The sequence below is a fragment of the Callorhinchus milii genome, unplaced genomic scaffold (genome assembly GCF_018977255.1).
Source record: "Callorhinchus milii isolate IMCB2004 unplaced genomic scaffold, IMCB_Cmil_1.0 Scaffold6, whole genome shotgun sequence".
NCBI classification, from domain to species: Eukaryota; Metazoa; Chordata; class Chondrichthyes; order Chimaeriformes; family Callorhinchidae; genus Callorhinchus; species Callorhinchus milii.
Genome location: NW_024704747.1, coordinates 1,686,349 through 1,753,756, shown reverse-complemented (window position 1 = coordinate 1,753,756; position 67,408 = coordinate 1,686,349). Strand labels below are relative to the sequence as shown.

General features: G+C 44.4%; 3 protein-coding genes across 3 annotated transcripts in view; 1 reads left to right on the top strand and 2 right to left on the bottom strand.

The window, feature by feature from the left end:
* LOC121849385 (solute carrier family 15 member 2-like) overlaps positions 1-2,356 on the top strand; it is a 4,673-nt gene extending 2,317 nt beyond the window's left edge. The window contains exons 2-5 of the mRNA XM_042336188.1: positions 244-338; positions 934-1,080; positions 1,711-1,815; positions 2,138-2,356. Of these exons, the coding sequence (XP_042192122.1) occupies positions 244-338; positions 934-1,080; positions 1,711-1,815; positions 2,138-2,356 (566 nt within the window). The remainder of the gene's footprint in view (positions 1-243; positions 339-933; positions 1,081-1,710; positions 1,816-2,137) is intronic.
* Positions 2,357-6,853: 4,497 nt separating this feature from the next.
* On the bottom strand, positions 6,854-42,964 carry hspbap1 (hspb associated protein 1). The gene is given in 9 exon segments (XM_042336468.1): positions 6,854-7,443; positions 7,445-7,483; positions 7,795-7,905; positions 13,602-13,685; positions 21,480-21,651; positions 27,364-27,500; positions 32,026-32,210; positions 39,994-40,173; positions 42,913-42,964. Coding segments are annotated over 9 exon segments (1,425 nt in total). The 5' UTR covers positions 42,938-42,964; the 3' UTR covers positions 6,854-6,951.
* A 6,244-nt stretch (positions 42,965-49,208) lies between these two features.
* The window catches only part of slc49a4 (solute carrier family 49 member 4), a 28,096-nt gene continuing 9,896 nt past the window's right edge, over positions 49,209-67,408 (bottom strand). The window contains exons 2-9 of the mRNA XM_042336187.1: positions 67,330-67,408; positions 63,640-63,908; positions 60,078-60,207; positions 58,119-58,227; positions 57,613-57,680; positions 57,361-57,488; positions 55,129-55,311; positions 49,209-49,895 (exon numbers count right to left, since the gene is read on the bottom strand). The exon at positions 67,330-67,408 is cut by the window's right edge and continues 15 nt beyond it. Coding sequence (XP_042192121.1) covers positions 49,780-49,895; positions 55,129-55,311; positions 57,361-57,488; positions 57,613-57,680; positions 58,119-58,227; positions 60,078-60,207; positions 63,640-63,908; positions 67,330-67,408 — 1,082 coding nt within the window. The 3' untranslated portion in view covers positions 49,209-49,779. The remainder of the gene's footprint in view (positions 49,896-55,128; positions 55,312-57,360; positions 57,489-57,612; positions 57,681-58,118; positions 58,228-60,077; positions 60,208-63,639; positions 63,909-67,329) is intronic.

The window sequence follows — 67,408 nt, the reverse complement described above, 5'->3', positions numbered from 1 at the left end:
ATTCAGCTCCAGTTGGTTCAACTACACGGACATGAGGGGTCGAATAATAATAATAATTATCCTTGCCTTTGATGTAGCGCCTTTACAACATCTTTGAGATGCCTCAAAGCGCTTCAAAGAATATACCGGAAAGTCAATTGAAATGCGCACAGCAGCGTCCCACAAACAGTGGTGGGTTGAGTGACCAAATTATTATTATCTTTTTGTATGGTTCTGTATCTCTATTGGTTCTACGTCTGACAGATACACAGGACGAAAGTAGGATCGGTGGAACTGACTACACGTTGGAAGCCGGATTGATAGACTTTGGGGCGACTTATACCTTTATTGCTGTTGGGGTGAGTGTTTCCTTCAATAATAATAATAATAATCTTGCATAGCGCTTTTCACGTCCGCCAAACAGAGCAGTGTAACGCGGTCATCGCTTGACCTCCGGAATGGCTTTCCCGGCTCGGGATTCCCGGCTTACCGTGCAGGGAGTCTGACAATCCGCCACCTCGCACCACATGTGGCATTGGACGCTACGATTGCACTTTGCCCACAGAGCACATCAGTGGCCCAACCGTCTCTCACGGAGTCCTGTAGCTCAGGTTAGACCCCCCTCGCCTCGCAAGCGAGAGGACCCGGGTTCGATTCCTTAGGCAAGTTTCCTTACTCCACACACACGCCTGTTTAACCAGCTGTCAGTAGGAACCCGGTTATTAGTCGATTGACGGATCACTTTCCAGGCACAATAGTCCCTCCAAAAAAACAAAAATGTGGTCACTCAGTCCACGGCTGTTTGTGGGGACGCTGCCGTGTGCAATTGGCTGCCGCGCTTCGCCCACAAAATATACAGTCACCACACTTTACGATATGAGATGCACCGTGAAGCGCTTTGAGACGTCTCAACGACGTGATCGGATGCCTTACCAATCTATTTCCGACCCGCAGCCCGAGGGAAGCACAATGGTGATTCGGAAGACTGAAGATATCAAGGCAAACGTGGTTCACATCGCGTGGCAGGCTCCTCAGTACATCCTCATGTCTGCTGGCGAAGTCATGTTCTCCATTACTGGTGTTTCCTTCTCATATTCGCAGGTAACGCTTTGATATACGCAGGTTTCCCCCCCACCCCCCAGCACCGAGCTGGAGCTTCAGCTTAGACGGTGAGCTCAAACGTTCGGCGAGTGGCTGGGAATTTGCAATCTCCTGACTTGAGCCGTTGAGTCTTTGTTTTTTCTCTTAAACGTTTGAAGTTTGAGCTGACGATTATCCCGGGGACACACACGTTGGAAAGTGTGACCACACTTTGCTCTCGAATTCAAGATCCTCACCCTCACCTGCAAGGCCATTCACGGCCTCGCTCCCTCATACCTCTCCGACCGACTATCCCCCTACCTACCTGCCCGTACCCTCCGTTCCTCTGGCTCCGGTCTGCTCCACGTCCCCCGCCCCAACCGCCCTACATCGGTGGCCTTCAGCCTCTCAGCCCCGCTCTCTCCATCCCCAGTGCCTTCGCCACTTCCTCCCTTTCCTCCTTCAAGGCCGGTCTCAAGACCTTTCTCTTTGACCTTCAGCCTTCAGCTCCCCTCTCGACTCTCTTCCCCTCCTCGCTCCTCCCTTCCCTCCCCTCACCCTGACCATTTCCCCCCTGCCGACCCAACTGTCTTGGGACGTCCTCCGACGTGAAAGGCGCTCTATAAATGCAATCGTTGTTTTGTTTCTCAGGCTCCAGCGACGATGAAAGCTGTCCTGCAGTCCGGCTGGCTCCTGACTGTGGCCTTCGGGAACGTGATAGTGATTATCGTGGCCAAAGCTGCTTACATGTCGCAGGTAAGTGACCCTCCTCAGGCAGGAGCGCTTGAGACAGTGGCGAGTCTGAGGGAGGTCGAGCCGGGAGGGAGGGAGAAGGTGACCATAAGCACTGGTCTTCGGTTGTGATCTAAAAGAGGGGAAGGAGCAAGGAGTTGGAAGAGAGGGGGAGACGGGGGGATTCCGGGATTGGAGTTCCAGAGGATAGATCCTTAGCCCCTAAACAAGGAGCGGAATGTTTTAGGAACGACGGGATTTCAGACCCTCCCATCGGCGGTTCGATCGGTATCTCCGGGAATTTTCCACACCTCCCGGTGATTTCTCTGTCGGTTCCTCCTTGCAGTGGGCTGAGTTCCTCCTCTTCGCTGCCCTCCTGTTGGCTGTCTGTGTCATTTTCTCCATCATGGCCTATTTCTACACCTACGTGGACTCCTCGCAGTTTATGGACGAAGACAAAGAGGAGAAGGAAACAGCGAAGCCACCGCCCCTGAGGACATCCACCTCACCACGATTGACAAACAGACATATATGTAAACTCCATACCGACCCGTTGGCTCCCTGAACTCATCGGGCTCCAGCCTGCTCCACGTCCCCCGCCAAGACCACTCCACCATCCACAGTCAGGCCTTCGGGCTCTCTGCCCCTAGCCTTTGGAATCCATCCCACAGTCTCTCTGCCTCGCCGCCTCTCTTGCCTCCTTCAAGGCTCGTCTCACGACCTTCCTCTTCGACCGCACCTTCGTCACCCTCCTACCCCCTCCTGATCCCAACGCCCAGCTCGGGTCCAAATCCTTGACTGTCCAGCGCCTTGGGACGTCCTCCTGATGTGAAATGTAATTTATTGTTGTTGCCCAACTCCACTGGCTGCCCATCACACAGCGGATATGTCCAAGATCCTGATCCTCACCTTCAAAACCTTACATTGCCCTGCTCCCCCTATCTCTGCGACCTCCTAACCCCTATACCATCCCGCTCGCACCCTCTGCTCAGCGGGCTCCGGCCTGCTTCACATCCCCGCCTCGCTCGTCCCACTATTGGCGGCGGGCCTTCTGTCACTCAGCCCCCACCCTCCGGAACCCCATCCCGCAGTCCCTGCCACCTTCAAGACCTCCTCTTCGACCGTGCTTCCGATCACCCTGATTCCACCCTGCCCTCCACTCTCCCGGATCCCGACCCCCTGCTCAGCTCCATAACTCTGTCAGTCCAGCCCCATGGGACGTCCTCCTGACGTGAAAGGGGCTATGCAAATGTAATTTTGTTGTTGTTGTTGTTGTTGTCTTAAAGCCGCAATTTACTGATCAAACGTGCCTTCCAAAAAAAAACATGTACAGTAAATTCCTGACAATCCGAGCCTGGCTTCACTTGTTACTTCCACGGGAGTCATGTCATCGCGCTGTCAATATCCCGGCTGGGTTTATTGCGCCTAAACTCGCCACTCCTGATAACTAGTCACCGAGTCTCGTTTGCCTCGGATGAGTTGTCGGTTCATGTGCGTTAAAGTACAAAATATGCGAGGTAAGTAAGGTCACAGGTTTTGGTGGTTGGGGGTGGACGGGGGTGGACGGGGGGCGGAGGGAGGAGAGGAGAAATGGGCAAAAAAGTTCTTTGCAGAGAAAATACAAGGACATTTAATCATTGGGGTGATTGCCCAATTCTGGTCATGGCGAAGGGGTTTTGCTGTTGACTGTGTTGCTGCCGTTCCACTGTTCGGCCACTGGAGGGTGACACCGAGCCGAGGCTGCTCTACTTGAGCACCCGATTGGCTACGTTTGACCACCCACTCGCGTTGCTCTCCTCTGCCTTCTAGTGGTGGTTGGTGATACAACAGAGGAACAGGAGGAGGCCATTCAGCCCCTCGAGCCTGTTCCACTATTCCATGAGGCCATGGCCGATCCGCACCCGGGGAAATCGATCACCAGGCCGCGAGGGAGTATGGGAAGCACTCTGGGTGTATCACGCTCCTTCCCTTTCCAAGCACAAGATAAACCAGTCCTGTTCTGAGCTGGTGATGGTCAACCGGGGGTGGATTTAAAGGGATCTATTTACCAGTTAAAGGCAATCGGCATCTCCTTCCATTATTGGGCAACAAATGGCTTAATCGACAGCCGTGTCGTCCATGCTGAGATGTGACTGGAAGGCGGGGGACAAACTGCCCTTCAAACCTTTATAAAGTCTCGTCATTGCGGTCACCTCAGAACAGAGTCTTTGAGTTGCACCAATGGGTTCTTTGTTGTCCAACTGAATGGGCCACAGACAGGACCTCAGGTCAGCATCTCATCCGAAAGACGGCACCTCAAAATAATGCAGCACTCCCTCAGCACTGCACTGGAGCATTAACTGACGCGGGAGTTTGAACCCACTCGCAACCTTCTGGCTCAGAGGCGAGAGCGACACCAACTGTGAACTCAATAGTCTCGACAGAAGTGGGGGGGGGGGGGTGTTGAGTTAAGAGTCAAAGTGGGAAGAATATACGATCTTTACAATAATCCTCGCACTTGATGCAGCATCTGTAACCTCAAACCATCTCAAGACCCTGGTAATTGCTGTCAAGCGCGGGCCATGTATTTTGTAGGCAAACGGGGAAGCCAATTTGTGTGTTTCCACTGCCATGAACACCTTGGTCAACCGGGTGTCTGACACACTGATAGCACTGCCTGGCCAGCCTTTGCCGCGTTCTGCCTTGGAGTGAACTCACAAAGACCCAAACTTGGGACATGAGCCCTTCAACCTTCTGACTCGCAGGCGAGAGCGTGAGGGACTGAGCCAGGCCGATAGCTTGACTTGCAACCAGTTGTTGTTGGCACCAACGGCGTGTCCCTGTATACGTATACAAGGTCGGCAGTGAAAGTCTTTATCCCTATTGTCCTTCTTAAGCACTTCAAGAGGTTCATCGCTCATGAAAGGCTCTTTGCATAAGTGATAGCCTTTTGCTGGGATTCATTCACGTTTTCAAGACTGAGCCGGATAGATTCCCTTGTTCCTGTGGTTAAGAAACTGAGCACTTTAAAGGTTGATAAGAGTGGGGGTGGGAGGGAGGACAGGCGAGAAAACGTCAGAGTGAAGCACAGAAAAGAAAGACATATTAAGCACCAAGGTAATAATAATAATCCTCACATTTGATATCGTACCTTATCATGTCGTTGAGAGGCGTCTCAAAGCTCTTCACAGGACGTACTCTAAAGTAAATTGACTGTATTTTGTGGGCGAAACGTGGCCGCCAACTGTGCACAGCAGCGTCCCACAAACATGGATTAAGCAACCAAATTTTTTCTGGAGGGATTATTATCCCCAAGAAAGTGATCGGCCAATCAACTAACAACGGTGTTCCTGCTCACTGCTGGGCGAACAGAGGCGCGTGTGTGGAGTAAGGAAACTTGCCTGATGTTTCGCCCTGCTCGGGAAGCCAACCCAGGTCCTCTCGTTGCGAGGCGAGCGCGCTAACCCGCTGAGCTACGGGACTCCATCGGGGGAGACAGGGAGAGAGCGAGCGAGCGCAGTGACAGGAATGTTGCTAAGGTCCGTTGGACGTCGACTGATTGACTGGAACAGAGAACGTACAATTTCAATCTTTTCAGAAAAGGTCAGTTGAATGGTCCTGGGAATCGTTAGCCCGACATCTATACAGAGAGAAGGATTGGTCTCAAAGTGCAAACCAGCCAAGTTAAGAGCCTCCATTGACAGGCAATAAATCTATACTGATCTGAGTGTCTGATTCCAGGGTCATCATGTCTAACCCACTCTTTTGTGTCACAAATTTCTTGGAAATCTTTTGTGGCGTTGAACGAAAAATCTCAACAAGGGGAAGAAAATAAATGCTATGCAGCTCACCGTTGAGAAGGCACTGTTTGAAAGACATTTCCCTGTGAATTTACCGAGGATCTTAAGCAGAAGCTCAACCCAGCGGTCGCTTAATAGTACGGCGTTAATGGGGCAGTTTTTGATGTTCAAAATGGTGAGTAGTTTTGATAATAATACTCGCACCTGATACAGCGCCTTCTTCATGTCTTTGAGAGTCTCAAAGCGCTTCACGGGATGTACTGCAAAGTGAATTGACTGTATATTTTGTGGGCGATACGCGGCAGTCAATTGTGTACAGCAGCGTCCCCACAAACGGGCGTGGATTGAGTGACCGCATTTATTTATTAATTTGAAGAGGTTACTACCCCGGAAAGTGATTTAACAACCGGGTTCCCATTTATTGCTGGGTAACCAACTTTCTCCTCAGACCTGCATCCCCCTTTGCTACTCTGCTAAATCATTAAGTCAGATTATCCTCACAGAGCAGTAGGGTTCCCGACAGAATACATGGCAAAAATCCCCTACAAGCATAATTCTTGACGCTTTTCTTTGCGGACCGGACAGCCTGGAGATTTATTCCAATGTTTCTGGCTCCTGTTCTCACAGAAATGGCCGCGAGGGTTAATTTATAGCGTTATCTAGATTCTGGATGGAACCAGACTTCAGAGTTTAGACAGCTCCAGGGATGGTGAAACAGTCCGGCTTGATTTAGTTGCTATAAATTCAGGGAACGCCCTCTATCCTGTATGTTAAATACAGATGCCGCACAATGGCTTTGCCTTTTTGTCTCTGGAGGACGGCTGTTTTGCTCGAGCCTGCCTTAGCTTCGAGATTAATATAATAATAATTCCTACATTTCATACAACGCCTTTCATGCCAGGAAGACGTCATAATAATAATCCCTGTATTTGACATGGCGTCTAATCACATCATCGCGACGTCTCAAAGCACTTCACAGAATATAATGTAAAGTGCAGTGACTGTATATTTCGTGGGCGAAACGCGGGAGCCAATTGCGCACGGCAGTGTCCCGCGGCAGTGGTGGATTGCGTGACCAAATTATTATTATATCTTAAAGGGATTATTACCCCTGGAAAGTGTTTCACGGGGTTTTACTGTAAAGTGTAGTGACTGGTGTATTTTTAGGTGAAACACAACAACCTTTTGATACAAGAACAGCTATGAACTGAGCTACCAATTTTATTTGGCCAGGCCACCGGGAGAGAGAGAGAGAGAGAGAGAGAGAGAGAGAAACTCCCTTCTCTTTTGGAATAGCGCCGCGAGATCTTTAACGTCACCTGAACAGGGCACCGACGGGGAGCTCGGTTGAGACAAACGAAACATGGACGAGCTGGTGTGACTAACGGGAGCTTTGCCTGTCCAGCAGGATTCGAGTCGCTAACCGAATAACGTCAGGGTGAACCAAACATTCCAGCAAGTCATCGGTGGTCAGCCCATCCTCGCTCCCACCATCTCCCCCTCCGCTTGACAACCTGCCATCACACCCAGCCGCCACGCACCCAATACTCAGGCCTGTCCTTCCCCGACAATGGGTGAGCTCCACGTCATCTCCATCCAGAGGTCCCTCGCACTGCTCAGAGTCGCACGAAACACAGCCCGACCCACCGCTTCCTGCGTGAGCCGTACCAACCGGAAGGAGGTGGGGACCAAACGGAATGGCGGATTCATCTCCCACGGGGTCTCGCTCGGAGGCGGGAAACACTTTGCTCGACTCGCGTTTCCTTTTCTTGGGTGAGTTGGAAGATGAACGCCTCGCTGGTGAGGTCCCATCATTTGGGGAGGGGGATAACGGCAGGTAAGGCTTCGAGTTGCAAGCCTGAACTGCAAGGTTTTAGGTAACGCAGATTGGTTTCGTGGGACATAATGTTAACCTAGTCCAAAAGAGAAAGACAGATCACCGGTGTTAACATATTCCAGCTCCTTTAGTTGACTCCACAACAGTATTTGAAGAGTAGACTGTATAACAGTAAGTGCACGGGAGAGCTAACATCAGCACAGACATGATGGAGGGTTGGGGGGGGGGGAGTAAGGAAACTTGTCTAAGGTTTTGCCCTGCCCGGGAATCGAACCCAGGTCCTCTTGCTTGTGAGGTGAGCACTCTGCTACAGGACATGTCAAGCTTTTGACATGGAAGACGTTTCGAGATGACAGGCATTGTAAAAATGGGTGTCTCCTCAAGTACCTCTGTGGGATTGAGCCAGCTGCCAGCGTCGGCCAAATTCTCTGCGGACTTCAGAGCGTAGACCGCGGTGCGTGTCAACGCCTCGCTGACTCTGGCCTCGTCGTCTTCAGCCTAGCGAACAGGACAGGCAGGAGGAGAGTCACCAACAATGGCCTCGTTAGCAAGAATCATGAAAGAACTAACACAACTACTTGAAAAGAGCCGCTGAGTTTTCCTCCAGGTCCATAACCACTATCTATATCCTCGAATCCTCCCTCCTCCACCTTTAAATACCCATCTTGCGATTTACCAACAACAACAACTTGCATTTACACCCCGCCCCACACGCAGAGGGTAGCGCCCCAGAGCGCTCGACAGTGGCGAAACTCCACGTCGAGTTGGAGGGAGGTGGGGAGGGGACCGTTCGGCGCGGTCGAAGACGAAGGTCTTCAAGTGCGACCTGAAGATGGGGATGAAAGGGGGGAGGGGAGGGGAGGTGGAGGGATTGAGGGAGAGAGTTCCAGTCGGATTTACCTTGTTGACTGTGCTTCTGCTCATCCTCCTCCAAGAAAAACTCGGGCACCCAGCCAGCTGTGTGAAGTGCTTTGATACGTCCTCCCGACACGAGGATGCCTCAAAGCACTTCATCTGCCTTTGTTCCATTTTGTTCTGACAAACATCGAGTGGATTGTGGAACACTCCCGATTGATGGTAAATTCACCCACATGCAGTTAAAGTGGGCCGCTTGTTATGCACTTATGCAGCGCAGTATTTATATTGCTTACACATTCTAACTACTTCATGCCTTTGTAATAATACTAATAATTAATCCTGGCATTTGATAGAGCGCCTTAACAGGTCGGTGAGGCGTCTCAAAGCGCCTCACGGAATATACCCTAAAGTGAATCGACTGCATATCTTGCGGGCGAAACGCGGCAGCCGATTGCGCGCAGCAGCGTCCCCACAAACAGCCATGGATTGAGTGACCATTTCTTTTGAGGGATTATTGCCCCCGGAAAGCAATCTGCCATTCGACTAACAACCGGGTTCCTACTTACTGCTGGATAAACATGTGTGTGGAGTAAGGAAACTTGCCTAAGGTTTTGCCCTGCCCGGGAATCGAATCCGGGTCCTCTCGCTTGCGAGGCGAGTGCTCTAACCATTATACTTATGATAACACAATAATTTTGCCCACAAATATACAGTCAATTCACTTTACAGTGTGTTCTGTGAAGCGCTTTGGGACGTCCTCCCGACGTGAAAAGCGCTATATCAAATGCAAGGATTATTATTATTATTATAATAAACTAGAGAAAGACAGCTGACCCCAGTCAGGCGAGACACAGGATCTTTTAAACGTACGACATTTGTTTCAACTGTATTCTTGTCAGTAAGTAGACGGTACACAGATCGGCTCTCTCTGCATTGTTATTGCCTGGCACTGTTATAGTTGTGCTGCAGTTCGTAAGGGCACAGCTGAGATGCATAAAACAAATCATTGAATATTCTTCCGAAAGATACACTGCAGCGTGGATTTAATTATCCAAAACAATAACGGCCGCACACATACATAAAGATGAACTCCTCGTTCAAAGCTACTCGTCTCTCGTGTCCTTGTTTAACCCCCTCTGAGGCTAACGATGAGGATATTAAGATAATAAAACACAATGTGGAGGATAAAACCCAGTGAAAGACTATCCCACGTTTCACACAATTAAAAGAGGAAAGGGAAGCTTTATCGTAGAATCTCACAGCGCCGAAGGAGGCCATTCGGCCGATCGTGCCTGTGTCGTCTCTTTGAAAGAGTTATCCAGTTAATCCCACTCACTCCCCCAGAGCCTTGCAAATTGTTTCTTTTCGAGTAAATATCCAATCCCCTTTTTGAAGTTATTATTGAATCGGCTTCCAGCAGCCTTTCAGGATCCCAACAACTCGCTGGGTAACAAGATTTCTCCTCGTCTCCCATCTGTTTTTTTTTTAATCTTCAGAGTGCTTCCAAAATAATAAAAGCCTATTCATAGCAATGAAAGCCTAACAGTCCTCCTCCAAATAAATTGGGTCGTTCATTTCACGGCTGCCTGTGGGACCGCCGCGTTTGCCTGGAAATACACAGTCACTACGTACGCTTTGACATCAATCACCTTTGAAGGAGGTGGAGTCCTGTAGCATACTGGTTAGCTCGTTCTACTCACATCCGCCAATCAACTAACTTACCCACTTACTGCTGGGTAAGCAGAGGCGTGTGTGTGTGCGGAGTAAGGAAACGTACCTAGGGTTTCGTCCTGCCCGGGAATCGAACCCGGGTCCTCTCGCTTGCGAGGTGAGCGCTTTAACCACTGAGCTACGGGACTCCACAAATTTGTTTGCTTGCGATGCCTTTCCATCAAGGTACAGCATCCCGATGCATCAAGTCGGATGAAAGCTGTAACTCTACCCTACCCTTTTAGCTAGCAAAGTTACGTTCAGCCCAGCTAAGTGGAGAATGTGCCAGATTAATAGTTTTAACAGGCTCTGAAGCACGGAAAGTGGAAGTGCAGAACTTGCAATGTGCAGAAGCGTTCTTTATCTTCAACACCAACCCGAAAGTAAAACACCGGTTTATCCAAAAGCTCCCATCCCCTCAGACAGCATCCATGACCGAGTGCAAACAGTCACAATCCATCAGCAAAACGAATGAGGTCTGCGATCATTATCATTTGCGTTGTTGCTTGGTGCGAGAGTTTCGCTGTCGGGAAGATTATGCTGTGATGGCTGCCAAGCTTGCGTGGAGAGTAATGCTTAAAATGATTTAGTGCTATCATCAAAACGGGAGCTGTAGCATGACATGCCCATTTGTACCCCATAACTGCTGGCACTGGGAGGGACAGATTTTCAAACCGACACTCTCAAAATCAATTACCACTTACCTTCTGCTCGCTTGTGTCCCTTAGAGCCTATATTTAGCTCCACTCACGCAGAACAGTGTCCCAGACAGTGGCGGAACACGATGCCAAGCCAGGTCTTCAGGCGCGACCTGAATTATATTATTTTATATGAACTCTATTAGTTAGGCAATAGCGAGCCACTGGAGCCTGGCGAGAACAAGTGCTCCAGGATTCTACTCCAGGTGAAGGACGCTATATAAGTTGTTGTCGTTGATGTGATGGGTGTACGGAGTTTAGTATATAAATATATACACATATATATAAATAAGGCTGTTTTTTTTGCTGATGAATTCAAATGATAAATTGGATTTATAATTGACTCCGGGCTTCATTTCTACCCAGCGGTGAAAACACAGGGATGAGATGGAAACACCATTCATCAGACAGACGGATGGGACGATGGGTAATAAATTCTAACCTCATTAAGGTACGTTCGTGTTTGGAGTCCAGCTTTCTGCACATTATAACAAGCCCCACACTGCACGTCGCTGCTCTATTAGACTGATTAAAAACTAGAACGTGGTCAACTGTGCTAACCTTCTGACAGATAGTACAGCAAAACCTCATATCAGTCTTCGCCCACAAAATATACATTTTCGCCCATAAAACATATAGTCAACTGCCTTTACAGTATGTTCTGTGAAGCGCTTTGAGACGTCTCAAAGATGTGATAAGGCGCTATGTCAAATGCAATGATTATTATTATTATAAGTCGTATCAGTTGGGACCATACATTTAATTTGACTTACGCAAATGTTACAGTCAATTCACTTTACAACATATTCTATGAAGCGCTTTTCACGTCTTCTAGACGTCTCAAAGCGCTTCACAGAATATGTTGTAAAGTGAATTGACTGTAATATTTGTGGGCAAAACGTCCACAATGTGAGCTTTACTGTATCATACTGCTCTGTAATACTATTATTATTGTCATTATTATTATAACTGACATCCTTCCAATGAGGTTGGATGTGCCTAAACACAAGTAAAACCCAGAGCAACCCCTCGTTATGACAACTTGTTTGGCTGCTGAGGGCATATGCAATATTTTTGCGTTTCCCTTCCAGAAACACAACATAACATTTACGGTTTATGTACGGAAGGAGAGGATGGTCCAGATGAAATAGAGCGGGGGGGGGGGGGGGGGGCGAGTTAAATCGGCCCGCGGGATGAATTAAATCGGGCCAGCAGTTGGACCACCTTTGTCAATGTCATAGCAAGGAGCTCTCTGTATCCGGAAAGCTGTTCGCATTCTTGCTGCCAGGGGCGCTACACGCAGACCAATCTCTACTGTGTGTTCAGACAGAGTTTGTTTAAAAAGATTATCAGCGCAATTCAACACAGAAAATTGGCCCGACTGCTCCTTATTCCCCCTGCAACATGCGGAGTTGACAGACTGTCAGGAGGGTTGAAGAGATCTGCCAGTAGTGGCCATCTCTTGTTAAACGCTGTCTCTCCCGTTCTTGACGTTTAAAAGTGCCACTTCTCTCTCTCTCTCTCTCTCTCTCTGTAGATTTAGAACATTGTTTCCTGACATCTTGTTCCGTCTTCACTCTGTCAGGGTTGACGGGAGGATTTGTCCCTTTGCCCTTGCTCAGCATCTGACCCTGTCTTTGCGAAGCGCTTTGAGGCATTACCTTATGTACCTTACGTCCACCTTTGTGAGAATGTATTCTCAGGAGGCATAAACAAGGACAAAATTTGAGACGTTTCACTGCTTGCAACGCTGCAAATTTATAATAATAATAATAAATCTTGCATTTGATACAGCGCCTGATCACATCTTCGAGACGTCTCAAAGCGCTTCTCAGGATATACTGTACTGTGTATTTTGTGGGCGAAACGCGGCAGCCAATTGCAGACAGTAGCGTCCCGACAAACAGCTGTGGATTGAGTGACCAAATGTTTTTTTGTAGGGGGAGGATTATTACCTCCGGAAATGCGATCCACCAAGCGACATACAACAGGGTTCCTACTCACTGCTAGGTTATCAGAGACATTCGGAGTAAGGAAACTTGCCCAAGGTTTCGCCATGCCTGCCTGGTCATCGAACCCGGGGTCCTCTCGCTCTCGCTCTCACCACTGCGCAGCAGGGCTCCAAATTCACTGGGTAAGAGTGAAATCCGCTTGTAGGTGACCTGTTTATACACAAATCCCTTTTGCGCATTTACCCACTGTTCCACGTGCAAATAAGTGATTTGCCCTCTGTGCATTAGCTCACTCACTGCCTCCTCTCCATTCATCAGACTTCCTGGCTTCTGGCCTCAGTTTGGCAGGATCCAGCCGAGAAGGGAGGTAAAAATCAAGCTGACAGGAAGGAAGACTACAAAGCTTGATTATCTATCACCGAGCTGTAGCTGCTTTTTGGACATTTTCCACTCAAGCTGTGGACACTGGCAATTTATGATAAACCCAAGCGGAATTAAAGGGAAGGTTAGGAAAGAGTAATTCTTCGCCCTGAGGGTGGTAGGAAGATGGAATTCCCTGCCACGACACTCGTGAGGCGAAACCCACCGGTTCTGCAAGAAGCAAACTGGTAGATACTCGCTTGGCAATGTGGGACGCTGCCGTGCTCAATTGACTGCCGAGTTTCGCCCGATTATTATATTATTATTATATTATTATTATATTATTATTATATTATATTATCATATCATTATATCATTATATTATTATATCATGATATCATTATATCATTATATTATTATATTATTATATTAATCAAGAGAGCGATAAGATTATTATTATTATAACTCCTTGCATTTGATGTTGCGCCTTATCACGTCTTTGAGGCTCAAAGTCTCAAAGCGCTTCACAGAATATCCCGTAAAGTGGAGTGACTGTATATTTTGCGGGTTGAAGGTTTGTGTTTCGATTAGTCTAAAACAAACTCCTATGCGTTACCAGTTCAATCCAGGAGTTCATGCTGACGCTGATAGGATCCAAAGATTCGACATAGTGCCACCAGTGCCTGGGGACAAACAGGACCTGGAAAGAGAAAGAGAAGCCAATTTATAATAGTCATGTCAACAGCAATGAACCTACCTGCAAGAGAGGTCCCCGCCTGCACTTTCCCCCTGAACTCCCCCTCGGAGACCTGTACCGTAGTGGTTAGAGCACTCGCTTTGCAAGCGAGAGGACCTGGGTTCAATTCCTGGCTGGTGCGGGGCAAAACCTTAGACAAGTTTCCCTCCTCCACACACACGCCCTCTGTTTTCGTAGGCAGGAACTCGTTTGTTAGCGGATTGGTGGATCGCTTTCCGGGGGTAATAATCTCTCTAAAAAGAAATGTGGTCACTCAATCCACGGCTGTTTGTGGGGACGCTGCTGTGCGCAAATGGCTGCCGCGTTTCGCCCACAAAATACACAGTCACTCCACTTTACAATACATTCTGTGAAGCGCTTTGAGACGTCTCGACGATCTGATAAGTCGCTGTATCAAATGCAAGCATTATTACCATTGTTATGATTAAACTTTTCACTGTTTGGCAACGCTTAACTCTGCAAATTTGTCTGCGTTCTCCACAGAGCAGGGTTATTCTGAACACGGCAACAATATTATTTCAATATATTACGCTTGAAACCGATTGTGGGAGCTGTCTTTCGCATGCAAATGAACCGTACCATCTGGTCTGGCTCAGAAATCCTTGGCGGATCCCTCAACTGAGATGAAATGAGAACAGTGTAAATCACAGCAAATGGGGCCTTGGGAGGTCACGATTATAGATTAAAAAAAAGCTGGATGTCTTGGGAGTTTGGAACACTCATTCTCTCTCGTTATCTCTCATTCCATGTTCACTTCCCCCCGGGACACCTAATTGAATCATGTCGCCAAACTAAAATGTAATTGTTCGCAAGAGAGGTACAGATTTAAAAAAAACAAACATTAGACCTCATCCTTCCATAACACCAACCCTACTGTCCTCTCAATATATAATAATAATAAATAATAATCCTTGCATATAGCGCCTTATCACATTACAGCATTAAGCTTCTTAAACGAGGCTCAATGTCCTTTGCCTCAATCATGTTTTATGGCAATTTGTTCAAACCCAAATACTTTGTTTGATCCAAGATCACAAGATTTGCTTTGATTTCCCTCAACACCTCGGTCTCTCTGCTGTTTTTGACCTTGGCGTCGCTGAAAATATTGTTCCGAGTTTACTTTTGCTTTGCCCTTTCGGATTGTGTAAACTGTACCTCTATAAGGTTTTCTATCACACACTGAATGGTAATAATAATCCTTGCATTTGCTATAGCGCCTTATCACGTCTTCGAGACGTCACAAGGAGCTTCACAGAATATACTGTAAAGTGAATTGACTGTATATTTTGTGAACGAAATAAGGCAGCCAATTTTGGCAGGTGAACACCATTGTCGAGGCTTAGCCCAACCTATGGATGTGGCAAGTCAGGGGGATTGGGGGGGGGAAGAGTTCCAAAGCTTTGGGGCGTAGTGGCTAAAAGCGTGCCCGCTGATGGTCAAGCGGAAGGGACGAGGGATGAGCAGGAGGCCAGAGCCAGTCGAGCAGAGGCAGCAGGTCGTGGAGTGGGAAGAAAGCAGGCCGGAGATGCCAGGGCGTGAAGGGATTTGTAGACCTAGTGAGAAGATCTTCAAATCGATCCATTCTGTGATCGGGAGCCTGTGGAGCCTGGCGAGAACTGGCATGATGGGGATACAGAGTTTTGTGTGGGTGAGAATACGGGCGGTCAAGCCAATTAAGGGAACTGTTAAGGGAAACATTCAATCAGTTATAGATTGATTCCAATAGTTTTTAACAGGAACAACTTAGGCTAGGAAACAACTCTGGCTGTTTCCATTGCCAGAACCGCATATTGATTTGGCAGATCCAATTAATTAGAAGCAAGTTAAATACTGCTGGTAATAGGATCACCACAAACATTCAACTAAAGTGGTATTGATAAAGAACTCGCATTTTTATGACACTTTATCGCATTGTAAGTGCTTTACGGCAGTTAAATGTGACGTGTAGTGTAGTTGGACACACATGGCAGCCATTATCGCACAGCAAACATCCTACAAATACAAGAACCCAGAAAATAACAAGATTGGTTCAGGTGAGAAAGGCTCTTCAGCCCAATCTGACCTCACCCTTCCAAAACTCCCATCCTACCAACATCCCATCACAGCATCAAGGTGTTTTTTAAATAATAATAATAATAATAGTAATTCTTGCGTGTGATATAGCACCTTATCACATCGTTGGGAAGTCTCAAAGCGCTTCACAGGATGTACTGTTGAGTATAGTTTGTGGGCAAAATGTGGGGGCCACACAGCAGTGTCCTACAAACAGTCATGGAGTGAGCGACCAATTTTTATTTTGGGGGATTGTTGGCCAGGACACCTTGAGAGAGAGAGAGAGAGAGAGAAACTACCTTCTCTTTTCGAATAGCACCGTGGGATCTGAACAGGCAGACGAGGAGCTCGGTTTAACGTCTCATCTGAAGGACAGCTCAAATGCTGCTGTGATGACACTTTTCCTTACACCCCGATGTCGCGTTCGCTAAGCCTGCTGGTTTGCGAGGCGACTGCATTAGTCCTGAAAAGACATCTATCCACAGGGCCAAAAGGTAACAGCGATGCCTTTGCTTAATGAGACAGCCGTTGGGATAAAAGTGATATCTTGCCTGCGACAGAGCTAGGAGTTGCTAATTAAGAGACCTCGGATCAAGCTCAGTTTCCATTTACTCCCGGGTAGGTTTAGACGCAGGGCTTAAGCTTGCGCTCCAGAGCTGCACAAGTTAAGAGCTGACAACTGATGCCGGTTTCATTTTTCAGTTGTGGCAATTCCTTGCTGGAGTTGGGATCTTTGGCCCTGAAAAGAGATGCCATCAGGAGGGACCCAACCGAGGTCCACAACGGGATTTTCTGCCAGTAACTCTGCACATCAAGTTATTCAATGTTCGCTGCGCTGCAAATAATTCCCCACAATCCCAGCTAAACGCAAGCCCATAGAGTAGGGTAAGTGGCGAGAGCGCCCGCTTTCCGGGGGTAATAATCCCTCTAAGAAAAAAATGCGGTCACTCCAACCACGACTGTTTGTGGGGAACTCTGCTGTGCGCAGTTGGCTGCCGCGCTTCACCCGCAAAATACGCAGTGACTGCACTTTACAGTATATTCTGTGAAGCGCTTTGAGACGTCTCGAAGACGCGATAAGGCGCTACGTCAAAAGGATTGTTAATATTTGAAATAATAAACTCCAACACAAGCGTTTAACTCCAGCCTGGGCATTCCATCCTAACTTCCCATCGTGCAAACTTGAATCACGGCAATGAAACACGAAGCAATCGGATCGTGTTTCACAGCTTCCGCAAAGATAAATAGCGACTGCGACTTCGGTTTCTTTTGCTGCACGGCCAAAGGCGTATTACTCAATTAGCAGCAGGTAAGAGAGAGAGATGGGTTCGGGATGGATCATCAAAAACAATCGATAACAACTTGCATTTACACAGCGCCCCTCACACAGCGTAGCGTCCCCGAGCCAAGGGGGAAGGTGAGGTGACCGAAGGCACGGTCGAAGAGGAAGGTCTTCAGGTGCGATCTGAAGACGGGGAAGGGAGGGGGCCGAGGCGGAGGCGGAGGCGGAGGCGGAGGGATGGAGGAAGAATGTTCCAGAGTGTTCAGTGGCTGAAAGCGCAGTCGTTGGCAATGGGGAGAAGGGGTTTGTTACGAACGACAGATGTGTTGGACTGGGTACGTCTCCTCATTAGCCACCACCACCCACTTCTTGGCGGCAAATATATTTTTTCATAATCGCTAAATACTGGTAGGCATGCCTGATCCGCAGGCGGGATGTCGGATTTTACCAGAATTAACTGCTCTCCATTACTGCTCTGTCGGAAATTACCATAAACAAGCACAGCCATCCATCACTTCGATGCGCAAAACAAAACATGATATTTCATAATTGTACCCATCATAGTTTGATCTCGCGCCCTGTAGGCCCAGAATAGCTCCCTGGCTCGGAAAAAGAATTAAAATCTTTCCAATTTACAGACGCGTTTCCCGAAAGCAATTTACATATATTTTAGCGAAATGGTCTAAAACGAATGAAAAATAATTCCATGTACACAGCTGCCTCAACTGGGTATGACTCACTGGAGTATGTACACGCACCTGATACAGATTTATGCCGAACTGAGAAGAGACGGATGATTAAGAAATGGCCAGCGACTGGGACGGAAGAAATAAAACTTGCCCTGGCCCTTAAATTACCAAAACCGCTCTTTGATTAACTCGCTCTCGTCTCAGGGTAATTCATAAACGGTACAGTTTCCCAGATTTTTTTAATACAAAAATCGTCTCTCTTGTGGCTATCACTAATTTACAATATGTGGCTCTCATAATGTGTGGCTGTCAGATCGTCACCTCTGGATTCCCGCCAATCACACAACCACAACTCACAGGTTTGTGTGTGTTAAAACAGGGAAGGCCACATGGCAGTGATCGCAACTTCTTCTGGACGAAAGAAAAACGAATCCACTTTTTACGGCGCTAATGATTCGAGGGACGGAACATCTATCAGGTTTGGGTTCAGACTGCGATGCCCAGCGAGTGATACTTCCAGACATCGCTATCTCAAATCGCCTTTCTGTACCGTCGTGAGGAACGCCGTTTGAAACAAAATGAAGGCCGAAAGTCTAAGACACAGCGATAACGATTAGCAGAATTCCTGAAGCTTATTGATTAGAGCGCTTGCCTCACAAGTGAGAGGACCCGGGTTTGATTCCCGGGCGGGGCGAAACCTTAGGTAAATTTCCTTTCTCCACACGCCAGTTTACCTTGCAGTAAGTAGGAACCCGGTTGTTAGTCGATTGGTGGATCCCTTAAAAAAAAACACAGTCACTCCACTTTACAGTATACTGTACGAAGCGCTTTGAGACGTCCCGAAGACGTGATAAGGCGCTGTATCAAAGGCAAGGATTATTATAGTTATACATTGTAATTCAAACGGAGCTTGCAGCCGTTGCTTATCAAGTCGTTCCCCCCCTCCCATCGTTTTGTCTGTTCACCCTCACGATTTACAAAGCAGTCTTCTTCGGAAGGGCAACACGGGAAAGTTGACCTCCACGGCAACGTTCACACTAGGATGTGGAATGCGTTATCTAGGGCAAGTGGCTGGTAAATCGGTCTCAATGGCGCCATTCATAAAAGGAAACTGAGAAACACTTGAAGAGTTAAGATAGGAGAGAGCAATGGAGCAAAAAGAGCAAAATAGGATTAGAGATATCTCCAGCGGCGGACGGGAGGTGAGGGATGGTGGCGAGCACAGTTTAGGCACGATAGCACTGAAGAGCTTCCTCCTGTGCTGAAATTTCCGTGTCACTCTGTGCAGCGTAAGATAAGTGATGGAAATTCTCCCGAAATGAGATTTGACGTCACTTAAATGGAACAGTGGAGCTGAGAACCAAAGACTGGTTGGCGCTTGATACCATTCAGCTGTTAACCAGCGCTCTCACCCCTCCACACTGTGGCACATCAACCAATGCTAAACTACTGGACCAGCTGATTGGTATATTTATATTTTAAGGCCGTTTGATGGGCTTTAAGATGAGGTATTTCATTTAGCGTTGAACAACGGAACTCTTTCTGATTTTTAACATCAAACACGCTCTGACAACAACAACAACAACATGCATTTTCTATAGCGGCCTTCAGGCCAGGCGGTGTCTCGGAGCACCTGGATGAGGTAGATCCAGCTTCCCTCCACTCTGCGCCAAAAGTACATCTTATGAATCTTAACTTCAGCCTCAGAAGAACACACCCTTCCCTCTCAGCGTGACGACAACAACTTGCATTTACACCGCGCCCTTCACGCAGGGCAGCATCTCGGAGCGCTTAACAGAGCCGGAGCCTGACGCCGAACTGGGCTTGGAGGGCGGGGGGGGGGGGAGGTGGAGGTGACCGGTCGAAGAGGCAGGGTTCAGCCGTGAACTCAAAGAGGGTAAGGAGGGGGTACAGCGGAGGGATTGGGGGAGAGAGTTCCAAAGCTTCGTGGCGTCGTGGCTGAAAGAGCGGGAGCTGACGGTTGAGCGGAGGGGACGAGGGACAAGCCTGACCTTGATGGTAGTTAGAGCGCTCGCCTCGCATGCGAGGTTCTCAACGGGTTCTCAACGACTCGATAAGGCGCTGTAGCAAATACAGGGAGGATTATTATTATTATTATTATTATTATTGTGAAGGGTAAAACTTGCATTTTTATACTGCCTTCACGTTGAAATATCTCGAGAGCACTTCACCAAAATCACAGTCAAATGTTGTGACCGCTTTATTGCCGGCAAAAGCTGCAATGACCACATTTTTTGTTAGTCGATCGCAACGTGGAAGTGAAATGATTGACTCCATCGTTTCAGTCATCATTGACCTTTGCCCTCTCCCCTCTTCCCTCCGCACCCCCACCGCCCCGGGGGTCTGTACGTTCCCAGTACATGTCAAACGCTGGACGTGGATTTATTCCAGGAATAAACTTGTAAAATGGCCGAGGGTCTTTTTTAACTGTGGTAAGTTTGGACTGTAAATCACAAGAATCTACAGTGGAGTCCTGTAGTGCAGCGGTTGGAGCACTCGCCTGACAAGCGAGAGGACCCGGGTTCGATTCCCAGGCGGGACAAAACCTTAGGCAAGTTTCCTTACTCCACACGCCTCTGTTTACCCAGCAGTAAGTAGGGACCCCAGTTGTTAGTCGATTGGCGTATCGCTTTCCAGGGGTAATAATCCATTCAAAATAACAATAATCATTATATGGTCACTCAGTCCACGACTGTTTGTGGGGCACTGCTGTGGGCAATTAGCCTGGTGTGTTTCACCCACAGTCAATTTACTTTGCAGTGAAGCACTTTTGAGACGTCTCGATAACATGTTAAGGCGTTATATCAAATGCAAGGATTAGTATCATTATATCACATCTTCGAGACGTCAAGATTTTAAAATGTACAAAAACTGTGATCCCTCAAGACGTAAATAATAATAATCCTTATATTCGCATCTCTTCGTCTCGGTTGACCTACGGAATTTTGACCTATTTTAACGCACGCAAAAAATAATCCAGATAAAAAAAAATATATACTTTCTCTCTCCCTCTCTAAGAAAAATCCTCCGAAAGCTGCGAAAGCTTTAAATTCTGGATAAAATTGTCGGGATTTTTTTTTATTCTGCAAAGATTTGCCTGAAGCCACAACAAATGCAAAGCCTGAAGGTCAATCTGGGCTTTAGTCAAGTACAAACTGGGAACAAGGTGAACCCAAGGCAGCCTGATGATGTCTGATTGTGGGACGCTGCTGTGCGCAATTGGCTGCCGCGTTTCGTCCACAAAATACACAGCCACTACATTTTACAGTATAATCTGTGAAGCTCTTTCGAGACGTCTCGGCAACATGGTGTCAAATGCAAGGATGATTATTATTGTATAAAATGCAAGGATTATTATTATTTTGAAGTTATATTCAGATGGACTTCACATCAAACCACTCTAATTCCCTTCGTAATTTTAGAAGCACAAATTGTTCCCCCAACCCTTCCACCACCACCACTGACTTTATGTTCCAATCACCAAATTCAGTTTGATTATAGGTTGCCGGACACAAGTAATAAGAACGTAAGAATTTGCGAGGCGAGAGAAGACCCAGGTCCTTCCAGTTCGCCTTCCACCATCCTGGCAGTCGCTTGACATCTCGTGTCCCAAACTATTTATTGTTTCGTACCTAACAGTAACAGTATAAAAATTGACTCAGAACTTAAAACTCCTACCACACACTCACTCACCTGTCCTGGATGTAGAGTCACAATGTGGGGCTTGGCGCGACCAAACTGAGGGAACATCTTGACGTCGGGGTTGACAACGTTAACTTTGCTAAACACGCTCGACTCTTCGTAAGGAATTCTAGTGGGATACAGGAAGGAGGTGTCTTCTGGAGGGAAGAGATGCCACCGTTTTCTGCAGATACACAAAACATTTCCAGATTTATGTCACTCTCCCGCAAGAAACCCGATTGTTTTATGACGCTGCAAATTATTCTCTGGTCAGTCTGTCTCCTTCGCCGAAGGCCTTCCACGGTACAAGTGTTTTACCGAGATGATAGAGGGTGTTGAGCAGATAGGAATGGAAGGAGCATTTAAGCGTGTGTGCCAAAAGCACAGTCAGGGTGATGTGTTTTAAAGAGGATTCTGAAGGTAGCAAAAGACAGCAAAGGTAAAGGATTTCAGGTGAGAGTTCCAGAGAGGAGGGGCGCATTGGCTAAAGGCTTGGCCACCAATAGTAGGGTGGAAGGAGTCAATAACGAGCATTAAACGTGATAGAACTTTAGACGTGGGTACGAGAATAGCTGTCTGTGTTTTGTGGGTGGAGTGGGGGGAGGCTAAACATCTTTAGGGCGTTCCTTTTCTCTCTTAATTCTGTGAATTTAAAATTTCACGCACAAAATACAAAGTCAATTCACTTTATAGTACATTCCGTGAAGCACTTTGAAAGGTCTCGAAGACGTGATAAGGAACTGTATCAAATGCAAGGATTATTATTATTAAAGTTGTGATATCCTCCCGAAGATATGACTTATGTAAGGCTGACTGTAGTGGGAAAGAGATTCAGTTTAAGTCAAAGAACCCGTTCTTGCAGAGATTCAGGAAACTGTTTCCATTCAATTGCCGGAATGCGTTGTTTCCTTCGAGACTTTGCACAGGAGATGTGTCTGGGGTAGTAGATGTGTTGAGAGTGGAAGGTTCCACATAGTAAGATATGTTCATTTGAACACCATGTGGTCAGATCTCCAAACTGATGGCTTTATGATTATAAAATCACTTAAGAGTTGTATAATAACAAGCATTCAGATTAGACACACAAGTCATTTCCGATCATGGTCTCTTTGACTAACAACCCCAGTGAATAAGGCAGCCTTCCCCCACAGCAGATATATTGCATCTGTCAACCAAGTTAAGACCCTACTGAATAAAGGGAATGATAGACGTCTCACATAATAGGTACATTCCAGATGTATCTTCCATTTTCTTTGGGGAAAATGGCCAAATCTGTCCTAGAGGGGGTGGGATTTGGATCATCCACTGTGCATCCACGCACAAACAAAACCAAAAAAAAATCCAAATGTGAAACAGATTCAGTGTCAGGGAGAATTCAAAGCTCTTGAGTAATTACTCAAACCCAACTGCTTGTACAGAAATCGCAGCAACCTAGTTAAACCGCAACGCAACTGAATTCTCAGTACTGAGCGCAAAATGTCTCCTCGTTTGCGAAAAGTTTGGGCTCCAACAGGTCAAAGAAAGTCCTTTTTAGAACAGCTCTCTGCTTGGCAGTAATAACTGCTAAATGGGGCACTTTCTATACATGTAGTCAAATGGGGTAACCATTCCTACTAACAGCCGTGAGGTGAATGACAAATTTATCTGGGGGATCATTGGCCAGGCAGCAATGTAGAGGGGAACCCTTTTCTAATAGTGTAATAGTGCGATCTTTAAAGTACACAACAACAAATTACATTTGTACAGCGCTTTTCATGTCAGGAGGACGTCCCAAGGTGCCGAAGGGAGAGACAGGACCTCTGTTTAACGTCTCATTTGAAAAACGGCACCTTCCACGACGCAGCACTCCCTCAGCACTGCACTGAAACATCAAGTTAGACGACCTGAGCCTACAGTCACTACACTTTACAGTATATTCTGTGAAGCGCTTTGAGACGTCTCCTCAACGACGTGATAAGGCGCTATGTCAAATGCAAGGATTACTATTATTATTACAACAGTGTTCATCTAACAACTGAGGCTAAACTGGCACTAAAAGGAAGCAGTGCTAACCCGAGTCCACCAATTAATTTAATGCAGAACTTCGGAGAATCAACAATAACCTTCGTGGGAAAGGAAGAATAAAGTATTTTCTGAAGTGAGCCATCTCTACGTTTCATAACAAAAGGGGCCTTTGGAGGCCATGATCCTCAAGTCTAACGCTTGACAGACACCTTCATTGAGAATGAGATCGATAAGGAATCTGCCTCTGCCATATTTGACATGAAAAATATTAAATATACCGCCAGATTCCACCAGCTAAATTGATTCCAGTGTGATTCATTGATTTAATTTTTTTTTAAATGGCAGAATATATAATGATCCTTCCTCGGGAGAACATAATGACAACTTTCAACGCAAAGAGAGTGGAACATTTTAATTACACTGAGCTCAAGAATAACATGGTTCAGAGAATCTGCTATTTTCATTGTCAAGTTTTATTCCGATTGATTTTAAAAGGTCCAACAAACAAGTAATTTAACAAAGCTAAGGATGCGCAGGTTAAAGTGAAATCAATTCAGAATCTAAGTTCAGTTAATAACACATGACCTTTTTTTTCCCTCAAGTCTCGATCTTTTAATCTTACAATATGTAATTAAATTAAAACACACGCTGTTTAGAACATGTGCAAAGGTCAAGTTAAAATGTTTGATGTTTTTAGTAGGTCTCGACGCTAGAATGAATGCTTCCACACAATATTTTCTCTGTGCATTTTTGAAGGAAGTCTGTCTGCGTTCGATGACTCCTTCCATAATCCTTGTGTTTGATAAAGCGCCTTATCTCATAAGAACGTAAGAACATAAGAACATAAGTAATGCGAGCCAAAAAAAAAACAAGGTCCATCCAGTCGGCCTTCCACCTTCCTAGCAGTCGCATGCACTATGTTCTATGTCCCATCGTGTTATTTCCTAAAAGAGAACTATCGAATCCATGTATGAAGGAGTCAACATTTCCTGCTTCGACCGTCACCCTAGGGAGCCTGTTCCGTAGGTTTACTATTTTGTCACTGAAACTTTGCAAAGCTCTTCACAGGACATACTGTACAGTGCGGAGTCCTGTAGCAAAGTGGTTGGAGAACTCGCCTCGCAAGCGAGAGGACCCGGGTTCGATTCCCGGCCGGGCAGCATGTTTTCTTACTCCACGCACGTCTGTTTACCCAGCAGTAAGTAGAAACCCGGTTGTTAGTCGATTAGTAGATCGCTTTTCCTTGGGACGTCCTCCCGATGTGAAAGGCACTACACAAATCTTGTTGTTGTTGTCGTAATAATTTGATCACTCAATCCACACCTGTTTGTGGGACACTGCCGTGCGGGATTGGCTGCCACGATTCGCCCGCAAAATACACAGTCGCTTCACGTTAACGGTGCATTGTGTGAAGCGCTCTGAGACGTCTCAACGACGTAATATCAACTGGAAGGATTATTATTATTAATACTAAAGTGGATTGGCTGTGTATTCTGCGGGAGAAACACGCTTGCTGCTGCTCCCTTGATCGAGACAGTGGTCTGGCAAATCAATCCCAGGCCTGTGATGCCACTGCTCTCTGAATGCCCTTCATACCTCATTGACATTCCAAGTGCATCTCTGCGTTTTCAAGAAGGTGCTCACTCCTGCCGTTCAAACCAAGTGGTGTTTTCTTTAAACTGTGTGGCGATTTCAGTGGCAGAGAGGAGAAAAGAAAGGGTCTGATGCCAATCTCACTGTTATTGCATCTTGCCCACCCCCACCCCACCCCCCCCCACCGGTCGCATACACTTTGGAGCAGATTTTGAAGGGCTGCATTTTGCGATTGAAATTCTTTGCACGTCGTTCGAAAATGGGGATTTATTTAAAAACAACACCACAGACACACACACGAACGCGCGCGCGCGCGCACACGCACAGGTGCAGTCATACTCATTCAGCACATCGAATTCAAGTGGGAACTCGGAACGGAATGACCTCACCAAACAAAGTCCACATTCACAATGTTTACAACGCCCTCGCCGCGTACTGCACATTTGCTCGGTCTTTTTCAGCCACTTGGGTCCCATTCGGCACAGTGACTGACGGATCAAAGAACTTTGATTCACACTTCGAATTCAATTTCTCCCTTCCGCCCCCTCCAGTGAGTAATCTCGCTCCAGTCCACCATCAATTTAAACATTAAGATTTTTATGAGTATAATAGGAAGGTGTGATTAACGCATTGTTGGCACTGGACACAGAACTATAAGCTGACACGGTTCTACAAACTGGACACGTCATGAGTGGAGCTACCTGGTTTACGCTGTTCTGGGTTGGGGAAAAATTACACAGGTCTACATATTTCAAAGGCAGGCAAGGTAAATAGACGTGGGACAAGGTTGGGGAGATTCAGTCACACGTCTACTTAGTATCATAGAACATACAGAAGGAGGCAATTTGGCTCATCGAATCTGTGCTGATGGAGCTCCCTTTGAAACCATCTGCGCTAACTCCATCGTGCCTATGATTGTTGCTGGTTCCTGAGGCCCGAAACGCTGGAACTCTCTCCCTCAATCCCTCTGCCTTGTTCCCTCCCCTCCTTCCCCATCTTCAGGTCGAGCCTGAAGACCTTCCTCTTCGATCGTGCTTACGGTCACCTCCCCCCGACTCAGCTCCGCCACTGGCAAGCGCTCTGGGACGCTACCCTGCACGAGGGGCGCTATATAAATGCAAATTGTTGTTGTTCTCCCTTAATCCCGTTCTTTCCCCTGCTCTTTGCCCCAATAAGTCTGCGTTGGTGCTAGCTCCCCCCACTGGAACTATCCCGTTCCTTTAATCCCATTGCCTTATCCTTTTCCCACATCCTTCATTATTATTTCCCCCTCACATATTTATCCAATTCCCTTCCAAGCACTTGCTAATGAATGGCCTCAGCTTCTCACAGCCATACCTGGTAATGTATTCCACATTCTAACAACCTTCTGTGAGTAAAATAGAAGCGAACCTCCCTCCCTCCCTCTCTCCTAGCCCACCCCTCATTTTTCTTGTGGTTTTAGCACGGATCCAACATCAGCGTGAAGTTTACCCTATTGCTGATCTAATTAAAACTGTCTCCAATTCACAATGTTTAATTCACCCAATTTGTATTGTGTATTTGTATCTTGGACCTGATCCAGTGTTGATTTTTCACTGTAAACAGATTAAATCACAAGCAATGTGATTTAATGCGTGCCCACACTCCATTGGGAATTAAACCACACTAGGCGCCATAAAGATGACAAGTTCTTGGTTTTAGTCACTTCTTTCAGGGGAGAGAGGGCGGAGGGGGGGTGTGGGGGTGGTGATCAGTCCTCATCATCTGCCCAAGTGCCAAACACGGAGCAGGCCTGGCAGAGGCAGTTCAACAGCCTTCTCAGTCAGAGGTGGAGTCCTGTAGTGCAGTGGTTAGCAGCTCGCCTCACAAGCGAGAGGACCCGGGTTTGATTCTCCGGGGGGGGGGGGGGGGGGGGGGTGAAACCTTAGGCATGTTTCCTTACTCCGCACGCCTAGCAGTAAGTAGGAATCCTCTTATCAGTCTATTGTCAGATTGCTTTCCGCAGGTAATAATCCCTTCAAAAAACATGAATAAAAAAAAATTGATAAAAATATGGTCACTCAATGACTCCATGACTGTGTGTAGGACACAGATATACACCCAAAGGATATACAGTCAGTTCACTTTACAGTATATGCTGCGAAGCCCTTCGAGACGTCTCAACGACGTGATAAGGCACTGTATCAAATGCAAGGAGTATTATTACTATAAAATGGATGACATTCATCATGGAAGGGGAAGGGGATATCTGAAATAAGGAGGAAACTTAGGAGGGTAAGAAAGAAAATTAATTTAAAAGAAAGATTTGCCTGGGTACCTTCCTTGCACCTGTAACACAAGGTTACATCCATAACAGTCCAGATGACAGGGAGTGCTTGCTCCTTCACTTCCAATCCACAATGTGCTGTCTCTTCCATCTCTTCCAGGAAACCCAAAGTCAGACCACATTAAGTCCTGTTAATGAAAACACACGTTACATTTCTTATTACTTATCTTCTCCTCCCATCACCTCCTTGCCCCAGTAAGAAGGAAAAGAATCGTTGCATTTGATATAGCGCCTTATCACACCGTTGAGATGTCTCAAAGCGCTTCGCGGAATGTCCTGCAAAGCGAATTGGCTATACTTTGTGGCAGCCAATTGCGCACAGCAGTAGTTGGGGTTGGCAGGTCCTCCGATTTTCTTCTCTTCGTCTTCTCTTGAAATATCTACAAAACTCGTAAACAACTAGTTCCAATAGGAACCTCACAGATGGCATAGACAGGGGACATCTTCATTCTATCAGCTGGGCTGGACGAAAGCCCGATGTGAGTGAAGTAACAGTGCAGAAACCCAATACACCACCCAGTCCCCAAAGAAATAAACAACAGGACGCAACTCCAGGTCTCAATGATCCCAAGCTGAATCGCATCGTCTATTCACTGCTTTTTGCTCAACAAACCATTCGGCCTCCCATGACCGTTTGGCCCTCTGGTGACAATTTTGCTCTCTGGTGATTATTCGGTTCCAGGCATCGCCGAACGACACACGTTTTGCCAGAAGCAGCTTGTCGCTTTCATTATCCACGGACTGAAGATGTTGGAGAGTTTCCCATCAACAAGTCAGCCTCGAGGGAAATTAAACACACCAATTTGTTAGGTGCAATAATGCTGATGTCATGTAGGAGTGATCAGAGCGCAAATGCAATATCCGTGTTGCTGCCAACAGCATGAGATCACGTATCGCTAGGCCTTTTAATATCCTTATAACGTCTAACAGATGCTCAGTGCGTTCAAGCAAGTTTGAAGCAAAACACAAAAAATTTAACTTGTTGCTCGCACCGATCCTCTCTTCCCAACACCAGGCTCCTTGAAAATAATAATAATAATCTTGGGCGTATCAACCAGTGACACACCCTACCCTGGATCTGTGGAGCCCTGCAGTGTAGTGTTTGGAGCTCTCGCCTCGCAAGCGAGAGGACCTGGGTTCAATTCCCGGGCAGAGCAAAACCTTGGGCAAGTTTCCTTACTCCACACACACTGTTTAAGTAAGTAGGAACCCGGTTGTTAGACGATCGGTGGATCGCTTTTCCTGGGGATAATAATCCCTTCAAAAACAAAAGAGAAAATTTGGTCACCCAATCCACGACTGTTTGTGGGGACCCCGCTGTGCGCAATTGGCTGCCGCGTTTCGCCCGCAAAATATACAGTCACTACACTGTACATTTATTCTGTGAAGAGCTTTGAGACGTCTCGAAGACATGATAAGGAGCTGCATTGAATGAAAGGATTATTATTATTATTCTTAAAAGGACAAGTGAATATTTGCGGGGATAAAATATTAAATTGTTCGGTTAATCTCTGGGGTGTCCAGCAGTGTCACTCTGTGCTCGAAGGCACAAGGATGTACAAGTCCTGCACAACAGGACAGAGCAGGCTAAAGAGCAGTAGTGTAGTAATGTGCAAATTATTATTATTATTTTGGCAGAGCACCAAGAATATCTCTCATTGGAGCATCCCTTCCCGTATATTCACACAAATAAAAACTGCAAATCCTTTCGCTTCGAAACCGAACTCCAGCTAATAAATCATGTTAATTTGCTTTCAAACCTTTGATATTTCTGGCACGTTCGTGGGATACAATGAGCGTGATAATCCCTTTTGTGTAGCTAAAAGGCACTTTTGACATAAATATACGATCTGCCAGAACGCTGCCGTCTGCAATGCCAAATTAAAATTTACAGCCGACGGAACCTGTGAAGCCATACGACAGCAGTGTAATTTGCCACATTAGCAACAAAAAGTGAGGCATTTCAGTTATAATAGTAACAGTAATAATCCTTGTCTTTGATACGGCGCCTTATCAAGTCGTTGAGACTTCTCAAAGTGCTTCACGGAATACGCTGTAAAGTGGATTGTGTGGCAAAACGCAGCGCAGAAATTTGTCAAAGAGGCTGTGTATTTTGAATCGCTTGACAATTTGTCCCAAATTGCATGCAGGACTGAATATTACAAGGAAGTCAGTCGTTCCTCGGAGGAACTCAGCTTAAAACTTTGGTGATGGAATTTACCTCGGGACACAAACATATCTCCGGTCTCTAATGAAACCTCCGACAACATCAGGATGTTGAAGTGACTGGGACGTAATAGCCAAAACATTTACTGACCTTTAACTCAATGCCATTGCATCAGTTGCTTTATTATTTATACAATCCATGTTTGTGGTTGTTTGTGGGACATTGCTGTCCACAATTGACTCCCACATATCGCTCACAAAACACTTTACTATATATTCTGTGAAGCGCTTTGAGACGTCTCGACGACGTGATAAGGCGCTATATCAAATGCAAGTATTATTATATATCATAGATCATGGGCCCCGAAGAAATGGCCCCAAAGATTCTTAACTTGAGCAACTATACAAAATAAAAGTCCTGTAGGTTTCTTCACCCCTAAAATGCTGTTGGCTATTTTTTTCCTTCTCTCTTCTAACAATAACAATTGGTATTTACACCGTGTCTCTCACTCAGGGTAGCGTCCCAGAGCGCTTGACAGTGGCGGAGCACGGCACTGAGCCGGAACGGTCGAAGAGGAAGGTCTTCAGACGTAACCTGAAGATGGGGAAGGAAGGGGCAAGGCGAAGGGATAGAGGAAGAGAGTTCCAGAGTTTCTAGCTCACAAACGTTGAGTCGAGTAAGCAATGAACTTAGATTTCTAACATGAATTAATTTGAATTTGAAGCGACGTGAAAGCAGGATAACTCGTAGTAAAACAAGACTCTTTTTTGCAGGGGAGCAGAGTGCCCTGAATCTCAAGGCAGATGGGATCCAAATGAGTCACTCAATCATAAAAAGAGATGATGATCTGGAAATAAATAGATCAATAGATCACACTCGGATGAAGATTTAACATCTCATCAACCTCTCCCTTCTGGCTCATGTACCTTCCAGCCTTCCGAGGAGGCTGTTACATTGGCTGAAGGCACTGCATATGTCGTGATGTGCACTTGATGTGATCGCTAATGTCACTGCCTTCAGTGCGAGGCTGCTGCAGGTTTAATTGAGAACGTGATTGCAAGGTCAATGTTGCAATGCAACAGAACAATCTGTGTTCATTAACCCCGGTAAGAGAATTATTTTTGGGTCAGCCGGGTGTCTGACACACGCGGAAACCCATCACCGTTGCTTAAGAATCTCCAAACCAAACTGAGAATTCCATGTCTCCCACCTGGACTTGGAAATCTCAGAGATAGATTGTTGGAATGAAATGCGCTCTCTCGCTCTCTCTCTCTCTCTCTCCCTGGAGGGACGCAGCCCCCTTACCTAATTCCGGAAAGTATTAGGCGCAGGTTGGCAAGAGCCAAGGCTTGGGGGGAGCCCAGTGTGTGCGTTGGGGGTAACTGCTGGAGTCTAACCGGCTAAAACCATAAAACTTGGCCATCGATAGCGCTGTCTGGCCAACTTTCCCGCTGCTTGTCCAGCTAAAACCACCCTACCGGTTAGGGCTTTGTCTTGCAGAATTAACAGGAGCCGAGTGGGAGGATTCCCTGTCTCCCAGTGACTGGTCTGGTCTGCTAAGAGAAATCAGCTGTGTAAGAGAAATTACCTTCACCCCACAACCTCCACTTTGGCTTCGCATCTTTTACAACTCTCGTCAAAATGAAATTCAGAATCTCCTGCTACGATATGTTGACTTTGCCAGCTGGAAACGGGGGTAATATAGCACACGGATTTATTACTACTTTATAAGAAGCCGTGACCATTACTGAGTTGCATTATAGCAGAGTTATTGGAAACAGCTATGGCAACCCTTTTCTTGCAAAGGGAGAAAAAAGCATTAACCACCAGCAATGACTGACATTTATTCAGTGTCTGTCACTTGAGTAAATGTTCCAAAGTGCTTTTACTGGATGAACATTTTTTTGAAATATGAAATACCTTGAAAAAATCTCTTTTGCTGGCAGGTAATTTCAGGACATGTGTCAGCCTGGGACAGTGGTAGCACTCTCGCCTTTGAGGCAGAAAGTTGTGAGTTCAAGCCCACCCGTCGGGACTTGGAATCACATAGTCTAGGCTGACGCTCCAATAGAGCGCTGGGGGGGATGTTGCATGTCTGAGCTGCCGTCCTTCTGACAAGACGTTAAAATGGACTTACTGCAATTAGCTAGTTAGCGTGTCAAAACCCGCTACCTACACTCGACTGGCTCTGACCTCCTGCTTGTCCCTCGTGCCCTCCGCTCCACTATTGGTGGCCGCACATTCAGCCACTACGTCCCGAAACTCCGGAACACTCTTCCTCTAGCCCTCCACCTTGCCCCCCCCTTCCCCATCTTCAGATCGCGCCCGAAGACCTTCCTCTTCGACCGTGCCTTTCGTCAGCTCCCCATCCCTCCAGCTCGGCATCGTGCTCCCTGTGGCACTGGCCCTAAATAAATGCAAGTTGTTGTGAAACAGAGAATGAAACTGTTATTGCAAGGTAAAAATAAACCGGTGTCTCTGGTTACCTGAAAGAGCTCAGCCTTATCTTCAAGCAGCCTGGCGATGTACTTGTAATCAGCATAAGCCCAGTACTGAGCTCGAGGAAAATTGCTGAACTGTTCTGGCAGGACATTCGATCCTCCGTGAACCCAGACTAGAAACTCCTCCAGAGTAGCTTTCACGTACTCACACTGGGTTTCGAACTGAGGCACTAGGAAAAGACAGATTGTTTGAAGAGTTATGATCAAAATTCACGCTGAGAGAAGATGTACTGTAACGTTTCATAATATTCCTTGCATTGATATAGCGCCTTATCACGTCGTTGAGACGTCTCAAAGCGCTTCACCGAATATACTAAAGTGGAGTGATTGTATATTTTGTGGGCACAGCAGCGTCCCACAAACAATCGTGGATTGAGTGACCAAATTTTTTTTTAAGGGATCATTATCCCCAGAAAGCAATCCGCCAATCGACTAACAACCAGGTTCCTACTTACTGCTGGGTAAGCACAGCCGTGAAACCTGCCTAAGGTGTCGCTCTGTCCAGGAAACCTTTTCTTTCATTTTCACCCAAAGGGTAATGGAAATCTGGAACTCCCTCCCCCAAAAGGCTGTGGGTTATGGCTGGATCCATTCACATTGTCCAGATTGAGGTGGATAGATGTTTGTTGGTCAGGATATCAAGGGGTATGTGGAAAAGGCGGGTAATTGGGAGTTGAGGTAGAGAGCAGCCATGATTTCATAGAATGGCGGAACAGGCTCGAGGGGCTGAATGGCCTGTTCCTATGTTCCTGAGTTCTATGATTTCATCATTATGTTCCCATTCACTTTAAGATGAACGTACTGAGGCCCAATCTTTTCCAAGCTAATTACTTTCCATGGACTCAACAAATATTATTTTAAAGGCGCAGCTCAGTATGGAGAGAACCCCCAAAAAAGAGTCTCCGTGTGTCAGAAGGCTGACAAACACACGAGATGCAGTGCAGTTTTACTGCAACTAGATGGCTCTTGCCTGCTTTGCAAATCCCTGCGCCTGTGGAGAGAAGAAGAATTACTCAAAATTCCTCAATTTGCTTACGTTAGCCACAATGTAGTTATGGATGGAATGGTTGGCTTACACGTCAACTAAATGTTCGTCACCACTCCTGACATTCCCATCTATCAAATGCTACTGAAAAGATAAATACAAGAGAGGAGGGGATGGGGAGGAGAAGTGAGAAAGCCAAGTAGGGTTTGCAAGGAAAACCCAAGTGAATAACAGAATAGTACAACAGTGTAAATTCTGAACAAGGAGTAACTGGTGTGCTGTTTGTGTGGAACAATAACGGAGACTTGCGACTGGGATCTATCTCTCGTCTCTCAAGGTGGTGAGGAGATCCCAGCAAAGGAAGAACTTACATTCTTATCACAGTGAAATTTCTTAAATTGCTTCATAGTATTACTTTCCTGTGCAGTTCAAAAATCACATCCAGAGGACAGCAAAGCTATCGTATTCCGGCACTGCCTCAGTACCACAGTGGATTGCTTGCCTAGATTATGAGCTCAAATCCAGGCACGGGGATATGGGACCCACACCCTTCTAACTCAAAGACAAGAATGCTGCCAATTAAACTAAAATGATCCAAGTATTTCTTTATCCACGACTCATTGCGGTGCGCCGCTTGTGCGCAATTGGCTGCCGAATTCGCCCTCAAAATACACAGTCAATTCACTTTCCAGTATATTCTGTGAAGCGCTTTGAGACGTCTTAACCACGTGCTAAGGCGCGACGTCAAATGCAAGGGATTAATAATTCATTAAATGATTAGAGTAAGGATAAGCAGTTTGAAAAGAAACAGGCTATCCTAAAAAGAGTTACTGACGATGCAATCTGACACTGGGGTAGAGGCTTCAAAGGTTTATTAGGTGCCAGCTCAGGCTGTGCTATAGCAGTGACCCACTTGCAGTTATGAAAAGGAACGTCAGAATTATGGTACGCATCATTAGACTGGGAAAATGAGCAACCGTGCAAAAACATCCCCTTGTGGATACTACGTTGACATAAAAGATTTTTGGAACCCGTTCAAAAAGCAATCTGCATGTCACAAAAGAAGACAGTACAAAGTCATGTTCATTTAAAGCACCCAACGTCAAACTCTTATGCCGTAAAAGTCTTTTTCACATTGATTTACGGTGTGAAGATGCTCACACTAAGTACCTTTTAAAGGGAAAATCAGTCTCCGAGGAAGTTGATCAGACTGTGCCAAAGTCGTGTGATAACCCAGCATTGCTTGGGTAACACGTTCTCAAATGCGAGCGAATCCGTATTCCTGAAATATATGGTGTCTAATTAATTATACGGTCTATAATTAATTATTTACTGTTCTATCACCTTCTCCTGGTGAAACATCAGCATTCACTATAGATCTACCTCCCAAAAGACACTAATTTATTACCCTTCCCGAAAGAGAAAGTAAACGCTCCTGCATAGACCTAGAAAAGGACATTCAGTCCATTGTGCTCATTTCTATCACCATAAATAATAATAATAATCCTCGCATTTCATAAAACGCCTTATAACGTCGTTGAGACGTCCCAAAGTGCTTCACATAATATACTGTTAAGTGAATTAACTGCATATGCTGTGGGCGAAACACAGTGGTGATAAATCCACTCTATTGCATAGGAAAACTTTCTGCAAAGGCGCCTTATCCCCCAGATTGAACTTATCTGTACTATACACTCCCAGATGCTTATCCACTTTGAACACGACGATAGTTTCAACCGCTTTTGTTGGGCAATTGTTCCACCCAAACGTCGTTCTATTGGGAGCTGAGGGCAGGGGTGGAAAGGGGAGAAATCTAATCTCACTTGAGATCTTAAACCTGACATTTATATTTTCTTCAATGAAAAAGGTTGGAACACCACTCAAGACTTTGAGCTCCACAATTACTGCTCTCCGATGAACCAGCTCGTAATACATCAATACTCTTTTGAAGCTGTGGTTTCCGAAACTGCAATATTATATTGTGGAGTCCTGCAGCGTAGTGGTCAGAGCACTCGCCTCACAAGCGAAGGAACCTGGGTTCGGTTGTCAGGGTGGAACGTTAGGCAAGTTTCCTTACTCTACACACCTCTGTTTACCTGGCAGTAAGTAGGAACCGGGTTGTAAATCAATTGGCGGATTACTTTCCGGGGGTAATAAAATGATAGATACACAACTGTTTATGGAACACTGCTGTGCGCAATTGGCTGACGCGTTTCGCCCACAAAATATACAGTCAATCCACATTACAGTATATTCCATAAAGCGATTTGAGACGTCTCAACGACGTGATAAGGCATTATATCAAGGATTATTATTATTATTATTAAGGTCCAAATGTGGCCTCACCAATGTTTGGTACAAAACAAGTCAAATCCTCTCAAGGTGCCAACTCAAATTTGATAAGCTTTGTTGATAACAAGACCAGAATAAGCTCCTTTGACTTATTGTCAAAGGCTCTCGAGAAGGAAACTCAAATCCGTTAAGCTTAGGTGAACCTTCATTGAATGATCAATAATCACCTTCAGTTCCTTTTGCACCTCCTGCTATTGAGCACCCTCATCATAAATCTCTGGGTAGGCACAGTCCTGTATTAGTTTAGTGGTTAAAGCACTCGCCTCGCAAGCGAGAGGACCTGGGTTTGATTCCCTGGCAAGTTGAAACCTTAGACAAGTTCCCTTACTCCACACACCTGTTTACCCGGCAGTAAGTAGGAACCAGGTTGTTAATCGACTGGCGGATCACATCTCCAGGAGTAATTATCCCTTAAAAAATGTGTGGTCACTGCGGTGCGCACTTAGCTGCCACGTTTCGCCATAAAGTATACAGTCGATTCATTTTACGGTATATTCTGTGAAGTGCTCTCGAAGACATGATAAGGCGCTATATCAAATGCAAGGATTACTATTATCTTTCCAAGTATTTTCATATCACATGTGAAGCACTTTTTTTTAAAAAAGAAACACGTTTACATGATGCAAAGTAATCAATGAGAAGGTACTTATGATTGATTTAATTTATTCATAGGCCTTCCTTTGCTTTTAGGACAGCAAAGCATTAAATAAGATTATTCTAGGCTCTGACCTTGACGAGAGGCCAATGTTAATCAAAGCTAATCTGAAATCAGATCAGTCGTTTGATCAGAATTTACCATAAAATTTTAATAAAGGACGTAAAATGCTCTGAAGATAGCTTTTGTTGATGAGACGTAACTAATTTACAGGAAAGGGCTTTGTCCCATACAATGTCTAATTTGATTTAGAGAACTAAATCCCTTTACACTAATGCAGAACACTAAACCATTCCTGAATTGTGCTTTGGCATCAATTCACATACTTGTTATTTTTCCACAAGAACAGATTAAAAACATTGTCTGAGGAAGCACATCAGTAACAAGAAAACAAATATGTTCTGCATAATCCGGTGATAACTAAGAATCAAACAGCACTTGAAGAGGCGAGAAAGGATTTAAGAGCCCACAGGGATCAGTATCTTCAATTCCATGTCTTATTTGTCTTGCAGCTTTCAAATAAATCCTGTAGTGTAGAGGTTGGAGCTGTCGCCTTGCAAGCGAGAGGACCCGGGTTTGATTCCCGGGCGAGTTTTCTTACTCCACACTCCTCTGCTTACCCAGCAGTATGTAGGAGCCTGGTTGTTAGTCGGTTGGCGGATCACTTTCCGGAGGTAATAATCCCCTCAAAAAAATAATAATAATTCGGTCACTCAATCCACGACTGTTTGCAGGACGCTGCTGTCCACAATTAACTGCCGCGTTTCGCCCACAAAATATACAGTCAATTCACTTGATAGTATATTCTATGAAACGCTTTGAGACATCCCAACAACTTTCTAAGGTGCTATATCAAATGCGAGGAATATTATTATTATTATTATTATTATTTGGCCCAACCAATCTGTGCTGATGTTTATCTTCCATGTAAGCCTCCACCCATCGTACCCCACTCCACCCCCACCAGCCCCAGATCCTTCTATTCTCCCTCAATCATCTATCCATGAAGTTTCCTCTTAAATGCAGCACTTTTACCCACAGGACTGTCAGAAACATGGTTAAAGCACTCCATCATACGAACTCGAATGTTTTTTCCCGAAACTAATAAAGCACGTTGGCTGGACCATTATTAATCATTTTGTCAGATTGGATTGAGCTCAAAATATTACGATAAAATAAGCCTTATAATTCCCTCGGTCTTTCCTTTTCCAATGCTTGATCCACCTCCTGTGCATTCGCCTCTCTCCAGCTGACACCGACAAATAAGACTACAAACATTGCCATAATTAAAACAAACATTGATGTTTGACTCAGTTAATAGGAACCACACTTGGTTGGAGGGGAGAGGAAGGAGAGGCAATAATAATAATAATATTGCTGGCATTTGATATAGCGCCTTATCACGTCTTCAAGACGTTTCAAAGCGCATCACAGAATAGACTGTAAAGTGTAGTGACTGAATATTTTGTGGGCGAAAATAAGGGGACTGGTGAAACACCATGCAGTGGCCCCATTGATTAGCTCTTGCATATATGGTCCATTGCTGATACCCGCTTGTTAGTCAATTGGCGGACGCTTTCCGGAGGTAGTAACCCCGCCAAAAAAATAAATAAATAATAATTTGGTCACTCAATCCACGATTGTTTGCATTGTGTGCAATTGGCTGTCACGTTTCGCCCACAAAATATACAGTGAATTCACTTCACAGACTTTGACCATGCCTTCAGTCACCCTCCTACGCCCACCCTCCCTGCCCTCAACCCCTCCAGCTCGGGTCCAAATCCCTGATCGTCCAGCGACGTGAAAGGCTCTGTGTAAACATAATTTGTTGCTGTTGTTACCGGGTCAAAAGGAGCATTGGTTAAATCTCCCCTCTATGCTAGAAACATACTTTAACTCCAACCTCAGAAGTCCTTTCCCTCCCCCTATGTTCCAGTATACGGTATTTTCTTTCCCTTTTTCAAACGGAGCTCAACTCAGAGGGGTTCCTTCTCTGAGTGGGATTGCTAGATTACTGGATTAAGTTGTCAATTGCTGCTGAGTTTTGGATGGCAGGTTGCCTGCTGAATGACACTCACAAAAGAATTGATTCCAGGCTGCCCGATAAATGCTGATGTGAGAGCACTATCCCACCCTTTGTATTGACTTGAGCTGACTTCAAATCCATGTGATGGAGTTAGGAGGACATCGTATTAACCCAATTCTGCAGTGTAGTGGTTAGAGCACTCGACTCGCAAGCGAGAGGACCCGGGTTTGATTTCCCCGCAGGGCGAAACCTGAGGCAAATTTCCTTACTCCGCACACATACACACACACACCTCTGTTTCCCAGCAGTAAGCAGTAACCCGGTTGTTAGTCGATTGGCGGTTCGCTTTCCTGGGGTAACGATCCTTTAAAAAAATAATAATAATTTGGTCACTCAATCCACAACTGTTTGTGGGGACACTGCTGTGCGCAATTGGCTGCCGCGTTTCACCCACAAAATATACAGTCAGTTCACTTCATAGTGTATTCTGTGAGATGTCTCGACAACGTTTTAAGGCACTGTATCAAATCCTTTCCTCCTTTTGACAAATTTGCTCTTCCTTCATCTTGTGTAAGTTTGGGGGGAGGTATGAGAGAGTAGAACTCAACCATCAGAATGTATACTTAAAAGGGAAGTGATTTACAGTACTAGTAAGTAATTGTGTTGCCCAATTCTCCACGCGGTCTCAGTGTCAAGCACGAAAATAAATTCAAATGGCATCAGTTTACAATTACACGGAACTTGTTAAATTTTGCCTACAGGCATTGAAGAGGAAAAATGCATTACTGAAAAATCTGCTTTTTAAGTGTATCTTAATCTTCATTGTAATGTACTTTTAAGTATAACTGCTTTGCTACAATGCCCATGATTTTCTTCCGTGCTGAAAAGTAAACGATGACTACTTTTCGCACGCACAAAATCCAGGGGCCATTTTGCAGTGATCAGGTGTACAACAAGCGCCGAAGGCAGATTCGCATAGGTTGACTGTATGCAAAGACGGTGTGGAGTAAGCAGCAGGAACTAAATTTATTGCACCAATGCAATTTCGGTTAATGGGATGAAGGGAACCCAAATTGAAGTGCGGGGGCGAAAACAAAAAAAGCGGCAAATTAAAGAGATTACCCATCCACATTTTATTCCTCTCTTGGGCTCATTCATTGACCCAGCTAAGCGTAAATTGCAGAGGAAAATGCTTTTTGGTCAATTTCTTCCGAGGGCTACTACCACTATTATGGCCGCTAATTGTTTTATCTTTTCAGAGAACACTCGCAAACACTTAGATGGGCCAAATGGCCTGTTTCTAACCCGTAATGGTCTTTGATCAAGTGGTCCGAGTGGTTTCATCACCCCTCCCCGCCCCATAATTTAGAAAACCTATGGTTCTATTTCAATCTGATTAGTTCTTCTGTTCTATGCAAGCTTGTGCGTCAGCCTGGCTCAGCGGGCGCGCTCCAGCCTCTGAGTCAGAAGGTTGTGCGCTCAAGCCCCCATTTCGGGACTTGCACTCACATCTAAGATGACACTTCAATGCAGTGACGGGGTGGGTGTTGGATTGTCGAAGGTGCTGTCCTTCCGATGAGATATTGAACCAAGCTCCCGTCTGCCTGTTCAGGCGGATGCTATAGGGCAAAGGCCCCGCGGCACAATTTGCAAAGAGAAGGGAGTTTCTTCCTCCCAGTGTCCTGGCCAACAATCCCCCGTATAGAATGGGTCACTCGATCCACGGCTGTTTGCGGGGACGCTGCTGTGCGCAATTGGCTGCCGCGTTTCGCGCACAAACTACACAGTCAATCCACTTTACAGTGTGTTCTGTGAAGCGCTTTGAGACGTCTCAAAGGCGTGTTGAGGTGCTATATCAACTGCAAGGATTATTATTACTATTATCATTATAGAAAGTTCAAACATAACAAACAAAAAAAGGGATAGTGAAGTTACCTTTGTTCAGTTTCCTTCGACCAATCCTGAATTCTATTGGTTTTCCATCGAGGATCTCTGAAAGACGCTGTACGTCCCACTGGCGTGCTGGCCAATCTGAAACCATGTTACAGAACACTGCGGGCTTCTGCAAAGATTCCACGATATTCCTCGCCTCTTCGGGCTTAAAAGGTTTTGTGTCTGCAGTTGGGGAACAATCATAAGTAAGTTACACGGCCCCAATCAATCGGGCAGTGATAACGTATGCAATTCACCGTCGTAAAATGAATTCCCTCAGCACCCATTGCAAAATCATTTCCCGCACCTCCTGTAGGATCTCAGCTCTAACCCGTGTTGTTTCTAGACTCAGGTTTGTCCATGTGTCCAGACACTAAAAGGTGCCAAATTGGCTGCCGCGTTTCGCCCACAAATACACAGTCAATTCACGTTAAGTAGATTCTGTGAAGCGCTTTGAGACTTCTAGAAGACGTAAAAAGCGCTGTATTAAATGGAAGGATTATTATATTCCGTGAAGCGTTTTGGGATGTCCTCACCTTTGATTTCAAGATCCTCATCCTCACCTACAAGGCCATTCACGGCCTCGCTCCCTCCTACCTCTCCAACCTACTATCCCCCTACCAACCTGCCCGTACCCTCCGTTCCTCTGGCTCCGGTCTGCTCCACATCCCCCGCCCCAACCGCCCTACTATCGGTGGTCGGGCCTTCAGCCTCTCAGCCCCGAGGCTCTGGAACTCTATCCCCCAGTGCCTTCGCCGCTTCCTCCCTTTCCTCCTTCAAGGCCGGTCTCAAAACCTTTCTCTTTGGCCGTGCCTTCAGCTCCCCTCTCGACTCTCTTCCTCCTCCTCGCTCCCTCCCTTCCCTCCCCTCACCCTGACCATTTCCCCCCTCCTCGGGTCCTGACCCAACTGTGCAGAGCCTTGGGACGTCCTCCTGACGTGAAAGGCGCTCTATAAATGGAATCTTGTTGTTGTTGTTGTTGTTGTTGTCTCAACGACATGATAAGGAGCTACACCGCCGATTTGGATTATTGTTATATCATTATTGACTATACTTTGTGGGCGAACATATGTTAAGCTCTGCAAAGATGCAGCTTCACAGCCTGAAATAATTAGCGAAACACTAAATCAGTTGGCGCAGACAACATTTTACATTTTTTGTAGCGCCTCTCGTGTCGGGAGGACACCTCGGGGAGCTTCGCGCCACTGACTGCGAGCTCAGGCTGGGGAGGAGAGGAGAGGAGGGGAGGGGAGGGTTCGCTGAAACCGGGCTCAAAACGTTTTATCTTTTAGCGGGTATTGAAGGTGGTGGCGATGGATGGAGCAGGGATTCTAGGAAGGGGTTCTGGAGAGCAGAGACCGGATGGCTGATGGGCTTGCTCACTTCTAATAATAATAATAACCCTCGCATTTGATATAGCGCTCTTCACCTCGGGAGGACGTCCCGGAGCGCTTCACAGAACATACGCTGCAAAGTGAATGGACTGTATATTTTGTGGGCGAAGGCGGCGGCCCAATTGCGCACAGCGGTGTCCCGCAAACAGCGGTGGATTGGAAGTGACCAATTTATGATTGGTTTGGGGTTTGGGAGGGATTGTTATTAGGGCGTAGGGCTTACGATGGGGCGGAGGGAGTGTGCGGAAGGCTGGTGTTGGCTAAGCGGAGGGGCCGAGCTCGCTGTCAGGACCGCGCTGTGTTTTCTTTTAGCCAAATGGACTATTGGGGTATGTAGACTCGAGCCTCTGCCTCCTCTGCGCACCGACCCCGACTGTGCCATTCTACAGTCTGGAGGGCGGGTGGTGGGGGGGGGGGGGAGGGGGGGAGTGGGGGGAGTGGGAGCGATGGGGATGGAGGGCTCTCATTGTATTAGTTTGTGGGGTTTGGTCATTAATTATCACCTTAGGCTTTAGGGAGGGGGGGGGTGGTCTCAGGGGTCTGAGAGGAGGGGGTGTGGTGTGAGTGAGGGGGGGGGGGGGGAGTCTGAGAGGGGGCGTGGCTGAGGAGCGAGGCTGAAGAGCGAGGGGCGTGGTCTGAGGAGAGAGGGGGCGTGGTCTGAGGAGAGGGGGCGTGGTCTGAGGATAGAGGGGGCGTGGTCTGAGGGCGGGGGTGTGGTCTGAGGAGAGGGGGTGTGGTCTGAGGAGAGAGGGGGCGTGGCTGAGGAGAGGGGTGTGTGGTCTGAGAGTGGGTGTGGTCTGAGAGCGGGGGCGTGGTCTGAGGAGAGGGGGCGTGGTCTGAGGAGAGGGGGTGTGGTCTGAGAGGGGGGTGTGGTCTGAGGAGAGTGGGGTTGTGGTCTGAGAGGGGGCGTGGATGAGGAGGGGGCGTGGTCTGATGAGAGAGGGGTGTGGTCTGAGGAGAGAGGGGTGTGGTCTGAGGAGAGGGGGTGTGGTCTGAGGAGAGAGAAGTGTGGTCTGAGGAGAGGGGTGTGGTCTGAGGAGAGTGGGGGTGTGGTCTGAGAGGGGGGGTGTGGTCTGAGGAGGGGGCGTGGATGAGGAGAGAGGAGGCGTGGTCTGAGAGCGAGGGCGTGGCTGAGAGCGGGGGCGTGGCTGAGGAGAGCGGGGGCGTGGTCTGAGGAGAGCGGGGGCGTGGTCTGAGGAGAGAGGGGCGTGTGGTCTGAGGAGGGGGCGTGGCTGAGGAGAGAGGGGGGCGTGGTCTGAGGAGGGCGGGTCCCCTCCCGCGCACGCGCGCAGCCGACAGCGCGAGCGGGCGCCGAGCCAACCCGAGGCCGAGGCCTTCTCCTTCTCGGCGCAGAGGCCCCTCGCTCGCGTGAAGAAAAAAAAACCCTCTCAGTAAAATACATATATATGTGTGTGTGTAAAAAAATACCAATTAAAATACTCGTTTTAAAGTCGGGCAAAAAAAAAACCAAAAACAACAATAATAATAAGAAGAAGAAGCCGCGGAGTACACACACGCGCGCGCTGACCTCGCTTCGTCCCCCCCGCCGCCATCGCTCCCGTCTCCAGGGCGACCGGCCGCGCCCGGAAGTAGCCCGAGGACCCGCCCAAAGTAGCCCCAAAACGATAGCCCAATGACGCGCTGGATCGCCACGCCCCCCCCCCCCCCCACTTCAAGACTGAAGTGGATGATGATGATGATGATAGTAATAATAGTAATATAACAGTGATAGTAATAATGATGATAATAATTATAATGATAATAACAGTAATAACAGTAATAGTAATGATAATTAAAATGATAATAGTCATGGTGACAGTAATAGTAATAATAATGTTAATAAATATAATGATAATGGTAATGACAGTAATAGTAAATAATTATAATAATAGTAATGATGACAGTATAGTAATAATAATGTTAATAATTATAATGATAATAATAGTAATGACAGTAATAGTAATAATTATAATGACAATAGTAATGATGACAGTAATAGTAATAATAATGTTAATAATTATAATAGTAATAGTAATAATGTTAATAATAATAATAATAGTAATGACAGTAATAGTAGTAATAATGAGAATGATAATAATAGTAATGATAACAGTAACAGTAATAATAATAGTAATAATGATGATAATAGTAATAATAATAATAGTAACAATAATAATCCTTACATTCCATACAGCACCTTATCACGTCTTCAAGACATCTCAAAGCTCGTTGTAGAATACACTGTAAAGTGGATCGACCGTACATTTTGTGGGCGATGTGACAGTCAATTGCGCACAGCGACGTCCCACAAACAGCTGTGGATTCAGTGACCAAATTATTAATTTTATTTCAAGGGATTATTACCCTCCGGAAAAGCGATCCGCCACTGGCAACCGGGTTCCTACTTACGGCTAGGGAAACAGAGGCGTGCGTGTGGAGTAAGGAAACTTGCCTGAGGTTTTGCCCAAGTCCTCTAGTTTGCGAGGCGAGCGCTCTGACCGCTACACTGCAAGATTCCACAATTGTGGAAACACAAGGAAACCGGATTCGTTTGAAAATACGCAGCTTGATGTTGTATTGGGAAGACAGGAGGGTGGATGCTCCGGAAGGATGAGATCAAAATGGGCCGAGGGACATTCCTCATCCAAACCAATCTTGTGATCGGAAAGCATAACAGGCACATATGCTCGCACAGCTTTGGTGCAAGTCCACAGATAATTTAAAATGAAGTATATTTTAATATTAAATTTAGCACACTGGTAAATCAAAGGAACATTGCTCTGGGGGGAACAGTTCAGCATAAGCTTCAACACTATGAGATATTGGGCGTTATCATTGGGATTTGCACATTTACACTGATCAAACTCCACATGCATCGAAATTGGTCCAAATTTGTAACCAGCTCCTTTTGACCTGTTTCTTTGACCCAGAACGAACCCGGTTAGTTTAAAACCAGCAAAACAGGGGTTAAATATTTGTCCAATACATTTCTCGCTTGTCAGTGTAAACATTAACTGATATTTTCAAAGTGGTACTAAATTCATTACCTAATGCAAGCATTGTCGATACACATCAAGGTAGAACGATTTATGAAAAGCCAAACTGCTGACTTTTGTCATCTTGCGTAACCACATGTCCGAAGGGAAAGCGCTTTTGCATAATTTGCTGTCATTGACAGTTTATCTTTACATAATTCACAGTTCCCAAGTAGTTTGATTAATTCATTCCACTTAAAGTGGCAATAAGGCTTAAGTTTATCTTAAATTAATTTGATTTAAAGTGACACTACATTCAAGCAATTTCTTACTTTCGTTTTAAGGGGAGTTGAGGCAGTCTTGCTTTATTTTGCCGGTGGTGAATCTGTGTTTCCATCATAAACTCCGAGCTTGTGAAAATATCATCTGACGTTAAGAAAGTGCTAATGAACAAAACGGAGACAAAAATGACTCCTGGACAATAATCCTTGCATTTGATGTAGCACCTCATCATGTAATCGAGACGTCTCAAAATACTTCACAGAATATAAAGTGGAGTGGCTGTTTATGTTGTGGGCGAAATGCAGCAGTCATGGATTGAGTGACTAAATTATTATTATTTTACTATTTTTATTACGACCCTGACATCTGGAACTTAGTGCCTCTATCCCTCTACCTCGCCCCCCTTTTATTTGTTAGGTAAGGATACAACAAATTGATTGACATAGCACCCTTCTTGCAGGTTTTTTTTTTGGTCGGTCTAATACATGGAGAAGCTAATTGCCCTCTGGGTTAAGAAAACTACCTGGTATCTGTTCTGAAATTGTCCTTCATCTGAAACAATCTAGTGTAGAATGGTCAGAGAATGCTGTGTTCCAGGCCTTCACCCCGACAGATTGGCTAAATAACAGCTGTTTCACAAGTTATTCCCATGAGTGATGCCATGTCAAAGCCTTCAAGTAAGTGAAATGCCAATAACTGGTTTCTCCGTAACTTTGTGCACCACAATAATAATAATATTTGCATTTGATATAGCGCCGGATCACATTGATGTCGTTGAGACATCTCAAAGCCCTTCACAGAACATACTATAAAGTGAATCTACCGGGTATTTTATTAAAATAAATGGAGATGCATACCGTGACACTTAAATCTAAAAAAAAATCATCCTGGAAAGGTCAAGGTCATATTGTTTAAGCTGCAATACACACGCACACACACACACACACATACACACACACCACAAGCAACCGAGCAGATATCATTGGGGGATTTTTTTGTGCTGAGTGGATCAATTTATAAAAACAGTTCCATCCAAAGATTAGTAAGCACTTTGGGAAGTACTGTAATTGGAAATTTGGCAATTTTGTTTTACTCCCAAATCCAATCCAAAAGCACACATTACTCAGTCCAAGTAGCTCTTCCCTTCCATTGCATCAGGAATCGCTAGAAAAATAAAGGCTAAAAAAAATTAACATGTTCCTTTATCTGTCTAATTTTTCTCCTCTGGCATATATGCTTCTCCACTCCTGGCCTGGGCTTGCTGCAGGCTTACTCTCTGCCCCAAGTAATCGTTGTTCATCTGAGAGTCTTGGCAGTGAGTATCTGAAGGCCACTAGAATATAGAGGGCATCACATCTGAGCTTGACCTCTTCCCCGTTCGGCGACCAGGCACATGTGCACAACCAACTAGCTTCAAGGTGATGTGCTTTGCAACAGAACGTCGGAATCAACCCAGTCCACCGTGAATACAGTATTCCAGGGCGCTGCTGATGACAGCACAGCCCAGCCTGGCTTATAGCTGGTCGGACCCTTCCAGCTAAAATCCTGGAATAACACAATTATTCCCACTCCACCGCTCTTACCCCATAACCTTGCAATTTTGTTCTTTTTCAAGTACCTATCCAATTCCCTTTTGAAAGCTATTATCGAATCTGCTTCAATGTGGAGACGTGTACTTTGAAGCTGCACACATTTTATTCCAGTTTCGAGACATTTTATTTACATTTGTGTTTTCAAAAGCACTTACGACTTGTGTTCAGGTGGAGTACATTTGCATAACAAGGAATCCCTTAAGTTGTACAAAGAAATTCCAGGGTTCAGTGAAATACTCTTGTGAAACTCATTAAAAACACGCACTACTTTGTAGTCAATTTACAAACATAATCTTATAATTTAGTTGGATGGGGTGGGGAAAGGGTGGGTGGGGGACAGTCAAAACTATTAGTCCACAACCATCTTAAACATGAAATATTAGGGCAACAGCCAGCAGCAAGTCAGTTTCAACACACAAGTCTGGTAAAATTGTAATGCAGGAATCAAACTGCGAGACAAAAGATCCAACGTATCTACAGGGCAAAAGTCCCTCAAAATAACAAGGCAATGCTTTGCTTTGACCAAGGATTCTAAGGATTATGCAGACTTCAGAAGTTTTACAGGAGCACAAAATGGTTTTGTTAACCGTCTGCAAAAGGACCTGGTGGCTCACAAGACACTAATGGAAGACTGGGGATGGCCACCAATGCTACACGACTCTCATGAGACAATGCCGCAAGGTACACACAAGATACATGTCAGCCACCAAATGCATGTACCACCCGATTTAGCTACAGCACGTCAGTACCTCAAAGATTCCCAATGGTTTGAGTATTCCGGGAGGAAAGAGAGGGAGAGAGAAAAGGGGGATGGGGGTGGTGGAGAAACGGGGCAGAAAGAAGGTCATGGATAGGCTCTCATTAAACGTTCCACACCCTGTAGGAAATAGCTTTGCGGCTTTATAACAAAGTGCACGCTCCAGATGGGCAAAAGTCACGTAAGCTGTGCTGTGGTTGTCAGCCATCGCGCAATTGGGTCACCATTGAAACCCTACCTTCCAGGTACTGCTTTGAAGACATCAGCACCCAGCATTATGCAGTGTGAACCGTTGCTGGTTAATGGTGATGGCTTTCCTGAGTTTGCAAACCAGAACAGGAGTAGCTACAACTTCAGTGACCTGCAGCCTATCTATCTTAAGAGTTCCACAGGGCATTGCACAGCTACGTCTCAGAAAGAGGACAGAACTATATCCTCCATTACCAAAAAAATAGTGACGGAAGTCTTACAAGCCATCCTGGAGATATTTTGCTTTTGCTACCATTTTGTCAAACTAAAGCAGGACTGCGTCTTTGTTTCCATTTGGAAGAGGACAGAGATAAGGGGAGAAATATCACTGTATCTATCACTGAGTGTTAGAACAGAGTGGTGAAGATCTAGTCGTTCCGCATTCCCATTGAGTGCCCGGCAAGCACAGTATATATATATATATATATATATATATATATATATATACATACACACACACACACACACAAGCACTGTGTTGCAACCCACTGAAGAGTTTGAGATTTTACAAGTGGATTGATAAACAGGAGGCTTGGCATTGACAATGAACACTCAATGCTTCAACAAATTCATTCACGAGCGTACAGAACCTCTTATCAACAGAAAAAATGGTGATGTGAATGAAGCGGAGCAAGCTAGCAATCTGCTCATTAACACCCGTGTCCTTAGCCATTAGTGCAGCTGCAATGCTCTACTGTTAATGTAATCTCTCTCCGTCACAGCAGTTTAAGGACATCTGCAGTTCAAGGTTATTTAAAGAATCAAAAGGATTGAAGCTGGAAATGATCAAGTCTCTCTTCTCCCCCCCCCCCCCCCCCACTCTTCCCGCTCATTCTCACATCACATTTGGATGGATACAGGATCACTGCAGAGTTCCATCAAGACATTTGCATCAGTGACACTGGTCTTTGCAAGGGGTGGAGATTTCTGATGAAACAGTTAATCCGAGGACTCGGGTGGGGGGGAGAAGGGAAAGAGTCGCAGGATTCCTTTGTGTATTTCAATTCCGAAGGAGAACCAGGTCTAAATTTGGGCAGCTCTTCCCTTGAAACTCCCCCCCCCCAAAAAAAGTATAGTCAGCGGGAGGAGAAATAAAAACTAGGATTGCCACAGAGATAGGTGCAACTGCCCGACATGTTATTCTGAGCAGCTCTCCAGCTTGACCCGTTTCCAGGACCTCAACTATTTTGTATTCAGCGACCAATAAAAACAATCTGCTGTTGAGAATTGCGAGTGCAATAAAATCTGTTGTAAACATCCTAACACAATCGTAACAGGATGACGGGCCAACATTTCTTTGTGATCGGAGCATGTATTAGGCAGCTACATTTCCACATGGTCATCTAAAGTCAGTTCCAAAAAGGGAAGAGTTTGGCAGGTCTGACTGCACTTGGTACAATGGGTCATGTTACAACATTGGCGGCCAAAACGACAAGTCAATTGGTGCCCAGGATATCTTTGATTTGACATCGGAGTATTTATTGCACCGTACATTTTACTTTCCCTGATCCCAAACACTATTTACAGTAACAGCATTCATCTACAAGTGGTGTTAACCTAGTGAGAAGGAAAAAAAACATGGCTCTCTGGCATTACCCGGAAAAACAGACCAGTCACTGGGGAAAGGGAATCCTCCCACTCAGCATCTGTTAATCCTGCAGGCCAAAGCCCGAATGGGTCAGGTGGTTCTCGCTGACCAAGCAGTGGGAAAGCTGGCCGGACAGTGATATCAATGGCAAACTATGCGGTTTTAGCTGGTTAGACTCCAGCAGTTACCCCAACGCACACTCTGGGGTCCCGCAGCCTTCTCTCTTGCCAACTTGCGCCTAACGCTTTCCGGAATTACGTAAGCGGGATGGGTCCCTCCAGGGAGAAGAGTGCGCATTCCAGTCCAACAATCTATCTCTGGAATTTCCATGTGTAGCTGGGATACATGGAATTCTCAGTTTGGTTTAGAGACTCTTAAGCAACGGTGATGATTTCCGCATGTGTCAGACACCCGGCTGACCAGAACAAAGAAGGACAATGATAAAGGATCCACTCAACTGCAGCTGGCAGCCAGGTTTCTTCGGGATTAGCTAGCTCTCAGCCCTCATTGCCACCGTTCAAAGTGCAGTATAAGCACCCCTACCCCCTCCTTCCTGATCATCGCACCACTAACGTTCAGCACCCACTACTCAAATTTCCTTAAGTAGGCCAAATAAATAAGTTAGCTCATTTCATTGCACGCACAACAAAAAATCCTCTCCATGATTAATCAACAATTTCACCATCTATATACAATGACTTTGAAAACTTTTTTTTTATATAAGATATAAAAAAAAAGCAAAAAGGAAAATCTATAGGGATGAAGCCTTGACATAGGTCTGAGTACCAGTTAGTTCCTTCTTAAAAAGGATGTGCAATTACAAGCAACTGTGCATTCTTATTCTGCAGTCTTCTGCAGAGTTTCTCCTCCCCAATCTCCCCCCCACCCCCAATCACCAACACACACTTCAGTCTTTTCAGGAATCCATCCATTTCCGCCAACAATGGAAATATCAGATGGAGACGAAGACATCGAGGTACAGTCGGTCGTAGGATTCCCTGAACATCAGGATCAACAGAAGGCTACACAGACAGGATCCAGTCAGGCACCAATTCAGCCAGTAAACATCTGAAAGACAAATGGAGTTCAATGTTAGCACTTAATCTAAGTCATCCCCCGGCTACTGCGTTTCGCCCACAAAATATACAGTCTATTCACTTTACAGTATATTCTGTGAAGCGCTTTGAGCCATCTTGAAGATGTAATAAGGCGCTATATCAAATGCAAGGATTATTATTATAATAACAGGAGGGCTTCAGTTCCGGTTTTCCCTGGTCCTGGGAATTTGGGGACTGAAGTCACATGCAAACTCACTGAGGCAACTGGACTTTTATCACTGATCAAAGGGTTTATGGACTACATACATATTAAAGTTCAGAACACTGCTGCCTACAATTGTAATGTAAACTACTAAGATCAAGCCATGGAGATGAGTTGTGAAATCTTTAGCTAATATAAAACTAATTTGGACAATGCCCTGTCAGCATATACACTATAATATATAAAAGAGTTTTTAGACACACACATTATATACATATATAATATATTTACAAGATAATCCTATAATTCCTTTATTCATACCTTCAATAAAACACTTCAAATTTAAAAAGGAGACATCTAAGTGTGTCACAAAGTTTGGCTGACGTTAATGTTTTATCGCTTCCACGTATTCAGCGGAAGAATATCGTTTATTCGAACCTGGATGTAACCTGAGAGAGTATTACAAGCATATGCTAAACGCTTTCTTCATGCCTAAATGATCAGACAGAAAGTTTCATTGCCAACTGGGAGAATCCATAATTCATAATGCTACAGCAGAAAGTTTGGACGGAGCTGGAGTTGAGAAGTAACAAGAAAGGTCACCACAGACAGACAACCTGAAAATGAGTCTCAAGGGATTATCTCTTCTGCCACAATTTACAGATTTTTTTTTAAAATCATCTGTCGACAACTGCTTCACACATCTACTCCCTGCCATAGTGCTGGACTCATTTCTATACACTTCCAGTGCATGCATGAAGTACTGCATATGAATTATGAAGGATAACAAGCACACAAATCAGATGAACTCAGAATCAGAGGATCAAGTATTACGTGCATACTGAGACACTTTCTGCAAGGTAAACCCTCTAGTACAGATGTGACCAGATGAAGACTATCTTATATACTTTACTCATTTAGGTACGTCCGAATGCAGGACGGAAACTGAGAGGAGAGCTGGGGCAAGGTCTGGAGTCTGGTAAAGAGAGCCAGGCAAAGAACAAATCTTTTAACATGTCTCCAAACAGTTAACTGTCAGAGGCTGCAAGTGTAGGTCAGAGATTCAACTTCACTGAGCTGAAGGATGTAAGATGTCACAAAATGGTAGTAGACACACGCATGCAATAACAGCTGCCTGGCCTAGTTATGGTCAGAACGTGCCTGCGGGTTTAGTTGCTGGACTTGCGGACTCGCCATGAGGGTAGAAGCCTTGCTGAGTCTCGGTCCTGTGCAGGCAAGCCACCATGTCACAACAAACAGGCCTGTGAGGTAAAGGAGCAACACACCCCATATACCCAAGCGCTAAATGACTATCAAAAAAAAGCCAGAGTAACTATACTAAACCGTAGGCAAGTTTCCTTACTCCACACACCTGTTTACCCAGCAGCAAGTAGGAACCCGGTTGTTAGTCGATTGGCGGATCGCTTTTCTGGGGGTATTATAATCCCTCCTAAATAAATAATAATTTTGTCACTCAATCCACGATTGCTTGTGGGACCCTGCTGTGCACAATTGGCTGCCACGTTTCGCTCACAAACTATAGTCAATTCACATTACAGTATATTCTGTAAGACGTCTCAACAACGTGATAAGGCGCTATGTCAAATGCAATTATTATTATTATTGTTAAAATACTTTCAAACAGTGTAAACGTGACAGGATAACTTCTTGCTTCAGAGTGAAGTTCATGATCGATACAAAGCTGATATAACGTAAGTGGACTGATAAAGTGGATCTCGTTAGATTAATACAACCCATCACATGAAGATGTATTGGGGAGGTTAGAAACTGAACACTGATGAAACTGCTGGCACCGACAACCATTCAATCATTCTCAGGCAATAGAAATTATGGATGGCTATTTTTCCAGAGTGCAATAGGCTCAAGGCAAATCCCAAAGGATCTGTTCAAATATAGGAAATGAATTAAAACAGTTTTTGGAAAAGATTGATAGGGATGTGGAACAAGCTACCAGCATGGTTGATAGAACAAGAAACCACAAGGTGGTTTAAAGTAAAGTCAGACAAGCTACTGTCAACTAAAATTGTCCCAAGTTTCACATAGGGCGCAGGATGGGGAGGGTAATATTTACTAACACCAGGAGCCTTTAGGAACATCTTTGAGACATCCAAAAGTGCTTCACAGCATATAACTTGGGTCTTCTTTCACCGAGCAAATTCTTATGTTCATAGGTACACAGAAGGTAATCAACCGCTGAAACAAATAACCGGGAAGGGTGGTTGAAGCCGGGTCACTGGGCTAATTTAAGAAACAGCTTGATGCTGTAACAGGAGGATGGCAGGGTGCATAATCTGAAGGATGAGATCAAATGGGCTGAACTGCTTTCTTTATCAAAACCTCTTGTGATCCAGAGGCAGGAAACTGGTCAGGATATATTGGGAGCAAAACATCCTGCTGTTGGGAACTACAACTTAGGATACTGAAGTCTGAAACCACTGGAGGTAAGAGGTCATGACTTTGGAAATAAATTACAGATGTAAAAGAAACCTTCTAGAGCTGCACAAGCTTCCTGTTTCGAATGCAGACTTTGTTGCAACCTATTCAATGTTTAAGAGATGCCAGAGAAATGCATCCACATAGTTACTGAAAGGTGCACCCCTGGAGAAGTAAAGGTCGGACTTTATATTAAAAGAAAATCTGCAGTCTCACCATGCTCACAGCTACCCGAGACTAAAAGGGCAGGCAGGGAATGTGCTCCAATCACTGTCACAGCAAGGAAAGGCTGATATGAATCAACCTCCAGAAATGCTCTCCCCATAATAAAGCACTTGGCATTGATTCGCTCTGGTCTTCTCACAGACACCAGGAATTCAATAAGTTGCCAGGTGCAAATTTCAATGGAACACCACAATATCTGGCATTTTATGTATTTACAAACCTTAGTGGCCTCTTCGATGCAAGCAAAATATCTTGCACTGATGTGGTCTAATCTTGAATAAAGATGCTGAGAAATTTTAATTATTGTCAGGTAAGAGTATCAAGGGATATGGAGTAATTGGAGTTGAGGTACAGATCAGCCATGATCTTATAGCATGTTCTCAAGCGGCTGAATGGTCTACTCCTGTTCCTAGAGAGTTAAGAACTCTGGCAGTTCAATATAATTCAAATTTACATTTATTTGGACCTTTTACATCAGAAGGATATCCTGCTTGGCAACATTGGTCAATTAATATGAGCGCTCAATGGGTCACATTTACAATAGTTATTTTTGTGCTCAAAGAATATTGAGATTCTTTCCAGTTTTTTTTTACAATAGACATCCACAAAACAGTTGAAAAAGAGATAGCTAACTGGTTGTAGTAAATAGAAGGATGTGAAGAAAAGATAGGGAAATAAAATGACTACTGCCAATAATAATAATCCTTGCATTTGGTATAGCGTCTTACCACGTGAGACGTCTTAAAGTGCTTCATAGAATATACTGTAAAGTGATTTGACAGTTTCGTGGATAAAATACGGCAGCCTATTGCGCACAGCAGTATTCCACAAACAGTCGTGGATTGAGTGACCACATTATTATTATTATTTTGTTTTATTTGAAGGCATTTTTACCCCAGAAACAGCAATCCACCAATCGCCTAACAACCAGGTTCCTATTTACTGTTAGGTGGTTTGAATGGCGACTTCCGTTCCTGTGAATTATATAAAATACAAACTAATTTTCTGCAAACTATCTCTGACATAGACAGGCTGAGGTGTATGACCAACTGGTACTGTCTGTGCCTTTAAAAATGGACGCTCACTTCTGAGTCACACAGCAGCAATGGGAGTTTTGGTTAAGACATGATCCCACAAATGTTCTCATTCTTTTCAGCAAACTGACTAAATGAAATGCAGCAAGAAGGCCAAATGACGTCTGCATTTCTGTTCAATAATGCAGAGGCCAAGAGTACTTTATGCACGTATGTGGCTGCCACTTCCACTCTAGTAAACAAGCTAGGGCTCTTCAGCTGCTCACAAGATACTACCAATACCAATAGCATTTCAAATGAATAAATCATATTACAAGAAACTGCGTTCACAACTGTTTGATAGATGTGTCTGTCTCCAGCTAGATGTCATGAGAGATAAATAATGACATGATCACTACCTCTGCGAATAGCTCTTGAAGAAGCACTCCTGCTAGTTCAATCATTTGGTTTATTTGGGGGGGTATGTAAAAGTCTGAACAAATTACCTAATGTAACCCCCCCAAAAAAACAATTTTAGATACACCAAAGCAGTAGGACAGACAAGAAGGCACTAGTTCAGAGTTAAGGCGGATACTATGAAGTCATTCTTTGCACAAAGGGCAATCAACAGCTGAAACAGCCCATCGGGAAAAGTGGTTCAGGCCAGAATATTGGCCCTCGTTCAAGAAACAACTTGCTGATATCATAGTAAGCTCGATTAGTATTCTGGAAGGATGAGGTCAAATTTTCCTCCAAACCGCTCTTGTAACCTCTAAAATGGTGAGATTTGTGGAGACAGTGCTTCAGATTGATGCCATGTGTGCCAAAGGACATCTTCCCATCTGTGAACCCCAAATTATCTCTAAGCTTTCTGATGTATGCGTGTGGGGAAACTGGAATCAGTTCATTGAGGGGAAAAATAATAATAATTTGGTCGCTCAATCCATGACTGTTTGTGGGACACTGCTGTGCGCAATTGGCTGCCATGTTTTGCAGAATATACAGTCAATTCACTTTACAGTATATTCTGTGAAGCGCTTTGAGACGTCTCGAAGAAATGTTATGGCACTATATCAAATGCAAGGATTATTATTATTATTAGGGGGCCCTAAAAAAAAAGAACCTATCCTGCCTTCAAGCACTTCCGAATAGGCTTGACCAGAAGCCTGACCACTCTTACAACCAGGTAATAAAGTGAAATATGAATTGAAATTGTAAGAGCTATAATATAGATTCCCGGAGGGGCGGAAGAAAATCAGCACACAATCTAGACAAGAGCCCAGAAACGGTTTCATACAATGCACATATAAACTGATGATCATCAATGAGAAAAAAAAGTTTATAATTACCAGTGTGATAAAATGCCAGAAACATCAGTAATAATCCCATGAAGATATTGCTCAAGGTAGTCACAAATCCACAGCTGATGCCCTCGGGCACCGGGTAGACAGTTTCCATAAAGAGTTCAAAGAAGAAGGGAACGCTGCTATTCACGAACACTCCGATTAAAATACATGATGTGTACAAGATCGCTGTAATGAAAAATAATAAGTTATAAGGACAGTAAAAAAAATAACATCTAGTGATATCATGCCATAAAGGGTTACAGTAGCACAGCAGTGAACAATCACAATTCGATATAGCGCCTTATCACATTGTTGAGATGTCTCAAAGTGCTTCACAGAATACACTGTAAAGTGTAGTGACTGTGTGTTTTGCAGGCAAAACCCAGCAGCCAATTGCCCATAGCGGTGTCCCACAAACAATCGTGGATCGAGTGACCAAAAATTATTATTATTTATTTTGAAGGGATTATTACCTCCCGAAAGCAATCCGCCAATTGACTAACAAGCAGGTTCCTACAACTGCTAAGCAAACAGAGCCGTGTGGAGTAAGGAAACCTGCCCAAGGACGTCCCGCTCTGCATATGTGAGCGTGAGAATATGTACATACACACACACACACACACACAATAGCATGTTTCCAGACTGACATTTCCCTTCTCTTTTTCTATCCACCCAATTTCTTGATGACTTGTGCTGCGATCTAATTCAGATTCCGACATAAAGCACTCCATGAAAAATTTGGAAGAAACCAATGTGCAGTGGACCGCAGCTGAAAATAAAAGCTCATTTCACTTGCAGACAAAATCAGGGAGTGAATGTTATAGCACTTGGTGGATAATCAAAAAAAGGAGCAACATCATTCGTAATTTGGAACTGCTTCCTCTAACATTTTGTCTTTCCAGTGAAGTAGAGCTTATCTGAAGAGATTGTGGGCGTTCTCTCACAAGACAAGTCAATCCACATTACAGCACATCTTGTGAAATGCTTCGAAATGTCCTCCTAACATGGAAGGCTCTATACCAAGTGAAGAATTATTAATAATTATATTGAGGATGGGGTGGGGGGGAGGGGGTTGGATCAGGGAAGCTTGCAAATTTTTTTTTAAACAACTTTCTAAACGATATCCAAATGACAAACTTTCACAACACAAAGTAACAGGAAATTAAAACACAGCACACACGCAGGCAGCACAGTGGTTCAAATTAATTTCCCTTTATAGCCTGCAATACGAGCAGTTTCAAACACTAACCTTTAGAACGAAGAGGGAATTAAAACAAAGGGGAAAAAAAAAACACTTCAGTTGAAAAATTTACCAATTTGCAGTAAAATTTACACAGGCCTAGATTTAGAGCGATTTTCCTTCTGCAACATTCATAGCAATAATCAATGATGCAAGTCAACAGAAAACACTCAGCAAAAGCAGCCTTTTACTAGTGAAGCCATCATAAGCCTTCTGCTAACCACAGCTCATACATTGCTTTCTTAAAATTGGTTTTTAAAGTCAGCCTCAGTCCAGTGTAGTAGCTCCCGTTGTTCCTCTTAGTACTATTGAGCTCATACTTTAGGCTGACACAACAATGACAACTTGCAGTTTTATAGCACACCCTCATGCAGGGTAGTGCCCAGAGCGCTTTACTATAGCAGCAGAGCTGTATTGCCATAGTTCCCATCCTTCAGATGAAATAGTAAAGTGAGGTCCCCCCATATGGACATGGAAAATTAATATCCTGGGAGCGGAAAAGGAAAGGGGAGGTCGGAATGATACTCCCTCTGATGTCCTGGCCAACAAACCTCCAAATTAATCAATTGTTCACTTTGCGGAAGCAAAAATGGCTGCAATACTTGCCTACAAAAATCTGTAATTTGGCTGGCAAGCTAAACCTTACCCTTCCAGGCAGCTTCTCAATAACACAGACTAGAACTCTCTAACCTCCATTGTCACACTGAAGCATGTTTTTGGCATGACTCATCTAGAGCGATGGATATTCTGATTGCTTTAACTCTCTGTGGCCCTCAAAAGCAGTATTTGAGAATCAACCGTAGCTCCAAAGTGCTTCAAACTTGGTGGGGGGGAAATTGGGTCTGAAGGAGGATACTTAAAAAATAGCTTACATTTCACGCAATTCGAAACAAAGCTTTTTAAATTAGATAATTTTCAACCTTGAGAGATGCTCAAGTCAGCGCAGCGTGGCTTAGTTTGTGAAATAGACTTGGGAATCTTATTAGGTATGGTACCTGGGGTCACAGGCAGGTGAGTGACACTGGAGATACAGGTAAGAGCAAACCAGGCAGATGACAGCGTGGCTCCAGAAAATAGCAAGAGAAGAATCAGTTTCAACATCCCTCTGAAGAAATCTGCAAACCTGCAATCGTGAAAAAAAAATATCAGCCTCTCACACCAACAAGATACAAAGAAATGCCTCAGCCTATTCACCAGAACATATGCAGGACGTATATCCTGGGCAAAATGTACAAAAAGGAACTAACCTCGCCATCACTATTCCAAAAACACAGCCACCAAATAGAGACCAAAACCCAATCCAACCAGCATCAACCTGAAAGAAGAATTAATAATAATAATCCATGCATTTGATATTGTGCCGTATCACATCGTTGAGACGTCTCAAAGCCCCTCACAGAATATACAGTAAAGTGAATTGACTGTATATTTTGTGGGTGAAACGCAGCAGCCAATTGTGCATAGCAGCGTCCCACAAAGAATCATGGATTGAGTGACCAAATTATTATTATTTTTTGAAGCAATTATTACCCCAGGAATAGCGATCTGCTAATCGACTAAGGTGTGGAGTCACGAAACTTGCCCAACGTTTCGCCCTGCGCGGGAATCATTTACAAGGCAAGTTCTCTAACACTAAGTGACAGGACTCCATGAGATTGATCAAAAAATATAGTGAAGGAGTTCAATAAATGTAGCCTCGTCGGAAGGCAAAAAAGCCACGGAAAAGGCAATAAAAAACATACCAGTTTCTTACCTGGCTTATTTTGAGAGGCGTCACAATCAAGTCTAGTACACCCGACCATCCTGACAATACTCCCAGCGGCACAGCATAGGCCAGCGAGATCATCAGAAACCTAAAATTGCTGGTTGAAAAAACATTGAAGAATAGTACTTGCAAGATGAATGAGCCAACTACAAATCGTTTCAATCAGTTTACACAAGTCTTCGTGTGTATGACGGTGAGTTTCACTTCCTTTTGCTGGAAGATCTTATGACCTGAATAACTGGTTGCCTGCTTCCACCAGAGTGCTTCACAACAAGGAATTCCGATACAGAGTGTTCATATCAAAGTTTCACAGAAAAACTACAGAAATAGCTAAAAAAAAGGCATTGAGTGATTATGCCAGGTTATCACTGAGGCTTTCAGACAAGAAAAATCGAAAGTTTCTCATTTGGATTTTAATTCATTGACTGGTTCATTAACTGATCCACTGACTGATCAGGAGGGAATATCAGGTGCTACACAATGTAAATTGTTAAGTTGGTACACAGTTAAGCATTCAAGTATTTTGACAAAATTAAAGGCTCCTTTCCTTACAGTGTTTCAAAACAAAGCATTCCATCTGATCATCCCTGTAATGAACAGTAGGAACAGTTTCCTACTATACTGCCCTCAAAAGCTTAAACCGTGAAATTAAATGGAAACTTGGGTAATCTTTTTTTTAAGAGAAATTACAAAGAGAAACAGCTTCAACTTAACACAATGATTTGTGGCTGCTAGAACTGGTAGGCACAGGTACGTACGGTTTATGTTCATGCAATATTTAACCTTTAGGACTATTTTTTGAATATATTGAATCTGACAGCAACTAACAATCATTTTTAAATGCTCATCGGTGCCTGAGAAGGCATAATTTTCCCTGCATTGAGAGGTAGTTGTGGTCACTGTTATCGTACACTTGCACAATAGGAACATTCGCTGTCAATCATGTATTTGTCTTTGCATGTCATCTTGGAGTCAGTTCGGCGCCAAGGAGAACATGCTTTTCCCCCCCACACACACACACACCACCTTCATCACCAAGCGGGGTAAGTCTTTCTCACAAAGATCTTAACAAGAAAAGATAAATGCACAAACACTGTTTCCACTGGTCGGTGGTTTAAGAACGCGAGGCAATAAATTTACAATTGTTACCTAAAAGAACTAAGAGAGCTTAAGAAAAAAAATTCTGCAAATACAGCTGGTACTTTTAATGGAGTGCCCCAACAAACAAAATATATAATGGTTGAAGCAGAACTGCTTTTAAAAGGGAATTAAACAAATATGTGAAAAATAAAGGTGCGGTATAAAGAGCAGGGAGTGGGACTGAATGAATAGCTCTTCCAGAGGCACAATGGGATGAATGTACAATTCTTATAAGACCTGATCGCATTTGATGCCAAAACTTCTACTCAATAGCCCTGACTGGCCAAACCTTGCTCTGCCCTCACAGCGCACATCCGGTGGCAAGTTGGTATCGTTGCCAAAAATGGTGGCAAAATTGGGTGTGGAGGCAAAGCAAATTGCTGGAACAGGTGGTTGGGATGGGCTCATGGGCAAGCTGCCTCCGTTCCAACCCTCCCCCCACCCCAATTCGTGTTCTCAGAGTTCTGCAGATGTACGATTCCCCACCCCACGCTGAAATTCTGTTTCAAAAGTGGCCCGAAGAAATGTGAAGTGATAATAATAATCCTTGCATTTAAATAGGGCCTTACTATGCCGTTTAATGTCATTTCAAAGCACTTCACAGAATATATTGGCAAGTGGATCGACCGTGTATTTTGTGGGTGAAACCCGGTGGCCAATTGCGTACAGCAGGGTCCCACAAATAGTGGTGTTTATTATTTTATTAAGCAGGGAATATTCCTAGACCATATTGCTGAGAGTAAAGTGGCTTCAATCCCAGCAGATAGCACAGCGCAAGTTTACCCAATCGACACAGGAGACACCTACCCAAGCAACCTGCAGATACTGCTTCTGTAGTTGAGCCTCTGACTTGCAGCAGCTATACTGGGTGGAAGAGGAGGGCGAGATGGGAAATAGGCCAACACGGCAGCAAACAGCACAGCTGTCGCACCGAATTCTGGAAGAAAAAAAATTATAGATTGGAAAAAAAACACGCGAAAGGAATCGGAGAAATCTTTTCTTGTGACACCTAATCGGTTCGGTGACCAATGCTACACAACATCTCACTGGAACAATGAATGCCTTCCGCATCACTGCACGCTTAGTACTACTACAATAAGTACCTTTCTTCCTTCTAAAAAAAGCCTCATTTTTCAATCAAAGCAACACAACAATGGTTATATAACCCAGCAAAATAGCAGACTTGCAGACCTCTGAGACAGCTTTTGTATGGTGTAATCAGGTACAACAGGATTCTAAACAGCCACTTTATCAAAGAAACATTTTTTGGACACATTTAGTCAGACAATTCTACCCCGATTCTCCCTCTCATCTTTAAACAGTGAAAATGAAAGTTTAGAGTAAGTTTGATCGTAATTAACTTGTCAAAGATATGATCGATTGTACCAATTTACAGTTTTAGGAACCTGGGTCCCAATAGTAACTTCAGAATCATAGAAGAATGTTTGCAATATACAAAGAGCTATTAGCATTGTATCTTTGCTTGTGTTTGCTGCCCCACTGGAACGATTTACTCTAATCCCATTCCCCTGTTCTTTCCCTATAATCTATTAACACTTATTTTGAAGTATTTATCCAATTCTCCTTTTAAACATTATGGACTCAGTTTCAACAGAAATTTGTGCAGTTTGACAAGCCTCGGTGTAAAGATTTATGGTCTTTTTTCTTCTGATGATAATCCTAAATCTGTCTTGAAAGGCTATAGATATAAAAACAAAATGGACAATAAAGAAGAGCCCAAAAGGGTGAGGCAGCCAATAAACCAGAGTAAAAACAGAATTCGCTGGGAACACTCAGGTCGCGGGGAACACACTCAGCAGGTCAGGCAGCATCTACGGAGAGACGAAAGTGAATTAACATTTCTGACAAAGGTCATCGACCTGAAACATTAACTCACTTTCCTCTCTCCATAGATGCTGCCTGACCTAACGAGTGTTCCCAGCACTTCTGTTTTTATTTCAAATTTCCAGCATCTGCAGTACTTTGCCTTCAATAAACCAGAGTACCTCAGCAGCTACATTGTTAAATCAGCAGAGATTTAATTCAGCCAGTGTACTTACTGCTGCATTAATAACAAACATGCAGTGATGTGCAATGCATTCAGATGAACCTTTTAAAACACAGGCACACAGAATAAGGTACAGAACCAAAGTCCATTCCTGTGAGGTTTTCAGCACTCGCATTTAAAACTGTTCAAAAAACAAAATGTATTTGAAGATAATGGTGGTAACGCTACAATTATTTGATTTACTAAAACCAAGAGCAGTTTAGCTAATTTGAACTACGTCATTTAATGATGAAGCTTAAACTAACAACTCAATGTAGGCCAATTTAAGACATTTTAAGCAGCTAATAATTATTTCATAGGAATACAGCAGCATAGGAGCAAGGAGGAGGCCATTCAGCCCCTCAAGCCTCTTCCGCCATTCTATAAGATCATGGCTGATCTGTACCTCAACTCCAATTACCCGCCTTTGCCCCATATCTCTTGAGCCCTTACCTAACAAAAATCTTTCCACCTCAGCCTTAAAAATTTGAAATTTTAAAAGAAATTAGTTCTGTCATGATACTGAAATGTTAATCAAGGAAAACTGGATTTTGCTCAAAATTGTCAATACAATGATCTACAAGTTAAAGCGTATTTTATGAAAGAAAGTTTTGAAACAATACTAAATGTGCAACATCTTTGCAACCACACACAGCTTTTATTTAACTGTAGCAAATGTGTTCAATGCTTAAATTATATATATATATAGTTTGAAATCCATTCTGATGGTGCCCAATTTAAAATTGGGTTGGTAAAACATTAATGCTACAACAGTGAGTTTTGTCAAAGAGCATGGATTTGGCAGAACCCATTACTAGCGCGAGAGAAGCAATAACTAGAAGTGCGCAAAAAACTGCGGGCCTCATAATGAACTAAGTGCTTTCCGCTGACAGAACTATTGTTTCCTTCCTTTCAAATGAATTCGAAGCATTAGCAAACTCCATTAATTTGGGGAGCACTGATTACTGAAAATGGATATCCATTAGCTCAAAATGATTTCTGCTCTCAATGCTTTTCAGCCACTCTTTCAGTGTGAGAATAAAATGGTCAATTGAGTGTTTTCTCACGATTAAGCACATTAAAATGTAAATTGCTAAACATAAGGTTGGAGTAACAGAGTTGTCGCGAACAATGCACGCTATTCAGTGCGGTTGAGAATCGAAAATGTGAAGTAGTCCATGTTCCGCTGTTCTCAATCAGGACTGTAATTATTTGCAGTAATAATCTTGCTCTCCTCGGTCACTCTCATCATCACTTGAAATGTTCACTGTGTCACTGACAATTTACACACACCTTAGGCAAGCGCATTGTGTTCAAGGTAACTATACACCCCTATGTGGCAAAACTTTATTTGAACAAATCCCATAATGTTTAACCAAAACACACAATCACCTGTGTTTATATAGCACCCCCTCATGCAGGGTAGCATCCCAGAGCACTTGACAGTGGCGGAGTACGATACCGAGCCGGGGGGAGGTGATCGAAGGCACGGTCAAAAAAGGTGTTCAGGAGCGAACTGAAGATGGGGAAAGAGGGGGTAAGGCAGAGAGATAGAGGAAGAGTGTTCCTGAGTTTCGAGACGTAGTGGCTGAAATTATGGCCACCGATGGTGGAATGGAACACACACCATGTGAAGCGCACAACGGACAGTAGTGGACTTTTTAGAAAAAATAAAGAGATGGCGTACAGTTATTTGCAAAGAAATCAGAAGGAACCTAATTACATTCCATATGGAGGGCCAATGTCTCAGTTATTCAGATACAGTACAGTACACAACTTACTGTATACTAACTACTTTCCTCAAATAGCACAATATTTATCCAGGAAATATTTTGTATGCACAATAGCATTTCAAATTGTCCAATACAAACACTTTATAAAATGAAACTGCCCTATAGATCATCGGAACAAAACCCACAGAAATAAACCATTCTTGGTTTGCAGAAAACCTTTTTGTAAGGGTGAAAGGGGTCACTTGAAACATTTGGCCAAAGATTTGACTTAATATAATCACAAGGCGTCAGAGAAGGGAAAGGGAAGAGAGCTACAAGGAGAATTAAAAGGCATATTGACAATAGAGTCAATTTGATTGATATTCATCGTCTCCATTGGGTTACGACATATCTTGGCAAAGTAGGGCTTTAAGTCATTCAGAGTGGTAGATAGCAGATCTACTTCTGGAATCGGATGTAAAGCATTCACTACCTCAGCAGAATCTTTGGGTTCTTTGGCACTGGGTAATACGGGAATCTTTTGTGCCCTACAGTAATCAGCAGACTGTGAACAGAGCGTGTGGGGAGACAATTGCAGTGAAGTTTTTACCTATGTATAGCAGTGCTTGAATGCGATCCCTCATGCGCTCAGTCTGATGGTTGGAGACGGAAAGGAGAGGAACAGTCTCGTTGGGCGCAGGCACCATTAAAGGGCCTAATAGAAATGCACATGCGCCTCCAAAGTAGTTTAGCAATGATGCAATCGCAGTGGCTGTAGCTCGCTGGTCTGGAGGGAACCAGGTTGTGGAGAGGAATGGAGGAGCAGTCATAAAGACGGGGCCAGCCAAACCATTGAACAGCTGGCCAGTGTGGATTAACCTAAAATTTAAAAAAAAGGTATTAATTTTAAAAATCAAAAGGGAACGGAGTAAATTCTCAAGTCTTAACACCCGTTCAGAATACTTTTCTGAACCAGCCAACCAATTGCACACAGCAGTGTTTCACAAACAGTCATGGATTGACTATGCAAATTATGATTATTTTTTATCTGTTTATTTATTTTAAAGGGATTTTTACCCCAGAATCGCTAATCAACTAACAACTGGGTTCCTACGTACTTCTAGGTAAACAGAGGCATGTGGAGGAAGGAAACTTGCCTAACATTTCGCCCTACCCGGGAATCAAATCCAGGTCCTCTTGTTTCTGAGGCGAGTGCTCTAACAACTACACTACTGACCTCGACAGTGTACCCAACTAGGTCAGTTACTACCCATTGGATCTTGTTAAAAATTGTGCCCTTGCTTTACATCAGTTCAGATGTTGCTTTATCGCAGCAAAGTAAGAGCATGCGTTTCTTTTTTGTTGAAACCATCTTCTCCACTGACATCAATCCCGAGCAGTTGAGCTCGTCCTTTTGAAAGCATTGCCTCGCACAGTGCCAAGAAAGTATTCAAAAGGCTTCCCAGTGTTTAAGGCTGCATGAACAATGACAGCTTTGTCAGCCCAAACAAAATGGCATTGCAATGCTGCCTTAAAATCAGACAACATGCTGACAAGTCAGTAGATTACTCCATACAAAGCAATTTCATCACTGCAGAAGTATTTTGCAGTAGAATGAGCATACAATGGGAAATGCTACTAATGCCAGGTACCACTGACGATATTGTTTGTCAACCCCAATTTACATACATACGGAAGGGTGGGGTGGGGAGAGATTAAAAAAAAGTTAATGCAATGTGGAATTGACCGGAACATCCCAATAAATGGACTGATAAGTTAAGGATCACGTATTTCAAAGCAGACAAATGCCTTTTCTTTTTTGCATCTCGCCAATACAATTTGGAGTCTAAAATAGATGCAATCTTCTAGGATGAATGTAACATTTCACATTAAATATACTTATACCTACCACTTTAATAAGGAGGTATGCACACACACACTAAGAATCATAGAATGTTACAACACATAATTAGGCCATTTATGTCCAACAAGTCAGGGTGGATAGAGGGGAAGAAGCAGTTAGCTAATGTAATCCAGCTTACATTCTCTCTATACACTTGATATTCTTCCTCTTCAAGCCTTTTACAAGATTTTCTGACTCTGCTTTAATTTACGGGTTTGTGGTAGAGAATTCCACATTGCAAACACCCTTTGTGAAAGAATTTTCAAACTTTCCCTTCAATTCTCTGAGCAATCATCTTACATGTGTGCCTCCTGATTCATCGCTGTCTCAATAGGGAATAGCAAGGATTACTCACATTACTGGCCTCTTACAACTGCAATTGGTTTGAACCCAGCCTGATGGGGATGAAAGTCCTCTCTGTGTTAAGTGCAATGTTAAGAGCCCCAAACCCATTGGGACCTTGTTTAAGACTAGCCAAAGCACAGAACTGCCCTCAATTCATTTCAGTCAGACAGGATGACAGTATGGTTGGCATAGGAAACAAAAAACATCACTGCTGCAGTAGAGTTTGCTGCGAGGTATTGGCAAGACGTACAGCTTTGCCAAACGTCTTATTTCAAGAAAGTTTTTTTTTAAATGGCGATTTGTTTCAGAGGTCAGAATATGAGCAGCCTGATGCGGATGAAAGTGTCCTCTGTGTACGTAAGACGCGCAAGGCCTGTAGTAAATTAAACAGCTGGAGTATTTTGGGTGATGTAATTTAAACAATTAACATTATCTATGGCATTACAATACAGAGAAATGAAGATGTAGCAAGTGACTTGTTTGGTCAGCAATTAGCAAGAATGAATAAAAAGTAATAATTAATAAGAACAAGTGCAAATCTAATGAGTACTCCAGGCTGTTGAGAAATCACTGTCTCCTACATGCTTTTTTTTAAATTATATTTTTAAACTCAACATTGCAGTTTACCACAATCTTTCCATTTGAAATTGGACCCCTCATCCTGCTTTGATTAGCCTCGCTACTGCACACCCTGAAGCATTGAGCAGCATGCCTGGCTGCTCTCTCTGTCAAGGCTGAGTAAAGACACTCACATTGATGATGGCCCAGCCTTCCAGCCTCACTGATCAAAGAACTGGGCATTATGCACAGAGGGTGGGCTCGATTCTGCCATTCCGTTGCCAAATATGACACCCTAGAGCCAGTTCAGCTCCAAGGAGATCCTACTAACCCCCGCCCGCCCATGGAAGCTAGTCATTAGTTGGTCAGGACATTGTTGCGCGCAACTTGGATGGCACATTCCCCCTACAAAATGCACAGTCACTCCACTTTAGAGTATAGCCTGTGAAGTGCTTCGAGACTTCCTCCTTGTGTGAAAGCAATATATCAAATTCTAGGATTATTATTTTGAAGTTGAGTAACATTTGAATTTGCTGCTCTTTCCCCTATCCTAACATTTAGAGATTAAGGTAACTAGAGAATAAGGTAACTAGTAATATCCACTCCCCTGGGTCAGATGTGTGAAGGAATATTTATGACCTACAGTAATGATATCTACCAAACAAACGTAAATACTAATCTTCTCCATGCTTTTTTTTAATAGCCTTTTATTTTCATTCCCTATTATAAGTACTTTTCTGGCTCGCCTTGTTGGTCTCAAGGGATGAGGTGCAAGATAATGAACATTAATTAAACAAAAAGCCAGACTGCTGCAGAAATGCTCGGACAATTTGCTAAATTAATCGTGTATTAATGGTTATGCAGTCCTTTGACACAATATACTATTCAAACCAGTAACATGGAGTTAATCATTTTCATTAACTGTCAAGAACACAAGCTGGCATAGAGCACCTCTGCTTGTTACAAGAATGGAGCCTGCTCTTTCCCATACATTTGAACACATTTACAGATTGTAACTGCTGATCTGAAACATGCTCAACAGTGTAAAAATTAAATACCGAAGCAAATGTCGATTGGCGTAAAAATCTGCAGACTTTGTCAAGGTGCGCTTTTATCATTCTTAGACCAAAAATGGATTTATTCGGTTCAATGCTACAACAAAAACAAATTTACATTTATATATCACCTTTCACATCAGAAGGATGCCTAAGGCACTGACACTAGTTAAATTGGGACCATCTGTAACTAGTGAGAGATGCTGAAATAAATTGACCCAGGCGGAGTTTCCTACACAATAGTGCGCAGGAAATGACATCAGCAGAAAGCTGACGACTTCGGAAGTCGACCATTTTGTAGCTCAGGAAGCCAGGTGTGCTGTGCTTATGATATCACATGGGTTGATAGGCTTACTCTAAGCAAACCTATGCTTAACCAGGGCCACCCTGTATTTTGTTTAATTCCAAGTCATTGCAAATCAAAGCAAAATACACTTACCACTTTTTGGTCAGTTGATTGTTCATGGGGATGCATCTCAGTATCGCGCCAGTCATCATTAGTAAGGCACTTACAACCA